Source organism: Phaseolus vulgaris, chromosome 7 (genome assembly GCF_000499845.2).
Source record: "Phaseolus vulgaris cultivar G19833 chromosome 7, P. vulgaris v2.0, whole genome shotgun sequence".
NCBI lineage: Eukaryota > Viridiplantae > Streptophyta > Magnoliopsida > Fabales > Fabaceae > Phaseolus > Phaseolus vulgaris.
Window position 1 is genome coordinate 33,926,911 of NC_023753.2, and position 72,089 is coordinate 33,998,999.

The 72,089-nt window shown below is 29.2% G+C and overlaps 3 protein-coding genes across 7 annotated transcripts; 1 reads left to right on the forward strand and 2 right to left on the reverse strand.

Annotated features, from left to right (window-relative positions):
* Nucleotides 1–22,715: 22,715 nt before the first annotated feature.
* Nucleotides 22,716–27,937, forward strand: LOC137830229 (probable galacturonosyltransferase-like 7). Of its 3 annotated transcripts, none has more exons than XM_068637421.1 (2): nucleotides 22,716–24,636; nucleotides 27,562–27,937. In XM_068637421.1, the coding sequence occupies exon 1, from the start codon at nucleotides 23,531–23,533 to the stop codon at nucleotides 24,614–24,616; it is 1,086 nt and encodes a 361-aa protein (XP_068493522.1). In that variant the 5' UTR covers nucleotides 22,716–23,530; the 3' UTR covers nucleotides 24,617–24,636; nucleotides 27,562–27,937. The 3 variants fall into 3 exon arrangements, with proteins under 3 accessions (XP_068493522.1, XP_068493524.1, XP_068493523.1); XM_068637423.1 differs by lacking the exon at nucleotides 27,562–27,937 and adding an exon at nucleotides 25,200–25,831; XM_068637422.1 differs by lacking the exon at nucleotides 27,562–27,937 and adding an exon at nucleotides 24,926–25,109.
* Nucleotides 27,938–45,860: 17,923 nt separating this feature from the next.
* Nucleotides 45,861–48,276, reverse strand: LOC137829416 (uncharacterized). The gene is made up of 5 exons (XM_068636218.1): nucleotides 48,080–48,276; nucleotides 46,898–47,018; nucleotides 46,735–46,820; nucleotides 46,556–46,647; nucleotides 45,861–46,453 (listed from the first exon to the last, which is right to left on the reverse strand). Exons 1-5 carry the CDS (start codon nucleotides 48,274–48,276, stop codon nucleotides 46,215–46,217), a joined length of 735 nt encoding a protein of 244 aa, XP_068492319.1. The 3' UTR covers nucleotides 45,861–46,214.
* Nucleotides 48,277–50,505: 2,229 nt separating this feature from the next.
* On the reverse strand, nucleotides 50,506–53,379 carry LOC137830231 (uncharacterized). Of its 3 annotated transcripts, none has more exons than XM_068637427.1 (5): nucleotides 52,600–53,379; nucleotides 52,160–52,312; nucleotides 51,557–51,632; nucleotides 51,038–51,193; nucleotides 50,506–50,823 (listed from the first exon to the last, which is right to left on the reverse strand). In XM_068637427.1, exons 1-4 carry the CDS (start codon nucleotides 52,698–52,700, stop codon nucleotides 51,155–51,157), a joined length of 369 nt encoding a protein of 122 aa, XP_068493528.1. In that variant the 5' UTR covers nucleotides 52,701–53,379; the 3' UTR covers nucleotides 50,506–50,823; nucleotides 51,038–51,154. The 3 variants fall into 3 exon arrangements, with proteins under 3 accessions (XP_068493528.1, XP_068493529.1, XP_068493527.1); XM_068637428.1 differs by having other exon boundaries at nucleotides 50,506–50,828; XM_068637426.1 differs by lacking the exon at nucleotides 51,038–51,193 and having other exon boundaries at nucleotides 52,600–53,255.
* Nucleotides 53,380–72,089: the final 18,710 nt, after the last annotated feature.

Sequence of the window (72,089 nt, forward strand, 5' to 3'; positions counted from 1 at the left end):
TTCATTATTCGAATGTCATTAATGTTATAATAATAACTATTTTTTTTATTATGGTGTCTATTTATAGTATTTGATAGACCTAAATACATGTGTCATAATTAATATTCGTATTATCGAGGTGTCTTCGGCTCCATAAGAAAAAAATACTATTATTATTTTTATTTTAAGCAATTCTAACTTTATATAATATTTAGTTATTCAACCAAATATATTATCTCTTTAGCTTAATGGTTTGTTTTTGATGCAAACATTAGTTTATGTATCGCACAACAAACTATTAGTTTGTTAAAGTTGAACATGATTTCTTAAATAAGCAAAAAACGATAACAACTTTCAGACAAACTGGTATGGAAATTTTAATTTGTTGTCTTGTCATTTATTTAGTTTTGTCTTTTTAATCGACATTTTATTATCGAATTCGCGGAATAAATTAGTCATTTCGTAATTGCAATTATTCGGTGGCAGATATGATTTGATTTTGTGATATTAAAGAATTTAATTAACATGACTAATAAAACAATGGTGTTCCTTTTAATAATATTTTGGTATATAGTCATGTATTTGCATACCTTATTATTCATGGCAATAATCTGATTATTTGGCATAATAAAAAATAAGTATCTCAAGTGATTTTAGGAGAAGAGGACCTCCAATCATTTATAAGCTTGTAATCTTTGGTCAATTTTTTTATTTATATGTACGGGAAAAAACTGTTAAGAGTTTTACTTAATTTAGCACCAATTACACCATCAACAAATGTTAATATCTTTCTTAACAGATAATGAAAAAATATATGAGGAAATTAACTAAACGAAAAAAATTAGCATGAGTATTTTAAAATTTAACACCTTGCAAAGTGGAACGGACAATTTTTTCTCCATTTTCGTATTTTTGAATCCAGAAAATACATTCTGAACACTCAAATTTGGAATATTTTTTTTTGGAATTTGAAATGTATGAATTCAAAAATAAAGAAGGAAGGATGTTGATAAGAAAAATGAAAAAAAAGATAAAATTGTCATTTCATGTGTTCTATAAAAAAAATTATCATTTCACATGTTTTAGAAAAGTGTAAGAAGAAAGCATGGAAATGGAGGTACGGGTAGAAATTATCAGTGGAACGAATCAAAGGAAAATCCAAGGCCCAAAGCCCATATTCAAAGAAGTCATGTGGATTCTGGAGTAGATCAACTTTTAGGTATTATATTTTTTTTCTCGTCTCTTTTTTACTTATAATGGCAAGGAAACATGTGATTTTCCTCTTCCATTTCATGTGTTGAATAAACTATAAAATTAGTCTCCAATCACATGAAGAGATAAAACGTATACACCCAGAAGCTTTTAATTTATTATTTCATCCCACTTACCAACAACCCTTACTGTAGTTGAGGAAAACTCTACACATTCCAATCAATTTACTTACTTTAATATATTTACTAGAAATTAAAAAATTATGATAAAAAAATTATTGCATTAAATATGAGATATGCAATTTTTTAAAATTTTAAAAACTTTTATCTAATAAAAAAATGTCGTTAAGAAAAGAAGTCTCATCATGTTTTGCTAGCAGACGTCTGAACCGGATTCAGATCTACCAGGTAAATTAACGTTGACAGTCACACAATTATTGTTATTCTCGATTAAAAAAAATTGTTAATTTTAATTTAAATAAAAGTCATTTTTCACTTCAATTTTTGACATTTTACTAATATATAAATTCAAAGATAATTCAAAGATTAGATAATGCTACTATATTGTCAATTATAACTTGCATAACTTTTTTTTTTTAAGTTCATATTGACTAGACCAACACGTAGCTTTTGTTTATCCTTCAAAAAGTCATAACTTGCCCGTTAGTGTTGCGTTGGTCAATATTATTCCTTCTTACAAATTAGCGTTTGAAACAAATGTGTAGGTTAGTCAATACTAAATTCATACTTATAGAATAAGAAATTGGAAATAGATTAATTTTGTAAATAATCTAAATTGAAAATAAACTTATTATAATGTAAAACTGTTAAAAGATTGCTTCTGCATCTCCATATGCTCTTGCAACATTCTATAAGTTTTATAATTCTAAAAATACGCGAAAAATATATTTTTAAGTGGGTTTTTCCTTTTGAAAATACTAGAAAATAATTACATAAAGATTAAATTTAAAGATAAAAAATAATTAGTTAATTTAATACTATTTTAGAGATAATATTTTTTTTATATATTTAAATTAATTTATATTATTAATCAATATTTTTAAATTGGTACATAATTGAATACAAAGATTTTAACTACTAACTTTAGAATCTAGATAATTGATAGTTAAAATCTTATTAACTAATTAGATAGAAATTTATAAACTATTTAACAATAATAAAAATTAATTTAGATATTAATAATTTTTTAATCTATAAAATAATATTTAATTTAATTAATATAACAACTATTTTTTCCATCTCTAAAATTGGGTTTACCTTTCACATTCTACAATCCAGGAATGTAATAGAAAAAAATACATTTTTGGATTGTGGAATTCAAAAAGTATTTATTTAAATACGATCTTTTGCCTGACATATGGGGTACTAGGAGAAACAATGGAGGTACAAAAAGAAACAATCCTATCAAAATAAATCAAAGCTAGTGACTCTACTATGGGTTTGAGTTTTATTGGATTAAAAGAGAATTATAAATCGGCAAATTCTTCTTGCATTATACTAATTTCAACTTGCTTTCGATTTTTTGGTAAAATGAAAAAAATGTTAATGCAAAATGATGAAAATGATATTAAATAAATACGGGTACATTTAAAAAAATACTTTCAGAATTTTATTTCAAATAAAATTTTCAAAACACATTTTTAAATTCCAGAAATCTTTTTCCAGCATTTTCAAATTTTGTATTCTAGAATTTTTTTTTGGAAATATATATTTTTTATTTTGAATTTATTTTTTACAATTAAATTTTGATTTTCGAATTATATCTTTTGAAATTAAATTTTTAAATTTAAAATAGAATTTTTTAAAAAGATAATAAGATATAGGTTGAAATGAGTATGGTGTTGGGAAAAATTTGCCTACAAATTTTAGTGTGGACCAAAATTGAATTCAGCCTACTAAGAATTTGATTCACGTGGCTTAAATCCATGGTGAGTCTTGAGTCACCAATCCATGATAAAAAGAATTAAAAAAAAGTTATGATATAGTTTCAATACAGTTAAAAAATGAGTGAGAGAAGTATATACGGTGCGTAGGTAAATGACGTGAGTCACAATTGTATACAAAATTGATTACGTAGGTAAAATGTTTTAATATAATTAAAAATAGGTTTTAAATACTTTAAAACAAATAAAGATTATAAGAAAGAAGGAATTGCAGAAGGAATAAGTCGATGATAAAATTTTTAAAATATGAAAAGAAAGTAAATAAGTAAATCAATTTAAAAGTAAGCGGGAAAAAGTAAATGGTAAAAGATTACAAAAGAAAAAAATGGTAAATAAAAGCATAAATTCTAGTGATTAAGAATACTTTATTGGATTTTTTTGTTTATCACTTTTTTAGTTCTACACATTACAATATTTATATGTAAATATATAATTTGACTATTTTTTTAAAATTTACTTACAGAAATTTTATATAGACAATTTCTTATAGTAAATTGTGTTTACTTACAATTTTTTATCTAAATATCATTAAGTACTATTACAAATTTATTCATCATTTTCTTATAATTATGTTTTAATAGAACTATTCAACCATCACCCATCACATCATAAAGAACATGAAAGGAGAATCACACTTAAAAAGTATTTTCTTTCTTTTTCAACTTTGTAAAAATGTATAGAAATAGTGTGTAAATAAAATAAAAAGTAAAAAAATTATAGGAATACTTCCACCTCCTTGTTATCACTTTTACTTTGAATGAGAATTGAATTTTTCTAGAATGTGTCTTCCTCTTCATTTGAAAATTATAAAATGAGTAATCTTCTCCTAAGTTCTCACACAAAAGAATCTTCATTGGGAGAGTAAGTCTCAAGTTTCATACTTAAGACTTTAGAAAAAAGTTTGATAGTTTTTGTTAAATATTTCGCTTATGATTGATACTTCCTCCATCATGTTTATGTTAGATTTTAATTACCTCATTCATTATTTCCATAACTTTTTTTCATATAATTTTCTTAACAATTTTTTTTTTAATGTCCTTTATCTGGAGTCTTTATACTTCTTATTTATTCTATTTTTTTAGAGAAACAAATTATCCTTTCAGATATTACTCTCATTATTTTTTGGATATTTTTCATCTCACTTTTGGAAAAAATTATAACCAGGGAAAAATATAAAACATATAGTTATTTTGTCAAAAGGTTGTATCCATAAAAAAATTTAAACAGAAAATATAAGTATAATATTTATTTTATTCTTTTTAAATGAGGTTTTGAATTCGACCTATCCTACGACCCACGAAAAAAATTATAATTTTATCGACTAAATCAATGAAAGACTTAAATTAAAAAATAAAAGCTTTACATCGGCTAGACCAATGCAAAGTTAGGAGAATAAAAATATTAAAAAAATTATATCACCTAAGCCCATGCAAAATGGAACACAAAAATATATTTAAAATTTAATTTAAGATTTGTGTGGGTTTCACTTACACATAAGTACCAAAAGAAATAATTTTAGGCACTATGATGTATAACCAATTTCTTTTCAAATTCGATATTTCATTCATTCAAACCAATAATAAAAGGTCCAATACATACAACTTAATTAAATGAATTACCTCTTTTAGTTCAAGTTCACCTTAATAATAAACAAAACCAACGCATTCAACAATAATAAATCAAACCAAACCTAACCAAATCAAACCAGCACATTCAACCATGATAAATCAAACAACAATAATAAATCAGTGTAGTCTCAAATGCACATCAAAATTGAAAATTTAATTTAATTTTAAACCAAGCTTACCTTTCACAGCTTATAGTATGAGCAAGACTGAACCGAGCCCGCGAAGACGGAGTTGTGCGACCAACTCAAAAATATGAAGATGGAATACTTATGGAACATTGTAGTAATGGATAAATAAAAAATGAAAGGAAAAACAAATGAAGAATAAGGAAACTCAGAAAATGAGGACCTCACCCACTAGAGAGAAACGCCAACGGAGCGTCGCAGAGAGGAGAGAAATGTCACCGGAATGTTGTGGAGAAGGGAGAACACATGGCGTGGAGTGGAGTCACGGAGTGAAGTGGAAGGAATAGTGCGGAGTGAGCACAAAGTGTTTAGGTTTTTCTGATTTAAGAAAAATGAGCATAGAGAAAGATTTCTTAATAATTTTACGTGACACAATATTCACATCGGTCAAGCTTATGCAAAACCTGAGTTATTTTTTTATTTTTCCTTCCACTTTCATTGAGTGTCTGTCAAACGTGAAATTAACTCACATCACTTATGTTTGTGTTCGCTTATCGTGATTTTGGCCGACACAATTCGTATCTTCTATTGGCCGACAAAACTCTCTCATAACTAATCCATCTTTTTTTTAGTGAAAAAAAAAAACACATACACCCCATATTTTTAGTCTAACCGCAAATAATATTCTTAAAAACAACAATTGAAACCTTATGCAAGTTTATATGAATAAATATTTTCCTACCAGCTTTTATTATATTATTATTTTGGTTGCTTTAGGCTTAAAGTCCACTTTGTAATATGGTATCAGAGCCATTTCGAGCCTATCCTAACGAGTATTATCGGGCCGCTATCGGACCACCCATAATATATAGTCTCACGCACGAGTTGGCAGTCTCGGCGTGAGGGGTTGTGTTGGAGATCCCACATCGACTAGAGATTAGAGTCTTTCATAGTATATAAGTGGGTGCAAACCTCACCCCATTGAGCCGGTTTTATGGGATTGAGTTAGGCTTAAAGTCCACTTCGTAATAGTTAGTGTGTGTCAATATAGACGCTTTAAATTAAAGATTAACGTGTGCTTTGTGTTAATTGTGTATGTCATACTCTTAGTTTATGCAGTATTGTTTCTATGACTCGTGTTGTATTTATATTGTCTAAGGTAAAACTCAATTTCTTGGACCACTAGTTGCTGATTTTGCTGAGTATTTACTTAAAAAAAAAATTAGATTATTAAGAAGTGAATTTTAAACATAACTCAACTTTAAAAAATTAATTTATAAAAAAAAAGTATACTCACTTATATATTATTAAATATTTTTATCTCTAGTTGAGATCTCCAACTCGTAGGTATGTGAAACTATATATTCATGAATAGTCCGGATAATTTGATAAGTTTAATTAAATTCTTGTTAGGATATGATCCCTTTAAATGATTCTGATTAAAAATATGAATTTTAATTCTAACTCAACCTTATGTGAGATTTATTTATATATTATGATGTGAGATTTTGATTAAATACTCATTTTTATGTGAACTATATCGAATTGATGAAGTACTGATCGATTGCAGACTCTTTACAATTGATTAGGTCAGAACTGTTTTGTCAACTATGTTTACAAATTAATATTTGAAATAAAATTATTTTGATAATTTCTCTTCTCTAGTCTCTGTTAATCTTTCTCTTTCAGTTGGTAATTGACATGCAAACTCCTCGTTATCAGTTGCAACCTACTCTGATACCAAACTGTTATTATTTTAGAACCCTTTCTTAGTTTTCATTTGTGGTCTATTACTAACTTCTAGTTTTCATATATGGAGAAAATCGCAGTCAAAGGGGTTGGTTATGTGATGATATACATATAGGTCATCAAAACATGTTTCGTTTCGTAACAAAAGAAGCATGAATGAATGTATACATAACCAAAAGCACGCACTCTCACACTAACCTTTATAATTCTGCAGAAGGATTCTACGTGATTGAGATCACATTTGAAATTCAACCGTTGACCTAATAAAAAAAGGAAACAAGCATGTCAATTATTGCAATAATACATATTTTCTGTAAATCTTTCTTCCAAAATTCGAGCAACCATAGTTTAACTTCCCACGTATATCATATTCAATTATTATATATAATATCTAACTTAAATAAGAACAAATCTTCAACGCACAAGGAATGTAGTTATGACAGATCCCTAATTCATGCTCATATGCTATAGATTAATTTATTCATAGACTAAAATTATTGATAAAATGAAATTAGTAATTGTAACAAGTTAAAATTAAAAAATTATAGAAAAGAGATTTTACAAATTATAAAAAATACAAATGAAATTTATATTGTAATTAACAAGTTAATTTACTATTTTTATCCTAAAAAACGAGTCAGTGACAATCTATTACAAGCTTTTCAGGCATTTATTATTGTAATATCACGTGAGAGTTACATAAATTTTATAAAGAAAATAAAAAATATTCTGCAAACGAATTAAGTGTAGTGGAGGAACGAAAGCAAAAAAAATCTATATGTATATATATGGATATATAATGTTTGGATTGTAGGTTGAACCTGTTAGAAAATGGGAATTTCAATTGCTTATGGTTACAACATATTAGATGCATAATTGGTCTTAGAAATACTAGTAAAACAAAAGTAGATTGTTGGTTTTTATTCTTTTGAAAAGAGAAAAGGTAAAACAAATTATTAGGGAAAATTATTTATAGAAATCTCATAATAAATAATACGTAAAAAATACTGTCGCTTTCTGAATATATGTAACTCAGCTGAGGCAAGACTTATTTTTCGTTTATTAAGATACTATTTGAAGCAAACTAATTAAACATAAAAGTGAATGAAGAAAATATTAAAGGTTAACTAATTTTTATCTCTGGAAAGTAATTAGTTTGTAATTATTTTTTAAAGGGTGTCAATATATACCCGACAAAGAAAAGGTAAATTAGGTTCTTTTAAAACAAAATAAACAAATCATTATTTGAAAACGGAAGCACAATTTGTCCATGAAGAGGTTTAAGATTAAAGGATAAATCAATAAATCGATTAACTAAATTAGGTTTCACAAACAGAGTTACTTGAAATGTAAATTTTATTGGCTTTTCATGATTACATAAAAAAAAAATCTTGAAAATAATTTTTTTTCACATTTTTTTTTAATATCCTAAGGGTTCATTTCTTTTCTTAAACTAGAAAATATGATAAATAAGGTTTCACATTTTTTACTCTTTCGTTTACTATTTTTAGTTTCTTTATGGATAAAATTAAAATAAATACACTTGTGAGTGAGAAAAACTTTGTTTCGCCTCAATAGATAAATATTTCTTAAAATTCAATTTCATAAAAAATAATTGGAAAATCCTCCAACTTGACTTTGAAAATGCTATTAATGATTTTTGCAGTTTAGGTCACTTGTCCAAATATGCAATACAACTTTCATCACTCTAATTCAAAAAATTATTGTACATAAGAATTTAAAACTAGTGCAAAAAAGACTATTTTTAACACGATATTTAAGTCATTTTTACGGTTAAACATTGTCCTTCAAAGTACAATATTAATTTTGTAATAAAAAGATTCTAAGAGGGTAGTTTTACCCATAACCTCTCTTTTAGAGTCTTTTCATTACCCTAACTCATAGTGGATATTTGATAGATGAGTCCTGACATTGAGGAGAAGAGTGATATATTTGGAGTAACGAATTAGGAACACAATGAACAAATGAACAAATTGAAAGTTTTTTTTTTTGAGATAATATGTGTCCATATACATAATGTATGAGGAGCATACAATAGTGAGCTCAAAATATAGGGCACATAGTATCATCTTAGCAATCTAAAATTTACATGGTAAGGGAAGGGAAGCAAAAAATAGAGCTGAAAATTTGAGTAGGTAATACAAAAAAAACCTCTACTGAAAATGCAAATTATCCTGGATTGTAAAAAGTATGAGGCCAAGAAGTTTAGAAACTGCTATAGTGCTTTTTTTACTTTGTCCCATTAGGTCGCCATGGTCAATTCCTTTAGGAAGAAATTCATGCCCTTGAACTTCTTCATCTTTATCTTTCCAATAATGCTCAAGTAATATCCCCCTAATCCTACCACAAGCCCCTCCAACAAAGAAAGCAAGTATTGAACTATTATCAGGGGATGATGATTAGAAATTTGTGAACTTAACCTATCATGTTTTTTTTTTCATTCATGTTTATGGTTGTTGAATGAGGATCTTAGGTATCTTGTATCTTAGATTATTCAATGTTACCTTGTTAGGAAAATCAATATGGCGCTTGAGTGCTGACAAAGGTGGTCTGTGGAAAGAGATTATTTAGTCTAAGTATGGAAGATGGAGAAGCTTGAGAGATCAGAGGAAAAATCACAAAGAGTCTCTCTGATGGAAAGATCTGAAGGGAGTTTGGTGGTTGGAGGAGTGGGGTAGGAACTTTGAGGACCGCTTTGAGTGGGGTGTTGGAAACGAAAAGGAAGTTAAATTCTGGGAAGATCTCTTGGTAGGTAATATAGATTTGAAGAGCAAATTTGAGGTTGTTCTCCTGGTGTATCAGTAAAGACGCGAATTTAGATTCTTTTGGGGAGTGACTTAATGGCAATTGGAAATGGAAGGTCAGCTTCTTCGGGTGGTGCAAGGAACAAATCTAGTATGGGAGACCGTTGATAGTTGGGTTTGGAAGAATGATAAGATTAGTGGGTACTTGGTAAAATCAGCTTATAGTATTTTAAGGGGCCCTTTAGAAGAGGAAAGTTCACCTTTGTTTGAATACTTGTGGAAGATTGCCTTGCTCTTAGTTCAATTCACAACTTGGAGGGTGCTGGTAAATTCAATTGCGTCTAAGGATAATTTAGAAAGACGTGGGGTTGCAATAGCTAGCAATTTATGTTGTTTTTGTGGGGGTGGAAGTGGAGACAACAATGCATCTATTTTTTTGTTGTAGAATTGATTGGCTAGTTTGGAACCAGTATTATGCTTGGTTAGAGTTAGCGTCAGTTGATCACCAAGACTCTATTTCACACTTCATGCTTTTCAAAATTTCCAATGTTGTTGCTCACGCAATGTTGTTCGTTGGAGAAGTGTTTGGACTGCAGTTGTTGGTGAGATTTAGAGTCATAGGAATAAGCTCATTATTAAAGGTGGAGTGATTGATCATTCTGAAATTTTCACCTTGGTCCAACTAAAGGTATAATCTTGGACTACTTCTAAAATTGTCTTTACTTGTTTTTCTTGTTCTGATTGGTGCCTTGATCCTTTGACTTGTATGTATTTGATCAAGAGTTTTTGAATTTCTAGGAATTTTTAGGAGGTTGGGATGAGGTGTTAGTATGTTCTTGAACTTGTTTCTTCGGTCTTTGTTGGCGCGTATTTTTTTTTTAGTTTTCGTCCTAATAGGAAGTTAGTGACAAGTCTATAGAAAAGATATTTTTCATGTTTGTGCACTTTTATATAAGGATTGGATCACTTCTTTAGTTATTCTTATTTATTTATTTTATTTTATATTGCTGATTAAATATATATATATATATATATATATATATATATATTATAAAAGGATTGGAGTACCGTAAGTGTACTCCTATGATTTCATATATTTTTTTTCTTAAAATTATTAATCCCATCAAATTAATTCATTTTACACTCATTACCAATTAATACGTATCAATTTTTTTATCTATCATATTACTTACATATTATTACGATTATTATATCAATTAGGTAGAGTACGAATGTCACTAATTCTTGAATTTGGTTGAAATAGTAATATATATATATATATATATATATATATAACTTACTAGAGAAAAACAAATAAAAGAATATATTTTAATATTATATAAAAAATAACTTTAAATGGAATTCATTTTCATAAAATTAGTTTAAAATGAGAAAAAGTTTTACTTATAAATTAATTTGATCTTTAATCAATGGATCAACCTTATGTATTTAGTTTATTCTTGTTAAACAAACATGATCGAAATCAGCATGAATCGAAGTCATGCTGAAACAAAAAAAGAAGGAAGTATATAGATTATTGTGAATATTTGAATGACATGTTGAACCCAACGGCTATTGTGGATGGAGCGTGGGAAGGGGTCTAATGGAAAAGACAGTTGCTTAGGTAAGGAAAATGGAAGTTTACTGGTGTTGATTGCCAGGTCAATACAGAAGCTAGTTCCAACCAACGAGAGCAACGGCTACTCAACGTGTATGCTATACATAAATAATGTTCCTAATGCTTGATTTGACCCTATCAACTTTATTATATTATCATAGTTTTAATACCCAACTAGCACCATCTCACTTGCGTTTTTTCAAATCATAATTAAGACCAACTTACAAATAATATATTAACTCCATATAAACCAATTTAGTTTGTGACAAATAATTACTTCTATTTTCTTCTTAAGTGATTTTTTATTTAGAAAAAGTATAGGAACATAAAGGTAGGTTATTTAGGGGTCGTTTTCTAACATATGTATTTAACGTTATAAGGAGTTAAAGAATCTCAATCAATTAGTCTTAATCATTCAATTAAAACAAAATCTTCATTAAAAGTGGAGAGATTACAATTCAGTTTATATATACCAGATTATGCTCTACAAAAATGATTACTTAATACACAACACATATAGTACTCTAAACTCATATTTTATACTCATTATATTTTATGTTCTTACTGACTTGAGCGTTGGAGTGTCATAGCAGGAAGAAGTCTCCTCATTTTCAGATGATTGAATCACTAGAACTTAAAAGAAAACCACTAAGAACTAATCTAAATTCCGACCGACATCAAACTGACGAGAACAAATAGTAATTAATTTAATGAAATTACTATAGACTAATTAAGTTCTACATCAATATAACACTAGGTTGATCACAAAATAACACAATATGTATCTTCTTCAAATCATATTAAGTACGAGTTTTAATAACTTAAATTCAATATTAAATTTGAACTTCATCATTAAAAATTTCATAAATTGTTGAAAATTGTTTTTGTAATTCAAATGTATTTAATGTTTTAATAATAAAATTTGATAATAACATAAAAATTATGTTAATAATTAATTAAGTTAAATTACTTTCTGTAATATTATTCATGTGCAATAGTTTGAAATTAACGTTTTTCTATAGTAAAAAGTATTTTCTATACTGACACTATTTTTAAATTTAAATAAAAATAAAAATTTCCTTAAACCACTATATATTTAAGGCTATAAAAAAGATAATCGAAGGAATCATACGAAAATTGAAAAAGAGAGTCTAAAAATAGATATAATATGACATCATTTTGTAAGGTACTAAAGCGATAATAAAAATAAAACTTAAGATATTATTTATAAATTTAAGTCTCATGTCCTCTTCCATGAATAAGAGTTATTTGATATGTAAGGAAAACATATTTAATTTCAAGGGTGAAAAGAGGGGATTATAATAAAAAGATCCAGATTTTATTTTACATTTGATACCAGGAAAAATATCCAGAAAAATAAGTGCAGGAAGTGCTAATTTTTTATCATACATATTAATTAATATAAATTTCATAAAGACTAGTTTTTATAAAATAAGATAAATTGACGTAAGATAACTTTTATAATTAAGATGTGTTTTTTTTATCTAATTATCAAATTAAAATTTATTATAAATAATATTAATATTAAAAATTATTGCATTGACAAATCATTAATATTTCAATATATTACTTAATTTAAAATTTCATATAATTTGTAAAATAAATAAATATTTAAGTCATGTATGTAAGAATGTGTAATTAGAAAAAAATAATAAAAGAAATAATCATTTAACGGTTACATAATTCGTAAAGTGTTTGATATTGAATTTCACTTATTTTTAACGTAAAATAAAAGATTTCAAGTGTTTAATCTTTTTAGAACAAAATAATGAGTGTGATACAACCAGACATTACTTTTTTTAAAATAAATTTCAAATCACCAAATTGCATGGACATAATTGAGAAGATTTAGAGAAGAATATTAAGGAGGATTGAACTTAAAAGAAACTCTCTTTTTTTTCAGAAGTAGTAGAATGTGTTGAAAGATTTTGGAAGAGAAGATGCTAAAGACAAGAGTTCATGTGTTAAACTAAACCTTATTCAAATAATTAATATGTTAATAAATACATGAGTAACCTTAAGAAGCATTATTCTCGAATGAACCCTAAGATACTTAAAAAAAGGAACCAATGTCATTATTTTTAAAAATGATTTACAACGTTTGACAAAATTCTTAAACTAAGACTATGATGCAAAACTTAAATGTTAAATAATGCATTAGTGGTTACATGTTTATAGTTAACATATTATTAGTTAATTGAGTAGTTAGTCTCCAACAACAGTATATACTACTAAATAAAATATATGTTGTTAATAAAAATGACTAAGAGTAATATATAATTAAAGGATGCAATTTGGTGATTTGAAATTTATTTTTAAAAAAGTAATGTCTGGTCGTATCACACTCATTATTTTGTTCTAAAAAGATTAAACACTTGAAATCTTTTATTTTACGTTAAAAATAAGTGAAATTCAATATCAAACACTTTACGAATTATGTAACCGTTAAATGATTATTTCTTTTATTATTTTTTTCTAATTACACATTCTTACATACATGACTTAAATATTTATTTATTTTACAAATTATATGAAATTTTAAATTAAGTAATATATTGAAATATTAATGATTTGTCAATGCAATAATTTTTAATATTAATATTATTTATAATAAATTTTAATTTGATAATTAGATAAAAAAAACACATCTTAATTATAAAAGTTATCTTACGTCAATTTATCTTATTTTATAAAAACTAGTCTTTATGAAATTTATATTAATTAATATGTATGATAAAAAATTAGCACTTCCTGCACTTATTTTTCTGGATATTTTTCCTGGTATCAAATGTAAAATAAAATCTGGATCTTTTTATTATAATCCCCTCTTTTCACCCTTGAAATTAAATATGTTTTCCTTACATATCAAATAACTCTTATTCATGGAAGAGGACATGAGACTTAAATTTATAAATAATATCTTAAGTTTTATTTTTATTATCGCTTTAGTACCTTACAAAATGATGTCATATTATATCTATTTTTAGACTCTCTTTTTCAATTTTCGTATGATTCCTTCGATTATCTTTTTTATAGCCTTAAATATACAGTGGTTTAAGGAAATTTTTATTTTTATTTAAATTTAAAAATAGTGTCAGTATAGAAAATACTTTTTACTATAGAAAAACGTTAATTTCAAACTATTGCACATGAATAATATTACAGAAAGTAATTTAACTTAATTAATTATTAACATAATTTTTATGTTATTATCAAATTTTATTTCACTATCTTTCCCGACATGGGTCCGGGTCAACTTGGCTCAACATGGGCTCTGATCGACTTGGCTCGACCTTGGCCCGAGTCGTCTTGGCTTGACATGGATCGGGTGCCGACTTGACTTGGACTTTGGCCCACTCAGATTGACTTGAGCCCGGTTTGACTCGACTCGACTTTGGATTGGGCTGACTCGGCTCAAATTTGGCCTGGGCCGACTAGACTCGACTTGGGTCCGTATCGACTCAGCTCGACTTTGATCCAGATCAACTCGAGCCGACTTTACTTGACATGGACTCGGATTGACTCGACTCAATTTGGGACTGGGCCAAGTCAAAATCCAACCCAAAATCCATTTTGGATAATAAAAAATGTATCCAAAATCTATATCTAATCCATATCCAATTAAATGGGTTGGACTTAAAATATAAAAATATATATTTGAATTTAAAATAAATTCATTTAAATAGATTAAAAGTAGTATGAATTTAAATAATTATAAATTGGATTTGACAATTTAGATTTTTTTTTCACTAGGAACCTGTAACTAATTTTCTACCTAAGAAACCATTATCCCGAGGCAAGGAAATATTTTTACTGAAAATTAGTTTGAACAATAAACTCAAAAGCAGGTTCTTAAGAAGAATCAAAATCTAATAACATGATGTAAGTTTGAACAAAGAATAATATTTTTAAATTGTATAAGACATTAGAGTTTCATCCATAAGATCCATGGAACAAACAAAAGCACAGGAATGAAAAAAAAAACACTTCTAATATTATAAGAGAGAAAAAAATAATAATTAATTATAAAAAATATGTGTCTCGTTTAAAAAGAGGTATATATAATAGCAAATATAGTAATAAAATAAATAGATTAATTTTAATATTTAAAATTGAAAATCAAATCAGTTAAATAGTTATAAAAGTGGAATTTAATATAGTAACTTTCCTACTCAAAACATAACTAATTTGATCCATGAATACTCTTACCAAGTTAATCTGATTGCATTAACTCATAAATGAAAATGAAAATCTAAAAATTATTTGGATCTCTTAAACTACAGTAAGCAATTCAGTGCAGCTCTTTGTTTTAACTCCACTTAATCATAGTTCTTCCTCTGTATAATGGATCATGTTATGAGTGGTTTGTTTATCAGCTGCTTTATTTTTTTCTATAAAATTCTAATATCGTGTGATTTAACACGAGTAATCGCACATAAATAATGTTAACAACATTGTTGTTAAGTTTACTTTGAGTCAATTAATTTAAGTTGTTTTAAACCGATGTTTTGATTAAATTTTATGTATATTTTTGTTATTTTATGCAATTTTACAAATTACACTGTAGTCACATATCACCCTGGCATATATGTTTGGCGCCAAAACTCTTCGTCTTTTGTGATATATTGTACGCATTAAATTAATAATATAATATATGGTGTTTATTAAAGAGGGGAATACGGTGCCGTACGTTACTAGAGAAGGAAGCAAAAGCTAAGGATAGCAGTGTGTAGCACATGGCTTCACACCAGATTAATCTACAGCAGTGGATGCCAACCTGGAACTTCTTGAACAGGTGAGACAGAATTTATTATAGATTAAATTTTAAATTTCCCACTCTTCTAGTAAAAAACACTTATACAGAGCAATTAAATGTAATTTCAATTTTTAAATTAACTTGAAAATAAAAAAACTAATTCAAAAATAGAATATTAAAATAAATTAACTGACACTTACAGAGTCTCGGTTCCACCAGCAGACCGACCAATCCAAGTTCTAGTGGCTAATCGATGACATAAACTTTTTCACATCTAAACAGACTCAACAAACTTAAACTGCGGTTTAGCAGCGAGGTAATGCAGCTCTAAATGCGGACCAACTTTTTAACCTGACCCAATGAGAAAAGTGCATTACAGGTAATATAAATAGCACACATTTCAAGAAACAGGTACATCATTAATTATTGTACACCTCTAAGTCTTGAACACCCTTTGCTGACTTGAGCTTCAGAATGTCTTCTGCAGATACCCTCATTCGGTGCTTACAAGACGGTTGAGAGCCGAAACTGGGAAGGAAATGTGAGGAACTAGCAATGAATGAGGTTGGAGACTAGCACGACTGACCGACAAAAAAAGAAAAAAGCTTCCCAATAATTCTCTAAGTCTATCTCTCAATGGGTTGATTTTGTAATAAAATATTTCAGAAGCCGTGTGACTAAGTCCACAAATATGTGAAAGATTTATTAATGTTGATATTTAAAAGAGGTTCTCCGCGAAAAATGTGGTGAAGCTTACATATAAAGTAAGAGACATTTGTTAATCTACAAAAGTGTGAAACACTTCTTGATATAACATGCACTAGAATGTTGTTTCACCAAGCAAAAGATATACCAATTTCACAAATGGAGAACCTCTAATACGTTTTGTAGATACTTTTCTATGTTTCAATGTTTTGGCCTCATTTGCTACGGAGACACCATTTTAGTGATTGAAAAATGGTCAAAATTGTCATATTGGATCTAAGTGTAAATATATGTAGTAGTTGTTTATGTTGATAATGTAATAGTAAATTATTTTATATTACAACTATTGAAAAGAAGAAAAAATAATATTTTATCATAATATAGATCATATAAATGAATGGAAAAAATTTAAGAAAAATTATAAACTGATATAATTAAATATTGATCACGAATGTACTAGCATTGCACTCCAAAATGCATCATTATTAGGATGGTAAAGTGAATGACGTATGCAGAAACAAGTGTGTAGAATCCACATCCTTGTGATATTTTTCCTCGCCACCGACTCAGCATTTGCTAGGGTGAGTTTCGTTTTAAATGTGCTGTAAATAACATGCGCCTAAACGACACTACTTGCGACAACCCCGCATAGATTCTGCGGGCCCTCTACTCAACGAACCACCCTTTTTCTCCATTCAAAAATTATTGTAAAACCAATTTATTTTTCAAAAACATTTTTCATTCTTTCTTTTATTTTATTTTTACCTTTTTTTTTATCGTACTTGCATATTTTTTATCTTCATCTTTTTAAACTCGTTAACTTCACTCAATATATTTTTTACAACAATTTCTCATTCATCGTTACCTCAAAGAAGAAAATAAATTATAAGTTGAAGGGCTCACATTTATTTTTACAATTTTTTTTACCATTTTTCTATTTATCTAAATAAAATATTTTTACCTTTTACTTTATTTCTTATAATTTTATTCATCAATATATTTTTTACCGTCATATTTGTTCTTAGAAAAAAACCATTCTAAACTTGGAACATGATGTAATCATACTTTGTCTTTTTCATTTTTCTACGAATAATGATAAGAAAAAAAAATAAAGTCATTATGAAAATAGTTATGTTAAACTTTCTTCAAATATATAAGGATTTGAAATGAAAATGGTATATATAATTGTATTAATTAGTTTGAAATTTAATAATTTTAAAGAAATTTATTAATATATTATTATTTAAAAATATATTTTTTATTTATTATATTGTATCATATATTTTTCTTTAAAAAATCTATTTTATTAAATATATTTTTTATGAACAATGAATAAATTAAATTAAACGGAATATTTGATGGATACTTCAATCCATATACACAAATGAGAGCTATATGCCTCAAACCAAACCAAAATAAACCAATAACATAACAACACAAAAAATCTATAAACATTCTATAGATCATATGCATGAGTTGACTTGTACAATGAAACCTAAGTGATTGTGCAACAACAAAAGATACAACACCACCATGTCCAACAAAAAATCAGAACTTGAACCAACAAAAAAAAAATGATGAATTGTTCCATGATAGCACCTTGCTTTTCTTGTAGGAGTGATAACCTCAAATCCAGACAACAACAACTAGGTTCACCACTATCGCATGTGTATAAACCAACTACGTCAGTGCACTTCATTCTTGAGCTAATCAGAACAACAACTATCCACTTTACTCTCTAACAAAAAACTCAATAGATTTTTTTTCTAGATTGAATTTTGATTGGAGTTGTTGCGTTGTTTCATGCATCTAAATTCGGGTAATCCTCCTTAATTTTTATTGAGAATGCAAGTCATTGACTTACAAGTAAAGAAGGAAACTATCATTAATGAATTATTGTGAGTGAGTTAGATCTAAGAATTGAGTTGAATTGAAATTGGATGTGTAGGAAATCATGAAGTTGATAGGCTTTTTTTTTTTATGATTTGGGAATGTTGAATACCATGTAGCTTTAACTAAAACTTGGTGCATGTTAGAATAATAGTCAATTGTAGTTCTAAAATTGGCGAAAATTGGTGAAATAATGAAATTTAATTTATTGAGTTTAAATGTATTTGGAGTGATGCTTGAATTTTATTGAACAATATTTTGAGTTTTGCGTGTTAAATTGAGTTAAAATGATTTATATATAAAATTTGTGTAATAAATAATTGAAATTTATGTTAAACTTGTTAAAGAAGTATAATTGATTGAATAGGCTTTTGGAAATATTTTGAATTGTTGTATGAAGTTACTTTTTCACTTAAGTGAAACATTTTTATTCAACAATGAGAGTGAGTCCAATATACACCTTTGAAAGATTTTTTTGCTTAAACTAAACAATTTCTTACTAAAGCACATAAATGAAACCAAGAACTTTATCTTAATCTCCATTGTTTTGTTTTCTTCCTCAAATGATAAAATTATTGCTTAAGTGAGATGATTTCGTTCAAGCGAGAACAAACCATAAATAATTTTTATTTTTTGGATGATTTTTTTAAAGAGGATTATGTCTCTCAAAGGAGATTTTCAAATGATAATGGATTGTTAGTCCAATTTTTCAAGAATGAAGTGATAATATAAATTTGCATGAAATTAGATTGATTTGAAATGTTATTGAAATGCTAATGAATCTTTATATAATAAGAAGTTAATTGAAATTCCAAATTTAGGATGATATATGAATACTTGAAATAATAATAATATTAAGTAGATGAATGAATACTTGAAATAATAATAATATTAAGTAGATGAACCTAATATAGTTTTTTTTGAGTGTTTAAATAATTTAGATTAAAATCTTAGACAATGAAAAGTTATGAAAGAGTTTATTGCACACCTAAAACATCCAAAAATTCGGATAATCATAGGTTTGTAGAGCTTACAATAAATAAAATGATAAGACAAACTTCTTTTGGAAAAGAACTTAATATATATTGTTTATAAAATATTCTTTATATAAGTAGAACCATGTGATTGTGTAAGTTCAATGAAATGATTAAAAGTTTGGATTTTGTTGTTGTTATATGTTGATGTTTAAAATTATGAACTAATTAATTGTAATTTTTTTTAATTTCAATATTTTATCCCTCTATTTTTGTAAGTTTAAGAGTTAAATTTTATAAATATTTTTTTTAGTGTTAATACATTATACTTTATGCAGGAATACTTGAATAACTTAATTTAAATTTAATGTTGAATTTTTGTTCTTCAAGTTAATTTAAATCCTAGTATCATTAACAAATTCTCGGGTCTTAAATAATATTTCCAATCAAATTTATAATTAACAAATATACATTGATAGATATCCACCAATAAATATATATATATATTATTAATTTTAAGGAAAAACAGTTTAATTCATATATATATATATATATATACCAAAATATTTACCATTAAAAAATAGTAACCAATTATTTTTATATAGATAAAAAATTACATACATACTCTATTTCCATCTATTTAAACATCTACAATTAAAGGAACAGCGCAAAAAAATTTCAAATGATAATTGATTTTTTAGTTTTTTGAGACATGTCATAAAACAAATAATAATGATCATCATAATAATAATCCATTTGCATTAATGTTATTCACAATACATAACAAATAGTTGTGATTTCCAAATCTTCACGTGGAGGCAAAAAATCTAAATATAAAGCCCCTGATTATAACGATAAAACAAAGAAAAATAAAAACAATATATGATGTTATACAATCAAATAAATTGAATAAGATGTTGAGTTAATACAATATAGGTATTTCCTTTGGTAATTAAGGTTTCGAAAAATAAATTCTCCGTGTTTTTTTGTCATGTTTTTCTAGAAAAAATAAAATGAACAAATCATTTCAATTACGAGAAGAACAAATTAAAAATAAATAAATTATTACACACATTATGGTAATTTCTTAATTTATTATTGTTATTTTTGGAAATATAACTAATTAGGATGGAATGGAAATAACATTGAGATGATGTAAGCAATTATTTGATAAAATGCAAAAAAACATCAAAGAAGGAGTTGAAGATGAATATAAATAATTTTGAAGGACGTGGAAATAAAAGTTGTTGAGAACATGATTAATTGTATTGAAAAAGAACATTTTTTAACATATTTTAATAAGTAGATATTTATTAATGTAGAGCAGGTGTTACACGCAATTATTATATTATAAATAACTATTCAATCTTGTGTATAAATAAGTAATGCTTGTATTTTTTTAGTATGAAAAAATTTAGACATACAAACACACAATAAAAAATTACAAATAAAATATCTGTAGCTGTATACCTGTTTACGATTTTGTTTCAGGTGCATTCAATATAACACTGTTATATTTAGTTATTTTTACAACAATTGTCTGTGCATTTCTTTTTTGTTATTTTCCTTTGAATTATTAGGATTTTGATTTACTGAAACCCATAGTTTTTTTTTTTAAAAAAAAACAAGATTAATGTTATGGAATTTTTTTTTGCTTATCCACTTATTCATTTTTTAAACTCTTTAAATTTTTGAAATTTAATTTTTAAGCATCTAAGCAATTATCTGAAAACGGATAAATAAAATCACTAAAATGTATAAGTTTTATCTTTACATATGGTTTATTAAAATCAACACTTTATACAAAAAAAAAATCACTACTTTATATAATTTTTATTATTTAATTAATATATATTTATTCATTTAAATTGAAAAATTTAAAATTATCAGTCTAAATAACAAAAATTAGGATTTATTTTAAAGTTGAAATAATTTTACAGAATTTATTTTCACTGAAAATACTTAATAATTTGTATTTTTGTGAATTAAACTCTTTTAATGATTTAAAAAAAAACTTATTTAGAGATAGAGATATATCTGATAGTGTGTAAAACCAGATATAAATTATAGCGTCTTTCAATTGTTTTTTTTAACAATCTCGTATGTATACACGTTTTTATTAAGTTTAAATTTACTATAATTAAGTCAATTAGCATTTATTATAATTAAGTCAATTAACATAGAATTTTTTGGCGTTATATATTTTAATAATATAAAATAGGACAAAATAATGACATATTTTAACATTATTCTTTATGACAATCTATAATTTTTTTTATTTAATACACATTTCATATTCCTATTTTATTCTTAATTATATTTTAAAATAAAATAAAATAACTAAATACTAAAAGTAATGACATATTTTTTAACAATACAACATACTAATATACTATAAATCACTTATTATTTTTGACGTAATTATTATTATTAGTTTTATCTTATAAAATATAAAGACAAGGACTACTTGTTTCTTACTAGTAGAGAATGATATGAATCCTAATAGTATGTATTCAAACTATCCTCTGTTTGATGAATTGCAGTGAGTTAAAAAGACTATTTTAGAAGCGTTTTTAGTAGAATATTTTGGAAGTTAATGATATGAAACTTATATTCTAAAAATTAAAATAAATAATACAATTCATCAAATGTCTCCTTTAGTACAAACTAATTTCAATTAATTATTAATTATTGTTTTACTTACACAAAACATAAGAAAACATTGAATGTAATATATTTGTTTGTAAATGTTTTAATTTAAAACTTATTAGGTGACATTTTAATTTAATTTCTTAAAGATATATTTTATTTATTGTTTTCTTAAAAGAAACTTTTTTCTTATATATGCGTTTATATCAGATTTAACAGTTTTCTATTATGGTGATTCTTTAATTGCATTATAATATTTTTAGTTTTATCTTATTTTTTTAAAAACAAATTAATGTAATATTTTATATGGAATTGACATGAGGATCTTATTACATTCACATGTCTGAATCTTGTTATTAGTGTTTCATGTAATTTTTGTAAAACATCAACTGATATATCCCGGCCACCAGAAAAGGAAAAAAAAAACTAGTAAGTTGACCACAGAGAAGTTGTTTACCTCTGGAGAGTTCAGAGTGTTGTAGAATAAGGTGGAAATGAATAATTGCGCATACGTAAAGAAGTTATTTTTGACATATATAGTTATAAAATGATTAGTTGTCATAAAAAGGTAATAACATAAGAAAGATTATATATATATTATTAAATTATTAATGGATTTTCATGAAATTTCTGTGTTTGAAATGCTAGGAGTTATTAAAATTGATATTTTTATTTGGTTATGAATTTTTGGAAGAATATTGCAACATTTGAATATAAATAATAAATAACGTAAAACGTGGCGTGAGAGAATGGTGAGAGCTAGGACAGAACAGAGGGACAGCTGGGGCTTGCACAGAAACAACAGCTCAAGGGATTATTTTCCATTTCCATTTCCATTCCATAATGAGGGATGAAAGGCATTTTCAATTAATTAATAAAAATAGCATTATTATTATTAAAAATAATTATAAAATGTGTCTTCTTAGAGTTATAATTGTGTTCTGGGGCCGTGAAAGAATTCTATGGTGGAAATTGTGATCCTAAAGGCTAAGCTAAGCTAAGCTGGAAAGAAAGAGAAAAAGCCCACCTGTGAGAGTGTGCGTCTCTCTCTCTCTCTCTTTCTCTGTGTGTGTGTGTCTGTGTACTGCTCCGTCTGTGCTGCTGCAACGTGCTTAACCCGTTTGTTTCGAATTCCAATATTGGTATTATTATTATTATTATTATTATTATTGGTATTAATATTGGGGAAGTAGTGAGAAAAGGAACATTGGTTGAAGAGAAGCAGTGGAGGGAGGAAACAGAAGGAAGAGGAAGAAGGGAGGAAGAGGAAACAGTGCGCACCTTAGCATGGATTCCTCTCCGTCGTCTTCTCTCTCCTCGCTCGCTTCGTCCCCACGGCATCATCCACTCTCCAATTGAGAAAGGCACCGATTCCCATTCCCATCCCCACTCTGCCTGACATAAAGCCAACCCTAACTTCCATCTTCTCCGTTCTCACCCATTTCAATTGCAACAACTAAAACAGGAGAACCGAGACACCAACACTAAGAAAGGAGATGTTGTGGCTCATGAGATTCTCGGGGTTTTTCTCCGCCGCAATGCTCGTCATTCTCCTCTCCCCCTCCCTCCAATCCTTCCACCCCGCCGAAGCCATCCGCTCCTCCCATCTCGACGCCATCCTCCGCCTCCCGCTCCAGACGCCGCCACTTTCCTTCCGCCGCGCCGCCCCATTCCGCAATGCTGACAAATGCGCCTCCAATCGGACCTCCATTCCCGAGAACACCAGCGTCTGCGATCCCTCCCTAGTCCACGTTGCCATCACTCTCGACGTCGAATACCTCCGCGGCTCCATCGCCGCCGTTCACTCCATCCTCCAGCACTCTCAGTGCCCGGAGAACATCTTCTTCCACTTCCTCGTCTCCGAGACCAATCTACAATCCCTCGTCAAATCCACCTTCCCGCAATTGAACTTCAAGGTCTATTACTTCGATCCGGAGATCGTGCGCAACCTGATCTCCACCTCGGTGCGCCAAGCCCTCGAACAACCTCTCAACTACGCCAGAAATTACCTGGCGGATCTTCTCGAGAGCTGCGTGGGAAGGGTTATATATCTAGATTCGGATCTAGTCGTGGTGGACGACATTGCGAAACTGTGGAGCACCAGTTTAGGTTCTAGAACCATCGGCGCGCCCGAGTACTGTCACGCGAACTTCACCAAGTACTTCACGGCGGGTTTTTGGTCGGACGTGCGGTTCGCGGGCGCCTTCATGGGGCGGAGGCCGTGCTATTTCAACACGGGTGTGATGGTGATAGATCTGGTGCGGTGGCGGAAATATGGTTACAGCAGAAGGATAGAGAGGTGGATGGAGATCCAGAAGAGCGACCGGATCTACGAACTGGGTTCCCTGCCGCCGTTTCTGCTGGTGTTCGCGGGACACGTGTCGCCCATTGAGCACAGGTGGAATCAGCACGGGTTGGGTGGCGATAACGTGAAGGGGAGTTGCCGGGACCTTCACGCTGGGCCTGTGAGTCTTTTGCATTGGTCCGGTAGTGGCAAGCCCTGGCTCCGATTGGACTCCAGACAGCCCTGTCCGCTTGACGCACTCTGGGCTCCTTATGATTTGTACGGACACTCTCACTGATTAAGCCAGGGTAGTCGCCGGTAAATTCCCTCCACTGTTTTGTCACTTCTCTTCATTTAATTTAATTCTCATTTCGGTCTATTTTTTTTATTATTATTTTGTTCCCTCTTCTCTTCTCCTCTCCTCTCCTCACTGTGAACAAACAGATAAGATATTTTACTTCACCAATTTTTATTAGACTTCGTTTCTCAGGCCATTTGTATTCTACACACTATCTTCTATTTTGTGGTTTGTGCTCTGAAAATAAATAAGATAAAATAAAGAAACGGGTGGTTCTTGAATTTCTTCTTGTACGTTGTTTAATTTCAGCAATGATGTTTAGCTTATGTTGCCTCTCAGCAAATATAGGGTTCAAACTGTCCCGTGCCCAATTGAACTGAGTGGGAACTGGGAATTGAAGTGGAGAGCAGAAATTGTGCTTTTTTGTAATGCATTAATTTAAATCACTGCAACTGTCGTTGCTTAATACTTTTAATTTGATTGATTTGGTTCATGGCTGGTGTGGTCTCTGTTTATCTGTCTGGCTCACGTTTGATTATTATTGGGAATTTGCTCTTATTTCATGAGACTGTGATGTGTTCAGCAGCTAACCGGTACAAACCGAACTACGGATTTAGTACCTAGGCGAGTGAGGTTGGTGGGTAGCGGTAGCCCATGTGCAAATATTGCGTTTGTCCTTTTAAATATTTTCAAATATCATGTGTTTGTACTGGGAAACTGGTGCCGCAATTCTGCTTGCTAGTGCAAAGACAAGAGAAGTTGAATTGTTGTGTTATGGCTTGGTGTAGTTAGTCGTAGTTAATAACATAGTAAGGAGGAGGTGGAGGAATACACGTATATTGTTGTGTGGGTAGCTTAGTTGGCCACGTTTACATTGATAGAAGCCAAATTGAACAGAGAGGCTAGTTTGAGATAAGGGGAGGGGTATCTTTGCCGGCAGCAGTAGCCAAATGAGGCATGAAAACTATCCAATGAGTTTGTGGATTGCGTTGGCAACTAAGCTTAAAGCTGAGCTCCGCGGAATCTCTGAGGGAAACACTGCTTCGGTGGCTGCGGCGGAACACTTCGTACGGTTTTGTTCTTTTCGCCGCACGGATATTTTTCAGTTCTTTCTGTTATCCTCTCTCTTCTAATCAATGATAATGTAATTTTATGTTGGAAAGATAAGCACGTTATATGAAATCATAGGAAAGATGTCAGTAGGTTGAAGAATCATGTTTGATTGTAAGTGTCTACATAATGAGAGGGTAAGGAACCGATTCCAAACGCCCTTGGGATAACTTGGAGTCTTCCGGGCTCCATGTGGTAGTTACGTATTTTTTAATTAATTTTTATTTCTTCAAATATTATTCGAGAACAGAATAGAAGAAGCCACTGTGATCGGTTAGAAAGGAGTCTATCGATTGATTGTTTTGTCAGAAATTATATAATTTGAAGTGGGTAGGGTATAATCCTTTCCAAATTATGCTTATGTGAGCAACGTCTTTGGCTTTTAGCATTGCTAGGCTAGCTGGGGCTATATTAAACTTGGATTGTAAATTAAATTATGGAAAAAAGTTCTATTGTCGGGTTTAAGTTAATATACTTGGATTAGGACGTAGCAACAGATGCTTGAACCTATGATATATTCATTCTATGGGACAATGGTGAAGGATCAATATTTAGACACTAACACGTTTTTGCCAATTATTATAATAAAGAAATGCATGTACCTCTTTTTTAAAAAATGATTTAATAGTATTGTTTGGAGGGTTCTAGAAATATGAAGGATGGACACGGAAGGCTGGGACAGGGATGAGGCCAAGCCAAAAACAGGCATAGCCAAATGACTTCATTCATCGCCTCAATTGATTATTTAGTTATACGGTGTTCTAACTGAATAATTTGAATTTCAAGATTTTATATTTTCATTTTTTTTTTGCCTCTTTGCAATGCAATGGCTTCATATGCATGAAACGGACAAAATTAATATTCTTTAAAAAAACTGGTTGTCACCAACATTTCAATGGGTAAAAGTAGTTAATTCATGCGGTTGGAATTGGAACCTGATTCATTTTTCTTTAAGCTGCTCTTTTTGTGGATTTATTGGTATACCAGTAGAAGTTAAGAAAAGAAGCTCATTGTCACAATGTGCGCAAAACTGCAGAATGCTAAGATTTCTGACGGCTCTTTTTGGGTGCGAGAAGTTGGACGAGGTTGAGCTCTAGCCAATTTTAATCCATTGGTCCCCATCTCCTCGTGGTGTCGTTGTTCTTGGTTTTAGTTTTCCAACTTCGTTCAGAAGTCATATCATAGGATGATATTTAAAATGGCAAGTTAACAACGATACAAAATTAAAAAACTCCATTTGGGCCCTTTAGTAAAGGATATATTTTACGTCGCCCTATCTCAAGTAGGTCCTTGTCTCAACGTCCAATTTGGTGTAAAGAAAGTTCCACCAATCATTACGTGCCCATAATAAAATTAACAGATAATCCTTCTTCAAATAATTAGGTAAGCTGTCCATGGTTTTGATGCGGGCACGCTTACACAACATCCTATTTTCTAATGTCTTCTAATATCACCTACACTGTCTTTGGATACACCATATGTACTGTACTGTAGAGTTTGAAAAGTATGCGGAGAAAGGAGGTGCATTGTTCACAATTGGATGTACGTGCTTCATTGGAAAAGGTGGGGAAGAAAAAAAGAAGAGGAAGGGTGCCCTTCGGTGAGGCGAAGAAAAGAGGGGAATACAACTGCATTAATATTTTACCCCTTGCCTCTCTCTACATAGACTTTAATTTTATCCTTTTACCCTTCTATATTAATATTTTATCTTACACTTTAATTTTACATACTTTCTACAGTTGAATCACAACATCCACAAAATAATTACTTAGAGCTTTTTTTATAAATTTATTAGCATAAATTGACCTAATTGGACTTTTATCTATCTTTTGTAGGTCCATTAAAGAGGATAACTTTAAGAGGAAGGAATGTATTTAACATCAAAGAAGACCTCCACACTATGAAAGAATACTAGAGTTTTGGTCAAAAAACTACAAAAAGACTGGAACTCAGCTGGTTTTAGCAAGACCAAGTCAATATCTTTTAGGGCGAAACTTTAGCTTAAATAATTGTGTAAATTAGTTTAGGATTTTGGGCATCGATTTATTTTTTGGCCTTGTATTTGGTATAATAGAAAAGTGTGTGTGTATAGTAATAAAGTGTGTACATATTGTAAAGTGATTCATCACTTAACATGGGAATCATGAGTGTGTGATATGAAAAACATGAAGGTCTACATGACTCTTCCTCTATAGAGAGGATCCCCACCAATTAAGAGTTGATATTTGTCAACCTCTCACATTTTAGAGGAATTTCTCAAATGAAAGGAAGACACTTGTCAACCTCTCATTTGAGAGGATCATAAGCATGGAACATGTGAGACCACTTGTCACCTTGTCAATGGAGTGTTTTTAGGTTAAAGTACTTATATTTAGACATCCAAGTCTTCTATAAATAGGAGTGCACCTCTCTTGGATTTTTTTAACTTGGAATGAGTAATGAAATGTTGCCCATTTATGGTCATTCTACTTGTTCCTAAGTTCTTCCTAGGTTAGTCTCCTTCCAAACTTGGCCTAGACTTTTTCCTAATAAGTGGGTCTCACCTCTCACTTTCACTAACTCCACTTTGAACCATTGAAATTCCTCTTGAGTTTCTTGAATGCTTCCGCTCCTCAAATATCCTTCATCATCCATTCAAAGAAGAAATAAAAAAGATGACTACTATAAGAAGAACATTTTCCATCACTTTCCATTTCATGTGCATGAGGGAATTTATTGTGAGAAGACATAGGACAATGCTCACAAAATTCACAGTAGGTGGTGGATGGAGGTAGTGTTGAGGCAAACCTAGACATAATCGATCACATGCCATTAAACAAGGGAAGCATAATAAAAAACATATGGTTGGATCTAATGGTAGCCAATGTAGATTGGAGAAAAGTAATATAAAAATGTTAAGACAATGTGTGTATGAGAGAATAAAAAAGATGACTACTATAATAAGAACGTTTTCCATCACTTTCTATTTCATATGTGTGAGAGAATTTATTGTGAGAAGACAATGTTTAGGACAATACTCACAAAATTTCACAGTAGGTGGTGGATGGAGGTAGTGTTGAGGCAAACCTAGACATAATTGATCACATGCCAGTAAACAAGGAAAGCATAATCAAAGACATATGGTTGGATCCAATGGTAGTCAATGTGGATTCGAGAAAAGTAATATAAAATTGTTAAGGCAATGTGTGTATGAAAAAAATGACCTTGTACTTATATTCAATATAAGTTTCAAAATTATTTATTTATGGTCAGATTTAACCATATACATTGCAACTAAAATGTATTAGTTGAAGGTTTGATCCATGAACCACTTCGTAATTTACTCATCCATGTTATTGTTCAATTTTGTTCACTAACTACTTAATAATATTTAATGCATGGAAATACTACTTGGGAGATGCATAGTTCATCCTGGAAGTTCAAATTATTACTTCATATCATGGGTTTAGATGTCACTTGAAAGAGTATTCACAAAGAGGTCCTCAAAATGCACAAGAGTTTTTTAATCATATCATGGACCTTTGAAAAATGCAATTGAATATTTATGATTTTGAAAAAGTATTTCCTATACTGTGAAGTGATACAACACTCCACTATTTTTTTGAGACGTCGTATATCTTAATATTGACATGTTGCATTCTTTACAACTTCCTTCATGGAGTCGATAATGAAAGAACTTTGGTTGATGAAGTTAATATGGATTTGACGAACTGTTGGGATGACATGCATGCTACACAAGTTGTTAAGGATGATTATAAAGAAAGTGTCAACTTAATAAGGGACATGATATACATGTATGCTACACAAGTTCTTGTGGATTAGTTATGAAAGACAACACATAATATAATTTGATATTGTTGTTCATTGTACCATGTTTACTATAGTTAAATGTTAAAGGTTTTCAACCTTTCCACATTTAATATTTGTGCCATGTGACTTTTTTTTATAACATGTACTACACTTAAGTTGTTCTCGGGTACAAAATGAATAGGGTGAAAGAAAAAACACAAGATTTTAACTACAAACTTTGTAAGTTCATCAAATGGACTAAGAGTATGGATCTTATATTGTTAACAACTATGTTAGATGAGTCTCGAAATGGGAATAGACTTGACGAGATTTGGATCACTCAAACCTACACATTGTTGAGACATTATGTTAGTCTTACTATTCTAGCATTACAAAAATTAATGTTAAAAATAGTGAGAAGAGCCCAAAGGATAAGTGGTGGGAGATTCATTACTCTTTTAATGGGTTAAGTGACTTGTTTTACACATTTAAATAAATTACGGGGTAACATTAATTGTTTACAACTGCAAAAATAAAATTTATCAAAATAAATTCTTGTAAGTTTAACTATAACTCCTAGCATATATCATATATATGGAGATATATAATTATAACAAATGATATAATAAAATAGTTTTAACAGTTTGGATCCACACGTGCATTATTGATGAAGAAATGATGAAGGAAAAATGTATGATACTATTTATATATTTGGATCTATGGTTTTGCATAAAAAAATAGAAAAAAAAGAAGAAGAAAGACAACAGGCTTTTGACTCTTTACTCCTTTGCCCCTGTATAGAATATTCACGTGGATATGAGAATTGAAAATATTGATGAGTAAAAAGGCGGTGCATGGAGGAAAAATGTTCAAGAGCTTGTAATTGATTATTTCTTTAGAAATAATCGATTATGCAATGATACACAATCGATTATACTATGTATAATTAATTACTGTCAAAAAGCGATTCTTAACTAAGTGCATGTTAAACTATTGAGAAATAGTAAGTGAATATGAAGATGTTGAGAAAAAGGTTTAATTATTTTATCTTATTTATTGATATAATCTTTAAAATATACTTTCATTTAATTGAAACTTTATTTTTAATATTTTTTATATTATGTTTTAATAAATGTTGGTTTAGGAACAAAATTTATATTTAAATTATGTGATTAGTAAAATCGAAATTAACTAAATTTAATATTAGTATTAAGTTAGTAAATTATATATATATATATATATAAACAAATAAATTTGCATATAATTTTCACATTTTTTATCTCTTTTAATCAAATCATATCATATCATCATTTTATTATTATTGTTATTTTTTGATCAAATCATATCATATCATCATTTTATTGTTATTGTTAATTAATTCAAAAAAATTCACAAATAATAATTTTTTAAACTTTTTATATTCGTATAAAAAAATCTAACTTCATTTCCAATTCATTATTTCTTTACTTATATATAAATTAAAAGAATTAAAGTAATTTATGTAAATAATTTTTGTTTTATTCAACATTTTAATTCATGGTCGTCCATTATTTAAACATATTTTATACCATTATCAGTAATTTTTTACCAAAAGACATATCGATGACTTATTATATAACACAATTATTTTTAATATTTTTGTATTCATAACAGTCAATCTACTTCTAACTTTTTACTAATATTCTATCTAAATACAGTAACTTTGTTTATTTTTTTATAATTGAAATAACCTCATTTTGAAGTCTTTTTCACCTCATTTCCTTTGTTCTGACCAAGTTGAAATGAATCATTTACATGTTGATATCGTTTTATTTACATGTTGATGTCGTTTGTGGGCTTTGGATGTTATAAGATGGTTTGTATTGTGGAGCAAGACCGTCCTAGAAACAGTGGGTGGTGTATGGTTTGAGAGTGTGGAAGGGTCATTATTACAGGAAGGAAAGGAACAAAGTGCAGAAAATGAGCAAGTACGAAAGTATCCAGTATCCAAGAAATGGAGAAGAGGCCTTTGGAACCTTTACAGCTAGAAACCATGGTGTGATTTAAGGGTACAGGGGACCATACAAATTCCGTGGTCCACCAATGTTGTTTCTTCCATTTTCTTGCACGCAGACCCACATTACATGCCTCAAATCTCCCTCTAGACAAATACCTCAATGTCACACAACCCTTCATTCACGTGGAACGTACATGTTTTTGTTGAAAAACGACCAAAATGGAACACTGTTTGAATCTTTGGGGTGCGGACCTTATCTTTTGTTAGATTTTATGACAGACATGAATGCTTTTGTCAATGGTTGATCAACTTAATTTGCTTTGCTGTTGATGGAGGAAGGTCCTTTCTGATATAAATGCATGCAGAACTTTCCTCACCAGCTTGCTGCAGGTTTTAACTCCCTCTATTAATGTTGATTTCCATATCTTTAATGTACTTGTGTTGAAGAGCACATATAATATAGGTTATGGTTTTGGTTACAAACTCCATTCATCAACTTGGATTCTTCCAAACACTATCTAAGTGGTGGATCCCAAAAAACAAAACAAAAAACAAAAGAATTTGTTGTTCCTTGTTGAATTATTACGTGTCATCATACAATTTCTGGTGGCGAGGTCTTGTTTGGTATCAACTGTTGTAACAGTGATAAGATGGAAGCACGTTCAGAAATCTATCAAAATGAAGTTGACTTATATAGATGGGAACATACAACAGAAATCAAATATCCCATTTTTGCTGTGTTTCTAGATAAACAAAGACAACGCTTTATACTTGTGTCATTGTTGATTTTTTTTGTGTAAAAATAAAACAATTATCCTCATCTTGATTTTTAGCTAAAAAACTAATTTCTAATATCATTTTTTACCTATTTCTGTCCACACTGGTTAGCATACAGAGAACAATTTTGGATACAATTCCCTTACATCATTTTAATGGTGCTCTGTACTTGGAAAAATTATAGTTTTACTTAACGTCCTATTTTCATTTGCAGACGGAAATGGAGGATGCCTAAAACTGCGAAGTGTGTTACCCTCCCTATATGCTTTTATTAATAAGCGAAAGAAATATATAAAAATAAAAAAGAAAGAGGCACAATATATTTTTAGGCAAAGGGCTAAAATTTGTGTAGAAAGTTTCATCATTCAATATAATTTTTAATGTTTTAAATATTCATAGCATAATAAAAAAATATCATATATTAATATTACCAATTATGTCGTAAACATTTTTTTAGTATTTATGTTTTGAATTATAATAATAATATATAAATAAACAAAAATAAATAAATTAAATATACCAAATTCATCTCCTCTCACTTTATTTTTATTTCATTTCATTTAAATAAATTTACTTTTTATTTGTTTTTATTTTCTTTCTCTCTTATTTTTTTTCTTTTCAACCTCTTTAATTTTTTTTAATCATGTATGCTTTATTTGAATTTGATGAAGTATAGTTTGTATTAAGAGAAACATATGAAAAATAAGCATAAATTTATGAAAGTTTGTGATTAGTGTGATAGGTGTAATTGATAAAATATTTTTTAAAATAGATAAAAGTGTAATATTATGAATTTATTTTTGTTGTTAAAATTAAATTAAATTAAAATATAAATAAATTGTCTTATATATAAACAAATTAAAATTTATGCAAAAATATTTTACAAATTTTGACACATATATTTCACATAAATAAAAATCCTAAATAAATAAAAATTATAAATAATTTAATGTCCTATTTAAATAATATTCTTAAATTATTTAAAATATTAAATAAATGCAAATCTAAATTATTTAATATCGAATTTAAATAAAAATCTGGAATAAATAAAATATCTAAATTATTAAAAATATTAAATAAATATAAATCTAAATTATTTAATGTTGTATTTTAAAAAAAATCTGAAATAAATAAAATTTCTAAAGTATTCAAAGTCCTAAATAAATAAAAATTATAAATTATTAATGTGCTATTTAAATAAAATTCTGAAATAATAAAAATTTTAAATTATTCAAAATCCTAAATAAATACAAAGCCAAATTATTTAATATCATATTTAAATAAAATATGAAATAAATAAAATTATAAAATTATTCAAAATCCTAAATAAATAAATATCCTAAATTATTTAATTTCCTATTTAAATAAAAAATGAAAATAAATAAATAAATTTAAATTACTCAAAATATTAAATAAATACAAATCTAAATAATTTAATATCATATTTAAATGAAACAAAATAAATAAAATTCCTAAATTATTCAAAAATTCTAAAAAAATACAAATCCTAATTCCTATTTTAATAAAAATATGAAATAAATAAAATTCTAGAATTCTTTGAAATCCTAAATAAATACAAATCTAAAATATTTAATATCATATTTAAATAATTAAATATTAATTTTATTAGTATTATTATTTTTATATTTTTACCTTATTATAATTAATACTATTGTTTATTATTATTACTTTTAACTTTTATTAATAATATTAATAATATTAATAATATTATTAAATATTCTTGTTATATAAGAAAAACTAACATTCTTGTTCATTCAACACATCAAAGTGGTTCAAATGCACAAAATCATTAAGTAAAAACAAAGACATCTTAGCAATTTCACCATGAGTAACGTGACTTTCTTTTCCTTTCTATTCTCAATAACAAGGAACTTCCACACTCTATCTCTACAAATTCTCGTTTGTCTTTCTACTCACATCAAGGAAAACAAATAACATGCTCTCCCATGTTCATTCATGGAAACAATAATACATTCATGAAAATAAACATTCATGGAAATAAACAGAGCGATAAATATTAGTATAAAATTGTAATTTGATAATGTCATCCATCAAATACTTAAAAGTGATTGTTGTTGAAAGTTGATAGATAGTATTTTTAAAATTAACATTAAACAAACTATCACAATTGTTTTATAATCCATAACGGTTTCATCTATATATAACAATAATTTAATTTAATTTATAATTATTATCGTACGAATACGTAATGCACAGTTGTTGTGTAGAAAATTCATTATATATGCTACATTAATTCAAACTATAATTAAAAATCTCAATGTAGACAAATAATCAACATATATAACAAACATGAATATCAAACTAAAAGAAAAATATCAATACATATATATACACATATTTAAAGCTTAAATTTAATTAAGGAAATTTACACTTCTAACTAAATGAAATAAATATTAATTTGTTCTACATAATCTAATATAAAATTAAATCATAAACCTAATCATATTAAAAAAATCTAAAGTTTAATTAAAATTATTCCTACTTTAATCATGTATACATAATTTCTTTTTATAATATATAAATATAATTATAATGGTTAGGTCGAGTGATGGAAAGGTCGATACTTCGTCAACATGATGAAAGCTAAACTAAAATAAATAAATTATAAAATAAAAAATAATGTATCAAAGTATAATAAATAGGTCGAAAATATTTATAGTATATTTTAATAATTTCAATGTACGAAGAGTAAAAGTTTAGTTAAGTCAAAAGTCCAACAAATGAGCACTATAAATAGATGATTTGCTTTAGAAGTAAGTAGAATGATTTTATCAACAAATTGATTCTGACTTTATCATGAGAACATCTGCCGATACACATCCACTCAACATCCAACAATAAGGAGTCAACCTAGAACCCACATAACCGAATTTTACATTACATTGGCTAACAGTGGCGGTTTCATGACAACTCATGTTGGACTACAACGCTGGCAAAGATAGATGAGACAAGAAGTCGCAACCCAAAGTGTGATGGTGGTGCAATATTCTCACAACGTTGAATGTGGTGGTGCCGGTGCAAGCACATGGCACGGTGGAGGAGCAGCGAACTCACGACACGGTGGTGGAGGATTACTGTGGTGGCTTGTCGACACAGAGAAGCTTAGGACAGGACAAAAACGGAGGTCTACAAGAAATGAAAACGCAAAAATACATGTTTTAAAAAACGACAACAAGAAGGTGCACAAGGGTTTTAAAACAATCAATACAAAAAGTGAATAAAAAAAATAACCGCATCGATTCCCATATTGAACCGGTGTAATATGGTCGTTTGTTAATTACACAATTGATTTAATATTGACTCACATTTATTATAAAACTGTGACCGCATTTTATTTATAAGAGTTACAGGAAATTAAATAAATAAATAAACATGGTTACACGTGAAAATAAAAAGTTATAACTTTCATTGAATGAGTCAAAAACATTTCGTATAACACTTCCTTAATATCAGGGAATCACCAGACACGATCCAGAGATCACTAAGCATGTCTTTAGCAATCACTTATTTGATCCATGCAGCCAAGACCCAAGTCAACTTACTAAAAGAATTTCTGAAAGGAAGAAAATGTACGTTTTTCATAATATCAGAGAAATTTAACTAAACACAAACATTGACTTGAACGTCAGAATGCAATTGCAGGTACCCCGCCGACCAGACGAACATGCGTGAAAATGAAGAAAGATTTGAAGAATCATATAACTGCAGGCACGACAACCATCGTGTATTGATGTGGATCAAGAGGCACTGACATTCATACAGTTACAAAAGCTAAATTTATTTTTTATTTAAAATAAGCATTTTTTTTCATCAGTGGCATTATTTCATAATACATACCATAATAAAAAAAAATAGCATACACCATTGTATTTGAAAACTAAAGAATTTTAAAAGTGAAACAAAATTTTACCACCTACACGTAGCACAGACGCGAACACTGCAAGACTTCATAGTTTAGCAGTCTGAGATCAAGCATTACGAAAAATACATGCTTTATAAACAAAAGAAGAGGTTAATAATTATTGTGGTCCCAGCTCATGTGCAATCACTTCTTGTGATAACGGTGTTGACTTAGACCTTCAGAAAGTGAGTGTAGCACAACTTGGAATTGGTTTTCGTTTATGATTGTTCTTAAAAATTCTGAAAACGATGTTAACTGTGCAAGTTGTAGTGATGATATTTCCTTTCAACCTAACACACCCTAACTTATTAGAAGCCCCCTTGTCCACTTCTTTTAAAAAACAATTTTTTTAATGGGGAATTTATTCGTTGAACTTTGCAAGTGATTCTCAGAGAACTTCAAAAAAGAACTACAACTGGTGATGCCAAAGCCCAAAGCAAAATCTTTGTCAAATTTCCTTATCCACTCATTCTAGTAATAATATTACTTCTATATATTTAGTGGGTTTCTATTTTACGAAGTCAATAAAAACATAAGATATATACGAGTTCAATGAGTACATATTATTATTCCCCTGAAGTGTCAGCAAATAGCTGTAAAGTAATATGATCTTTTTATATGCCTTTGAAATTTTGGTTCCACATAAGAAAATAGATAATATTTAATCCAACAAATCTCTATTCTTAAAAACAATATTGATATTTTGATACTTATATATTACAACCACCTAAAAAACTTCAATTTTTTCTAATTTTATCCTAATATCGTTGCTTAAAGATTCTATATTAATTAATGATGTTACTACTCATGATATATAACTGACGTATTAAGGTATGAATATCCTATATTATCCTCTTCTTGATTTTTTATTTGTTTATTTATTGATATGTCCATATTATCACATCTAGGAGAAATTTATACATAACTCGGAAACGTGATCTTGATAATATAAAGTTACTTTTAAATCAATGAATTTATTGATGTACATCATTACAAAATACATTCCCAAGTGTATTTTTACATTCTAAACAACTATTTAAAATTAGGTACTTATATTTCTGAGAGGTCATTACAATATCTATTATTTTATATTTTAAAATTAAAAATATATTTTATTTTGGGAATGTTTGTTTATAGTTTAGAATGGTTATTTCGAAATAAGTTTTGGAATGAGAATTTCAGAATTAAAATCATACTCGAGAATAGACATTTTGGAAATCACGTTCCAAGAATGCATGAAGGATAATTTTTAGATTTTCTTAAAAATAAAAAAGGAGTGTAGAAAGACACTTGAAGAACCATCCCAGTTTTTATTCTCCATTGCATTCTGTAACCATTGCATTCATTGCCGAGAAAAAAAACACCATGATTTTAAACTGCACTTTCATATAAATTGAAATTTCAATTTTATTATTTGAAATGTGTATTTTAAAATGTATAATTCTTAATACAAATCTAAATTATACATTAAGAATACAAAACATCTATTTTGGATTGTATATATCAAAATATATATTTTTTTAAGTCGTTTGATACAAAATTAATTTTTAATAATAATAATAATAATAATAGTTAAACAAATAATTACATAACATTTTGTCATAAATCATAAGAATACACCGCGTGTATTAATGATAAAAAATTCTTTAGCAATCAATTTTTTTAATTTTAGAATTCAAAAATGTGAAAGTTTGATGTGAATGATCCCTTCATCTATGACACCATGAGCTAACTGCAATGTACTATGGATTTTCTCCTTGCTACGAACTTTTTAACACATGTTCCCAGTTGATCATGTGCCATATGATGCCAACGATCTCCCTAAATATACCCTTCATTCGTTGAGATGACATTAGATCCTTAAAATATTAAAATAAATAACCACGATAAAATAATAATATATACACAAAACAAGATAAATTACTCACCAAACAAGGATGCTTTTTTGTAGTGACACTGATCATGTCTCCCCATCATTTGGCCTATGTGAGCAATGACGTGGCAAACTAACAATCTATCTTCATGCACCCTAAGAAGTACGTACAAGTATGACACTAATCAAAACTAGTAAATGTATTTGACTACAGATGTTGATGATGTGAAGTCAATGTCAATAACAATGTAGTCGATAAAGTGCAATCGTCAATCATCAATAACAATGATTGCACCTACTTCAAATGGTGAGGGAGACCAATGAACGATCTGTTATATCTAAATTATCGTAGTACACACTTCTACAAATGGTGATTTGAAGACGTCTCAAGCCAAATATATCTCAAGAACATGGATATCATCTCAAACGACCTACTACGACAATGGTCATAGGGAGTCTATATCACCCTAGCATAGGTAAAACTATCTATCTAGACGCGCACAACACCAATTATACATATATGACGTCTAGTCACATAATGTGTTGTTTGAGGGATAACCTTCTTATATGTGAAATTCATATACCTCCTTCCCATATATGGAAAGTGTTTATATATTCACGCTTATTGTGTGATGAACAAAACATTATTCATATATTTAAATGTAAATAAATCTAAGTTGTTCAAATTATATATATTATTTATCTGTAAAAGTGTGACATAACCTTCCAACTGCTTTATTTGAGAAAAACAAGCATCCCTCACCCAAGAATAAAGGTCCAACTACAAACCAAGATTCAATAATTACTTTCTACATCCCCCATTTTTGTACTTGCACCTCACAATTGGATGAAATGACCAAATTATCCTGTTCGCTCCTTCCTCACTTCACCCCACCACCTCCCTGACAGCTATCATTGCTATTACAGTAGCTCAGACATACTACACTTAAGAGAAGACAAACAAAAATAAAATTCATTCCAGAACAAGCTCTCGAACATATGGAATGTGTTTTGAAAAATAGAAAATCTTTTCCAGAATGTATTTCATGAATTTCGGAAAGTTTTTTCTAGAATTTTTTTTAAAAGATATTCCGAAAGTCACTTTAAAGTAGGGTAAAATAGTATTTTCAAAAGCTTTAAGGGTTCAAGTTAAAGTTAATGGGGTGCAGGAAGCAGTTTCCCCAAAACCCACCAAATGCCAGGACAAAAAAATAAGCCTTTTCTACTAAACATATTCAATTAAAATGACCATTATTGAAAATTCTTAACATTGTTTTATTATACGCACATGATGTATCACTTAGAATATTATTTTGAGATTTAGTTTTTCTTTTAAAATTTTCACATATTAATATCTTTAGTTTTTAAATAAATAATTACATATTTTGTATCGTATACACAATTATAAATTACAGTAAAAAATAAACAATAGTCACATTAATATCTTTAGTTTTTAAAAATAAACAGTTAATTATAAATTACCGTATAAATTAAAAAATACTTCCATATTAATATCTTTACTTTTTTAAAATTTAAATTTCATAAATACGATTAATGAATGCATAGTAATCATTTAATGAACACGTGAATTCAAATATTCATTAATAACACCATTAAAACTCACTATCCCTTTAAATTTCCCATTAAAACTGGGTAGTTACTTTTACATTAGAAGTTGTTTGTCCGTTTTAATTTTTTTAACTTTAAAAAAACTTTCTTTTTAAAATAAAACTGTATGACAAATCTTTTAAACGAAATTGTTTATTTTTTTTATGCTTATGAACAACAGAACAATAACATGTTTGTCTAACTAAAATCTCATTTCTTTTCTTAATAAAGGAATATGTTTATTCAGTAAGTCATTTTATTAGTATTTCATTTGAATCGAAAAATATTCTTCTTTTACACTAGAAAATTGGTGTACTACATTAAATAAGGTAAAAATGGAAAAAGAAAAAAAAAACAGCCTATGGAATGAATGCAACACATGCATAAACATAGGATTGAAGAAGGTATAGAGGTCATTCATTTCATTATAAATTATTAAAAACATATATAACTATGAAGTGGCAATGAAAAAAACTGGGCTAAAAGGGACCAAAACATTATGCCTTTTTCTATAAGTTTTTTATCTTTAGTTTTGCTAATGGTTGCTTATACTTTTAAGAACTTATTTTAAAAATTGTTTGGGCAAAGTCTCTTTTGAAGGAAACAAAAAAGGTTAAAAATATGGTGGGGAAAACATGCGTTTAATTAAAGTTTAAATCAGAATTAAAAATCGCTTTTCACTTTTCCTCTGCCTCGAGCAGCTCAATCACTTTTTGGATATTCGGAGTGCTGGTTTCATCACCACCTCCACAAGGTCAATATTTCTTCAGGTGTCTGCACCCCTATATTTTTCTTCTTGTAACCTATATTTTGAAATATCCTTGACAGCTTTAAGTTTTGGGTGGTTTTAGAATATGTGTTGTATAAGTAAAATGTGTTTTCAAAATAGTAAATTTAGAAGATAAAAAAACTATATTATTTTTGGAACATATTTTTTTAACTTTTGGAATAGTATGTTCCGAATTTATAAAATATGGTATGGAAAGGATATTTTAAAATGGTTACAAACTATCTTTGGAATAATAGGTTACCAACTGTCATTTCCGGAATATAATATGCATTTACTCTTCCATTTCATTCAACATTTGTCTTTTCAACAAATATTATGGATTACTAATTTTGGAAGAAAAATAAACAAACTTTATCTTTCTTTTTTGTGAACAATTCTTCCAAAATCACCCACTAACCATCACAATGTTGTCGGAAATCACACATGTTTGTCTATGTCCACTAAGAACGCTCTAAAATCACAAAAATCGCACAGAATACTCACCATCACTTGCTCTGAACAGTGACAACAAAAAATGACAGAGAAGAAGGAGATGTTATGCTTGGATTCTTAAAACCTCCCAGGATTAATTTTTGTCAATTCACATTTCTAATGGGGTGCAGGAAGCAAAATGTAGGGGTGCAGGAATAAACACCATTTTTCTTCTTAGTCTAGGAGGGACTTGTGGGTGTTTGGGTAGTCGCACGAGTGGTTTAAGATAGGAAAACAATAATAGAATAAAAATATATATCAAGTATGTACATGGAAGAATTTTTCCAAACTTGCAAGAATTGAAGAGGAAAAGATTAGAAAATGATAACAAAAATCATAAAAGAGACACCAATGTTTTCTATATGGAAAGTAAAAATTCACAAGTACAAGTGAGTCAATCAAGCTTTATTAAAATAAAATATATATACAAAAGGATCAGGTCAAATACACAAACAAGTATTTAGAACCAGCCAACACATCAAAACTTTCTAAAATTGAAAAATAAAGAAAGAAAAACCTAAAATGGAGTAACAATGCTAAACTTTAACTTGTTATCAAATTTCAGCTTGATTCAATGGTGAACAAAGTGAAAATCATAATTTTACTAAAGTTGTTCGGTGAATATCCAACCAATTTTCTCCTCTCTTTCTCTCTCTCAATGTTTGTGAAAATTAACACTTTCTCTTGACCTATCAAACCCTTCTCCACTTGGATTAAGTGAGACAAAATGGGATTAAAAAGTTTTTTGCTTTTTAGATGCATAGTTGGGAGCTCAACCCAACACATCTCCCCTTCACGAATACGTGGATGTGATCGTCAATCCGACGATCTCACAACAAGCTTTAAGCTTCTGCCTTGACAATGTCTTAGTCATTATATCAACATATCATTGTAATCAGTTTTATCTAACTCCAACAACTTAGCATTTAAAACAACAGGTAAAACCATATTTTGTCTACCACCTTGGTATTCAATGCAACTATAGCACTAATATTAATAATATGCACAACTACAAGCAAAAGTGTAAGATATGAAGTACTCATTCCTTGGTGTAACGTGAAATGTAGCACCACTATCATTATCCACATGCTCTCATTTGATACAAGATTGACAAACTCATAATCACGACGAGGAACAAGATCACCACATGTCATAGTAGTAACATGATCATCATCATGATTCTTCTCTTTCTGCTTGCCATTGTTCTATTTTTTCCATTAAAAACAATTTCTTTTGAATGTGCCTAGGTTTATTATAATAATAGCACTCCACATTCTTGTATCTTGACCTAAACTTGGTCTTGTTCTTCTCTCTACCATCCTTCGATTCGTTTTTTTACATATTCCCTTTTTTTTGGGACAAACATCTCAATCTAAGATGAAGAACCATAAGTCTTCCTTCTCATCTCTTCATTAAGAAGACCAGACTTTTTCATTTTGAAAGAAACAATGTTATTAGGGGTTGAGTTTGTAATTGAAATAATAAATATCTCACAAGACACAAGTAGAGTATGCAGTAGTCATTGTCCTATAACTTCATCATTAAAATTGATATCTGATAACTCTTAAATTTTTCATGTTTTTATAAGCTTATATTATTCCATAATATCTTTCTTATTTATAATTTTAGCATAGATTTGTATTTTCTATAGTAGATAAGAGTCGTAGTATATTAAAAATTGTATTTTAAAGATATAACATTGTATTTTTTTAATAGACCATTGTTGATTTATTCGTTTATATTTTTTTAGATATCCATTTGAGTTGATCCTTTTTGCAGTAGATTTCTGACTTTTGGAGCTTCAATGTAGACTGTTTGATGCATTAAACGGTTTACGGGCAAAAAGACAATATAATATAGGATTTCTTTGTAATTTAGTGTTCAACTTAGGTCCATTTATTTTTAGTTGTTTCAAAATCTTATAAACAAGGAATAGCTTAAGATAACTACATACATGACTTCAAATTTACATTACAATTTAGTTAGTTCTCTATTTTTCAGTTTACAGTTTATAGTTCTTGGCTATTCAAATTCTTGATTTTCTCTCTTCCTTGTCTCGTGTTTATTCTTCTATCCATTACATTTTATCTTCTTTTATGTTTTCTGTCATGTAAATTTAAAATTGGAAGATTATTGAATTCTTGAAATGGAAGTTATCAAGCATGAAACCGTGTTAGACTATTGTCTATTCAAGTTGTTTTCTTCTCTTAATTTTTTTAGATCTTAATTTTTTTAGAATTCAGTTCTTGATTAAGAAATGCTTTCTTTGGATACATAAACCGTTTGGTTTTTTGTTTTCATTAAGCAAGGAATTCATATTTTTGTTTTTCGCATTCAAAGTTTAAGATAAATTGACCATGGTTTCTGTTTGATGTTTCACATTTCTTGAACGAATATTTCTTTTTCATTATTACAATTTTTTTTTTAAATTTTTGTGTTTACATTTCAGTTCATGTATTTAATTCTTTTCAACTTCAGTGTATTTTAATTATAATTTCAATTCTAATTATGTTCTATTTTTTGCTCCAAGTTGTTACCTTTTCAATTCATTAGACAATATATTTTTTAATATATTATTTGTTTACATTTTTCTTGTTTCAAGCTTTAAAGAATACTATTGTTTCCTTTCAATTTCTGTTGTTTACATTTTCGGTTGCTTATAGTTTTTTCACTTTTACATTTTTTTCATTTACAAATTGATTAGACACCGAGTTTTTCATTGATAAATCTACCAAACAATCTGGTAGACGATGGTTTATTAGACCGTATGATAGTTACCCTTAATCTTTATAATTTGTGAATTCATATGTGTTTTACTTGTTGCCTTAAATTCAGTTTGTATTGTTAATTCGCTTTTACATTCATGCATTGAATAGTCTAGTATAGTTATATTTGAACTGTCAAATATATACTCTATTTTTGTTTCATCACTATAATTTTAGTTTCTATCCATTATAATACGAATTTTTGAATGATGTTTCTAGTTTTCATTTAATTATTTTGCATAATTCCATTTAATTTTTCGTTTCTATAGTTTGATTGTTGTTAGATAGTCTAATAGAAGATTGTCATTAGATGATGTACTTCGTTACTTTATTTTGTCTTAGTTTTCTGTAATGTTTCTATTGTTTTGTTATTTATTTTCAATTACAAACCTCATTAAACCCCCCAATTTGAATTCGTGAAAGGAAAAAAATTACAAAATAATAGATTCAATTGACACGTGTTCTCAAGATTCGACCTAGGTTTTCCTCTGTATTACATTTGAAGGGGAAACTTAGTTTTGTTTGAGAAACTTGATGGGAATGAAGAGTTTATCAATACTCATTTATAACCATTGATCTTAGTTTTCTGTAATGTTTCTATTGTTGTTTTGTTATTTATTTTCAATTACAAACCTCATTAAACCCCCCAATTTGAATTTGTGAAAGGAAAAAAATTACAAAATAATAGATTCAATTGACACGTGTTCTCATGATTCGACCTAGGTTTTCCTCTGTATTACATTTGAAGGGGAAACTTAGTTTTGTTTGAGAAACTTGATGCGAATGAAGAGTTTATCAATACCCATTTATAACAATTGATCTAAGAGCTCTTGAAACTCATTTAAGTGATATAAAATGGAAGAAATCTCCTTATACCTTAAATTCATCAAGTAATTCAACAAATACAACTTATTATTACTAGACTTAGAAGCATACAAGGACCCAATCTTCTCCCACAAAGTTTTAGCATGTGTCTCATTAGCAATGTTATTACAAAAGTTGTCTTTTACATATTGCCGAATAAAATGAAACACTTGTTGGTGCTCAAAGTCCCATTATCCATCAGACATAGAATCCGATTTTCGAGTAGTAAAGATAGGAATATGAAATTTCTTCGCAAACATCAAGTCTTTCATCTTGCCCTTCCACAAATGATAATTTGGACAATTTAAAACAATCATCTTTGTATTTGTCTCTATCATTCAAGCAAGTAAATATAGCCCAAAACTAAGGAACTCTAATGCCACTCTAATAAGGAAAACAATAACATAATAAGCAAAAGTACCAAAGTATGCAATAAAAATCATTTCACCAAAATTGCAAGAATATGTGAGGAGTAACAATAATAGAAAATGACAACAATAATTACAAAAGACCCACCAATATTTTTAACATGGGGAAACATTGTGCATGTGAGAAGTAAAAACCCACGGACATAAGTCAGTTAATCAAGTTTCACCAAGATCAAATACAGATACAAGAGAGTTAGATCAAATAGACAAACAAGTGCTTACAACTAGCCAATACATCAAAGCAATAACACTTTCAAAATTTGAAGAACAAAGAAAAAGAAACCTAAAGTAGAGCAATAACGTGAAATTGATTTCTCCAACCACATACTTCTCAACGGTCAAAATTAAGAATAGTAGGTCGTAAACATATCGGCAAATTTCAACCTAAACATGTTAACTATTTTTCTTGCTTCTTGGGTTAAATGAGACAAAATGAACTTGTGTTTTGGACTTTTTAAATAGATACTTTGGGAGCAAAACCCAACACTTTGTAAGTTACAACCATGAGATTATGTAGTTACTAGTTTAGGAGGGACTGTACTACAGATTATTAAATATCGTATTACTCGCGTCCATTTTCTGCGTAAATTCGTATTTTCCTTATCGCTTTAAAAAGACAATAAGCCATATATGAGCATGAAGTCCACTAAGAAAAACTGTGTCCAGATACTGAGTATGAATGTATTATAGAAAATAAAGAAAACGAGTTTTTTTCAAGTTATCGATAACTTTTGTCTGACTTTAATATCAATAGACCAGAGCAAATGGACAAGATGCATATTTATCCTCATTCCCGGAATCAAAATTTTGAATTGCCCCAAATAAGGGAAAAAAAACAAAAAGCGGGGCCTTATACTCTTAATTTCCTATACTGCCTTTCTTTCATCTCTTGCTCTTAAGGCATACATATTCCTATTGCCTACCACTTCTCATGGGACTTTAATATAGTCCAATCATTAACAACATGTCTGAAAATCACTACTAAACTCAAGAAGTTGTCACCTGTACTATATACAACAACTCCTATGGACAAACAGAAAATAACACAATTGAGACTGAATCTACTTAGTAAGAATGTTTCAGCATATCAATTCAGTTTCATCTCGATGCTATACTCTCTATGCAGGAACTTCTCTGACTCTGAATGTATAAGGAAGAGTATTTTGAATCTTTCTTATTTATCTCTACATGGTACGGTGGCTAACAAAGTAGAGGTAATCTGGGTGGTTTGCCTGCAAATTCTGTAACCAGTCAGTAGCAACTTCCAATAGAGAGTCCACTTTCTGCCATTCAGAGTCTCTACTAGGAGCTAGCATTGAGCCTATCAACTTATAAGCAGCAAGGCTAAAAGTGGGAAGAGATATATTTAAGGATCCATCATCATCACGAACCTTCCTGCTACTAAACTTCGGTTGCTTTTTCCCTGTGACATATAAAGCGATACCAAATCAGGTACAATTGTTGGGAACTTCACTACTTGCGTACTTGAAATTGTCAGAAACTAAGAATGAAAGAGAGAAACAACTTCTGGAGTCAGTTGACAGGGAATGGTAGGTCAGGAAAGATGCATCCACCCTCTTGATTGATGATATGACTGGTATTTTATATATTGGATACCTGGACCAAGTTCAATTTGTCATGAGGACAAAGAACAATTAAGTGAAAACTTAAATTACAACAACAGACGAACTTTTTAACCCCTACCAAGCCACAGAAAACCAACTAGAAGGTGATATATCACAGCTTCTACACTTCTTGAGTAAAGGAAACTTAGAAGCAAGAATGGAAACCTGGGAGGAAAAAGAAATTGTTAGTGTCCAAATCAAGGGGAGATTTTAATAGGTAGATCTGAAAGGACGAGACTTGCCTTATCATGTAAAGGAGGTCGAATATGTGGCTGAGCTCCCTCGAAGAATTCATAGACAAGCTCCTCAGCTGAGCAGTTTGTCTCCTGAGAAGACACAACGCTATTGTCCTCTTCAAGTCTCCTACACAGTTTCATGTCACCAATTAAGATGTTAATAACCAGGCAGCATCTTAAACGTCGTAATGGTGGGCATGATGATGTTGTCAAAGAAATAATGGAAAACAATATCATGAAACTGGAAGCATAATTAGGTTGAGAGAGCGTTAAATAGAGGAAGGAATATCCATCCACTACAAAAAATTTACCAAATTACGAAGATCTGACACATAAAATTTACTAAAGAGTTTCACAAAATCTATAATCCATCAAATAAATAGGGAATGAGACATCAACAATAGAAAATATGGTGATCTTGTGTATAGAATGGTTGTCCTGTAGACTTTCATGTGACACTTTCAAGTCGATGTGCAAACACTTGGGAAAACTTCACAATTGAGCAATACCAAACCAATGTAAACAACGAGAAATGCAAATAGAAAGATCCATTAAAAGTTTAGCCAATCAACTTTTAACACCTAAAACTAAATTCCTTTTGAATTCACAAATATAGTGAAGAATCAAGCTTCACCCTTTATCAAGGCCTCACACAAATTTATACCATAATTCTAAACAGATAACCATTTAACTGACCAAGTTGCTTCAATGAAGGTAGACGCAGTGAACTGATAGGTTACAACTTGGTTGGCAATAAATGGTTATCACTAATATGACTTTTTGGTATAAATTAGTGTGAGGCATTGATACAGGTCAAGCAGCACTTCAAGCATAAAAGGCCATGAAAACTATAACTGTTGTGCTGAATTACTTCTGCCAATACGATATGCATCACAGAAAATGACAAAATTCCATCCTACCAAGCATGAATCTTTGGTTCTCACCATTTTGTTATACCGGACAGATAAAAACAGCATGATATCAATATGAGAACACAAGTTGTTCCATGACCAGAGTCAGAAAATACAGCAAAGCAGAAGTAGGAAATCACTAAAAATCAATTTTGACAAAGCTGAAAGAAAAGTTTGATGTGACGCAAAACCAATAACAAAAAAAGAAAAAAAAAGTTATGACAAATGGAGAAAAATTATAAGCATTGGTGAACCAAAATGGAGAAAAACAAACTACCTCTCAGCATATAGCTGAATTGCAGAGAGGGAGGGCGTATAATATATTTTTGCGTCCTCCCCTCCGGCATGGCTTACTGGCACCTCTACACCATAGGCGATCCATTCTGTGTAGGATTCCCACAGATCCTCGAGCACAATATATAGGCGACCAGTCCTATTGTTGGAACTGGAGTAACGAGTTCCGCGTCCTTTCATTTTAGGCTGCACAATCCAAAGCCAAGCCCCACAAGTTACCACAAACAAGCAAAGGAAGTGATAAAATAAACAATTAAAATACCAATCATTACCAAGCATGCAATTATGTGCAATTTTACTTTTCAAAATAAAAAGAAGAACAGTTACAAAACATTGCAAAAGCATTATGAAACTTGAAAGTTAGTAGCCTAAGAAACAAGGAACACAAATGAAAGCATGTCAATTAAACAATTAGATTGAAGACCTTGTAGGACGAGTGAGCAGGGACGAAGGGTGTGAATGCGTCCAAAAGGCGATCCAGATTACTGAGACTGGCAGTGGTGGACAATGCCGGTTCGTAAGAACCGGTTTGCAAATCCGGTTCGACCGAGTCAGAGTTGAACTGTTTCTGCTACTCTCACTGCAGTTTTTGAAAAACTGGAGGACTGTAGAAAGGCTCGAAACTGGTGGTTCTGTTGGAGTAAGAACCACTGGAGTTCGACATTTCGGAGAAATGAGAGGGGCGCTAAAGGATCAGAGATTTTTTGCGGAAAAATAATTGTGAAGGAACGGGGAGAGGTTTCTGGATGAAGAATTGATGTATGAGAGGGTGAAGAACTGCGAGGTTTAGATTTGGGGAGAAGAAGCACTGAAGCAAAGTGAAAGAACGAGGACTGTGTTTAAGTAGTAGTGATTGGTATGGCGAGGGTCGTAACATGAATGAGACACTACAAAAAAAATTATTTTTAACAGGGGTTATATTTGGCGTTACCGGCGGTTTTAACCCCCGTTAAGTGCATTACCCGCAGTTTGCCTTTCCCCTGGAAGATCCAGCGTCGCTATTCCCGGCAGTTCTGAAAACCCCTGTTATTCCCGGCGGTTCTGAAAACCCCTGTTATTCCCGGCGGTTTTCAAAACCCCCGCAATTCCCAGCGGTTTTTGAAAACCCCCACTATCTCCGACAGTTTTGAAAACTCCACCATTCTCGGCAGTTTAAAACCCCCGCTATTTTCAACAATTTGAAAACATTCACTATTTTCGACAGTTGAAAATTCCCATTACTTTTAGGAGTTGTATATATAAAAAAGTAGGTGATAAATAATAAAAATTTAAATATAATAAAATAAATTACAAATAAATTTTTATCTAAAAGTATAATTTACATTTTTAAATATACGCTTTCCATATATTACATAAGCAAAGTCTATATATGTTTATTCAAAATGTTTTTGGCTTTAGCGATAACAAATATTCAAAGAGATTCAAATATTTTTAAATTAAAATATATAAACATGTGTGCTAATAAATTTATTAGAGAGAATTTGATTAATCTGGTGCCTAATCCTCTTTTATCTTCTTTCTAATACTAAATATTATAATTTATATACTACGAATATAAAAACTAATTTTTAAGCAATTTTTTAATTGATTATTATTTTAGGACATTTAAGAACATCACTCTTTTTTTTCAAATGAATGAAAACTATTAAATATATAAATGAATCATAACTAAATATCAACATCACTATAAATAATGTGAATTGCAATAAAAATTCAAATGCGTCATGCTGTTACCAGTGTAATAGTAAATACGTAGCATTTTTCATTTGAGTATAATTAAAAAATTTAATCAAATATTTATTTGTCTTAATCGGTTAAATGTGTATAGTTCCTACTAACTAAAATAATTGATTGTACATTTATTATATTTAAATTTCAGTATCTATGACATAATCGATTTAACACATACTAATAAAAACCATACATTTTTTTATATTAGTTACCAATTTAAAAGTTAGTGATATGATAAAAATAAATCAGATATAATTAGAACCAAAGTAAGAAAGTATACTTTTCAGAATTGAATATAATTAGAATCAATACAGTACATTGTAAAAGAATGAATAATTATACATGAAAAATTGAGATATCATAACAAATGAATCCATATAATCTGAACAAATGCTAGGTGAAAAAAAAATGTTGATCAAAACAGAGAAAAATGAAGGTCTCAGCTTGAACCTGAAGGTGATTATTAGTCTGGGAAATGCACCACCTACAATAAAGAGCTAGATGCAATTCAAATGGTGATTGCATCAAAAGAAACTAGAATGAATCAATGGACATACCATATACAAGTAAATGAAAGATTGAAGGGAGAATTATTGCACGGAAGTGTATTTCCAATTTAAGGAGATTACCAAAAGAATAGTAAAATAGTTTATATGTTGACTTAATTAACCATTCTTCTAGTTAATTCATCTTAAATAGATAATTAATTCACTAAAATATATTAACATGCAGCTCTCCCAAAAATAAGTATTAGAAGCTAAACAAAAAAGAAAGATGACTACTAAACACATTAATTTGACATTGTCCTCCCTTAGGCACTATTATTACACAAATACAGAGAGAATAGAAGAATAAAGACAAAGTGGGTAGGTGGTTGTCATGGTAGTACAATACTTTAAAAGTTAATATAATTCTTTATTGCTCTCAAGTGCTTTTGCTGCTGCCTTGATGCTTTGGCCTCTGGAAAGTAGAAATAGAATGATGGACATCCTCTTTCTGCACTATATGAACAAGTAATTACTAAGCTAATAAATTGTAAAGAACGGTAACATCCAAGAACAAAGACAACATCAATAAACCTTTTCCTACAAAATCATCTTATTTCTTCTTATAAAGACTTCTAATACGACAATGTTATATATTTTTCTATGACCAGTGGAGATTCATCACAGAAATGCCTTTAAGTTCAGTTAAATGAAAACATATTTACCAGTGAGCATCCAAAAAGTTTAAGCAACCTCAGTGAGAAGCAGCTATCTACAATCAAACCCAACTCATTGTCTGTCAACTTTCTGCACCAGGACAGATCTAGAGTATGCAAATTTTTTTAATGACTAGCAAGTGATAAGGCTGTATGGTGCCTAACCTGAATTAAACCAAATGTGTCATACAGTCAGAAAATAAAACATTATAAATAAGATTTTGTTCGTCAATACAACCAAAATGCTAATTGAAAACCAAATAGAATAAACATTAACAACGACCTTAATTCATTAAGTAATATTAAAGAGTCAGTTGATTACACGTTGTCTTCCTCCAATTGGGAGAGATTGTTTCATATTATGCCAAAAACCAGAAATATAATAGGCACGATCATTAATTTTTAGGTTAAACTGATAATAATAATAATAATAATAATAATAATGTAATTAATCAGGGGCTTGGTTATTAAAGTGTGTAAGATATGAGCCAATCGAGGGAAAGTCAACAAGGAAATTTAAAAACGCACCTTCTTAACATTATTAAGTGCAAGTTCTTTTAAGGACTCTCCAACAATCTCCAAAAATCCAGCAATTGCTTCATCACTAGTGGAGAAAAAATTGTGTTAAATTTATTCATCGACAAGAATTAATAAGAGATCTCTTTATCAGCATCCCAGTAACACCAATTGTATCATATGCAAAAATGGTGATAATAACAGATGCATAGAAGAATTTTCTCAAATCTCTTGGTGACAAGGAGCGTGTCGATCAGACCCATAATAGAAAATACTCCTGACATTTCAAATGCTACAAAATCATTATCAATTCATGTGATCAAAATTGTTTAAAAACACTTCTGAAATCTAACTCAAGTCGAGAAAGTCATCAGAGCAATATCCAAAACAAATTTGAAATTATTAATTAACCACTCCTACATAGAATTCATATTACCACAGGAACAAACATTATGATCTTATTTAAAAACTGTAACCTCCTACAAAAGAATCTATCTTTCAAAGATAAGACAGATTACAGCAAACTTATAATGAGACGGGAAATATCAGAAACTAGCAAAAGTAATGTGCAAATGTATAAAGAGAAAGAGAAAATATCAGAAAACAAAAAAGCACCTGAATGGATTACGGCAGAGCTTCAATGTATGGAAATATTTGTAAGATATCCCATGGATAAATCCGTCAAGTTGTCCAAAATACATAAGATCGAGTGTACACAACCCAGGACAGTGCTCAGCAATGACTTTTATTGATGCATTGGTTAATTTTCTGCACATTAAGAAACATAAATAACAAGAGAGTGAAAAATAATATTTGGTAACGAAAGATAACAAGGAGATCAGAATTTGAGATTTCCTAGCAAACATAATTCCAAGTTAGAAAGAACTAACAAATTTATAAATAATGGTTGTCATTCTCAAAGAGGGACTAACAGTTAACCAAAAGTCAGAAATAATGATTAATCAATGCGCAATGAGTGGTGAATGGTTAATCAAACATCAACTGATTCAAGCACAAACTCAGCATCTTTAGTAAAGAGTTCACGCAGCACTTACCTACAGTCCTTTAAAACAAGGACCTCCATGTTGTGACCACGTGCAGTGATGTAAAAACAAACAAGCTTCTTTTTCGCCGCTCCCTCTTTGATCGCCTTCATCGAGATCGAAAACGGAGATGTGGAATCCTCGATTCCTAGAGGCGCAGCAGAAGACGACGACCTTTCGTTTGTGGTCTCCTCCGAGGTGAATCAAGCATAGTGAGTAGCGCTTTCCTTCGTTATCTGTCGAAAACGTTCCACTTTCCGAGTCCTCCGATAATCATTCAGCGATAGATAAGGTGCACTAAAATCTCCAGGTTCTACGTCAAAGTTAAAGTCGTTATCGCCTGAATTCTGCGGAAAGAACGATTCAGCTTCACCGAGAGCCCTGGACAGAAAATCGGAGTCAAACACCGGGTGCTTCCTCTGCCCTTCCACAGCGTGAGGGTCTCCATTGGTAGCGGCATGTGGCGGAGGCTGGGAGAGAGGAAGAGGAGGAGGAGGAGTAGGGTTTTGAATTTGAACGGCCGCATGGAGATCGGCGCGGTGAGGGATGACATTGCCAATACGACCGTGTTTGAGGGGAATTGCTGTGTGAGAAGAATCTTCGGTGGTGTCTAATCCTCTCTTGAGGGATGATTCTTTGGAGTCGGAGGTGAATCCTTGGAGGTGATCGAAAAATGGGAATTGGGGATTAGATTAAATGAAGGAGAAAACTAAAAAAAAGGAGAAACTAACAAAGGAGAAAGGTAAAAAAAATTAAAAAATTCTACTACTCACTCATTCAAAAAAATCCTTGAAAATTACTAGAGGTTTAGAAAAGCTCTACAAAGTGTATGTCATATCAGGGGTTTGGAAAACCTCTACTAAGTCTATGTCTTACTAGAGGTTATAATAACCTCTAGTAATAAACCCCTACTAAAATTATAGATTTTTGTAGTGAGAAAGATGACGGAAAGGACTAGAACTGCACAGTGTTCTATTATTATTATTAGTATATTTATTGTTTTTATTATTATTATTACTATTATTATTATATAATAATAATTTTAAAAGTTAAAAAAATTAGAATAAGATAGAGAATTATAAAAAAGTTGGGCATATATAATGTGATATTTTTTAAAGGTTTTTAACATAATAATGTATTTACAAAGTAATTATTAAAATAGACACATATAAAAAATTATTTATATGAATAAATTGTGTTAACATAGTATGATTTCATTGTGAAAAAGTCTTACAAATGACACTATTTTAAATTTGAGAGTAAAGATTTGTCAGAGTAAAACACAACTTTAATATAAGCGGAGAAGCTAAGTTTAACTCACGATTTTGATTAATTTTAATTAATACTTTTGTTATTTTAAATGAAGTTGTGTTAAAATCGTATGTCCTTGACTCGACTTTTACATGAGATTATTTTATAATTTATGTTAATATTAATACATACAATTCTATATAAAAAAATTAATAATATGTTATTATTATTTGTTTATCTAAAAATATTATTTATGAAATGTAAAATTATTATTGTGTAATTATTAAAAAAAACAAGATCAATACGTAATTTTATAAAAAAATTATAAGAAAAATAAATATGTTAAAATATATAAATTATAGGATTGATCAAGAATAGCATGAAAATTAGCTTCACACATATAATATAATATATATATATATATATATATATAACATTTGTTTGATTATTTTGTGGGATAGTGTAAGAAAATGAAGCTATAAATCACAAGACCTAATATTAAAGGTGAAAACGATTTTTATATCAGCAAAGTTGACAATGATAACGACAAAGACAATAAATGATTCACCTTCACTTCCTTCCGAATATCACCCTCCATGAATGTCTAGAAAACAAACAAGAAGACGACCTTATGACACATTATCTAATAGATAAATTAGTTGACGTGATGTAATAGAATTTCTATTATAATTTAATTACAATTTACATTATTAACTTTCCCTTTTATTCATTTCGTGGTCAAATTTATAGTGCCACTTTTTTTAAAAAAATTTCTCACATTTAATTACTAATTTCTAAAAAATTACCTACTATTCTTATTTATTTCTTAATTGCACAATATTAATTTTAAATTTAACAAATAACATTTTCATATAAAAATATATATTGTGTATAAACAATTTTTTTAATAATAGACTGTTATAAGAAACTCTACATTAAAATTAAGAAATATAATCCATGTAGAAGTTTGTTTAAAGGTACACGACTTCAATCTAATATAAAAATAACTTAAGTTTAACTTAAATCAAAATCGGTAAAACACAACTTCTCCTGTAACATTGACCCTATGATGCAACTTATCCCTATAATATTATTTTAAAATCTATCTATTTCGGTAAAAACAATACTTTATTTTTACTTTACGTTTAATTCCATTTTAATAAACAATATATTCTCATCAACCCTCCAGAATCCTGATTGCCTCTCTTGTCAGTAGAGTATATCTATCAAAACTGTCTACAATCATTCTAGCTTTTCAAATTATGAAAGTTGTAAGCTGTAAAATACATCCCCGTTAACTTTAGAAATTATAATCCTACACAAAAATTTTCCAATAATATTTTCAAAACTTACATCCGTAACAAAATATTAATATTTATAATAAAAAATATTAAAAAAATAAAACAATACTTTTAATAAAAATATAAATAAAATACAAAATATTTAAATAATTTTTAAAATTAAAAAAAATAAAATATTAATATTTAATGGAGTGTAAGATAGAGTAATGGGTTCAAAAAATCATTTTCCTATCATTTAAATCTCATGTTTCCACTAGTAGCTAACTGCTGTGCATCAGATTCGAGGTGTGTTTCTCAAACTTCTATTCCCTCAGGGGAAATACAATGCTACCTATTAGTGACAATAAGTAGGTTCCAAGACTACATAATATTAAACTTTATTCTTATTATAATTAAATATTAAAAAATTTATATACATAATATATAATATAATTACGTATTTTGTATTATTATATTGTAATATGTTTGTTATAATTCAGTTTAATTGTTATTTTTTAATATTATTAAATGATTATTAATTAATTAATGATGTACTTGAAATGAAAGAGACATTGGACAAACCAAAGGTCATAACATTGTGGTGTTTTTTATTATTTACAACCGTACTCATTTATGCTTAAATCTTCTATAAAATATTCTTCTTTGCTACTTTTTTTCTGGTGTTCTACTACTTTCTTTCTGGTGGTTTCTTTATTATTCTTTTTCTCTCCTACTGAGTTTTTGGTGTTTTCTCCATTACTCATTTAATGAGAAATCATTAGACTTCAAACAAGAGGAGTCTTTTGGTTTATGAACAGCCATGGTGAAGTATGTATATTTATCTTTTTTTTCCAAAATTTCTTCTTTTCAACATTTTCTTCATTTGTTGACATTTTTTTCTTTATTTAAAAAACAATAGCTTAGTTATGTAGATCGGGCTTTTGCCATCGAGTTTAAAAAAGAACTGGGAAAGGAGTAGACCCTGGCTGATTCAGAAGGAAACGTTCATATAGTGGAATATAACAAAAATTTATTGTCGCCGAAAATATTGAGTGGATGGTTTAATTTGTTTGATTTTTATGGTTTCATAGATGATAACTACATTTTATTCCATTATGTGGGTCACAACGCCTTCCATATAACTGTTTATATGGATGACGTCCCTCAGAGTGGAGTAAACGTTATTTGGAAGAAATTGAAGGGAAGGAACCCTTAAGCATTGGTCCCTTCGATCATTTTTCCATAAAGTTGTCTCGATTAAGTATCAAACTCAATTATCTGGTTAGTATAAAATTGATTTATTTAAAAATGTTCTGTATTATATTCTACTTCATTTCTATTTTCTTATTATTTCGATATTGTTGTAGGATCTTCCTACTAAATTTTCACAATATATTCGACAAGGGAGATTCAATAAGGTTACTCTGGTCTACTAATAGATGTGGAATGCAAGGTCTTGAAAGGGAATTGTTTCGAAAAAGTTTTTTATTAAAAAAATATTTGTTAGATTTATGACAATTCTAACATAATTTTAAGAAAAAAAATATTAATTTTTTAAAATCTCAAACTTATTATATAAATTTTTAATACAATTATAAAAATAAGGATAAATCCTTTTGAATCAGCTATGAAAAACATCTTATGTTTCAAAAAATCTAAAATATATTTGTGCAAATAAATTTTTATTGTAAATTCATATAATATATAGATCTGTATCCCCGTATCATACATTTTAGAAATTATGTGTATTTTTGTGTTCTTATCATATCACTATCCGTGTCACGTGTCACGGTCATGCTATATAGACCATAAACATTAGTTGTAGGCATGATCCTACTCAACGTAGTTGTTGTTGAGGACTTGTCTACAGCTAGAGCACCATGGCCAACAGCTTTTGCAGTTCCACATCCTATAGACACCATCAACCATTTGAGGTCTTTAGAGTCACTACAAAATTCTTCACCTTATATTACTGTAACGCTTCTGTGATAGCAGCCATTGGCAAATTGCATGAATTTACTCTTCTTTCTTCTCTCACAACATTCTATGCATGCAGCATAGCTTGGGTGTGCTGCTAGTATTAAACTTAGATTCCCTTTGCGTGAGTAAACTTTCAATGTATCTAGGTGGATTTTTGCGTGAGTAAAGAGGTTAATTTAGGTCGAATCCTGGAACACATGCTAAACAGGTCCATTATTTGATACTTTCTCTTTGACGGATTAAAATAATTGAATGGTGGAAACAATGAACAATGACATATATGAATGGAAGTAAAAATGTAAATGAATAAACCAACACAGAATTGAAAAACAAAGATAGAATTGAAAACTTAAAAATGCAGTTGTAGAATTGAAACTAGCAAGACAGAATGCTAAAAAAATATCAAATTAGAAACATATGAATAGCAATTAACGAGATTGACGGTTTTAACAGAAAACAGAAACAGAATGAACTTTTTTTGTGAGAAGCTGAAATTGAATGTATGAACAAGAAATTTCAATTAATTCGAAAAGAAACATTAAAGAGTTGAATTGAAAGTAGGCATCAAAAGAAATATGAAACCGAACTGAACTAAAACAGGAATTAAACCAGAAACAATTATCAATTGTAAAAACTGTATTAACTAGAACAACCAGAAACTGAAAAATCTAACTAAACCAAAAATTGAAATTGCTATTTAGATTTGAAGCAAATGAACATTAAAACTGAATGTAAAAGTAAGGAAACTGTAATTCGTAGCAGATATGAAAGCATGAACGAGATCAAACTAAGAATGAAAATGGAACTGAAAATAGAAAACAATTAAAACAGAAAACAGTAAACTAACTAGGAATACTACTCTTGTTCGATGAATTTGATCACTCTGAAATCTCTATGCAGTTGTATGTTGATATCGAAACTTGGAAGAACTAGAAACAATAAAAAAAATGCAGAAGTGCAATGGAGAAGATGAACCGAACAATTCTTGGAGAAAAGGCAGAGAATTCCACTACCTGTAAAAACCAAAAATTAAAAGAAAACTGAAAAATGTAAAAGTGTATTCTACTTCTAATTCTCAAATCTAAGTGTGTCCCTGTTTTACTTCAATCAATGCTTATTTATAATGTCTGAAACATTCAAAATCATGGGCCTAAACTGATGAACTAATGTGGGTCCGCTTCACTGCAGCATGTGAAATTGCAATTCCACCCCTATATACAAATTCTAAGAAATAAACTAAACTGTTGCAGCTGTTGTACATCTTATTCACTGTTTTGTATTCCAATCTTCATGTCTTCATTACAGCTTCAAAATTCAGTCATCTACTCATCCAATTGTTTATCTGAAAATGCTACCTACAAGGTTCAAACTATGAGTACTAGTCAATAAAGTACAAAAATTCAGCTCAAAAACAAAGAATTAAGTCAATTCATACTAAAACACTTATCTAACATTAAAAATAAAAATCTATACTAAAAGTAAAGAATAACAACAAAAGAAGCACTTAGGAAATGCAATTTGTCTATAAAAGTAGGAACAGATAAAGAGTTATCACCCCCATCTACTTTATACCTTATTTACACTACTGCTACCATACAATAGTTCACTACCATATTCACCCCCTACATCATACTTCCTCATTTCCTATATTTATCCTCACATAACTCCCGACCTTATGTCCCCCACGATCATTGATACCAACTGTGTTTGGATACTAGTCCACTGCTATTTTACACCCTCGCATCTTTACTTTCCATTGTTATATATCTGATAATAATTTTTGTTATATTCTAGCTTAGTATTTTATTCCCTTATATAGTAGATTTCAATCACTACATCATCTGCTATGCCTTTAATACTCAACTCACCCCCTGCCATGTCTTTTGCCATTACTTATACTCACATTAGAATCTCTGCTTGTTTTTCTTTTCACAGAACATTGGTTAACCATAATGACACTATTTTTTGTGAGACCTGAAACAATAGTGCAACTATAGCTTATATATCCTACATTATACCCCTACTTCCATGTGGAGCTACATACCTTCAATGCATAGCCAGGTTTCATGGAAGTTTACCCTAAATCATTCTCAACACCCAAGGCGTTTTATGGAAGTTTACCCTAAGCCCTGACGCCAACTCAAATCATCAAAATATGCTTTTTATCACCCGTATATTGTGAATCTTTGATTCACACACAAATACTGTGTGATCAGCAAACTGTAATAAATTACTCAATTTCCTTATTCTGTACTTTCACTTCATTAAGTATATGCTTTCTAATCCTATCCTACCATCCAGATAAACCTTATACCATTATTAGGAATAAGAAATGAGTTATTAGATCACTTTGTCTCAACCTTTTTTTATTTAAATTCCTAAAATGATCTTTCGTCTATCAAAATTGGAATTGTGTATAACTCAAAACATGCATTATGTAAAAGTTAAACTCCCAGTTCATAAAATCATAAGCTTTTTCGAAATTCACCTTAACTATTATCCGTACTTTTCTTTTTCAGTCTAATTTCTTCCACCACTTCATTAGCAATTGTCCAACAATCCTCTTCCCTTAGTAAATGTTGACTAAGAAGAGTGTAAGTAAGATATTAGGGAGCATATTCTTCAACTTATTGGACAAGGATATTATCTTATACGTGCACCTAGTCAAAGATATAGGCATATAGTCATCAAGTCCAATAGGGTTATCGATTTTAGGAACTGAGTTATTAAAGACACATTGCAACCCTTACGTATGTTCCCATAGCTTTAGAAATAGTGAACTGCTTATATCACCCCTATTTTATAATCTCTTAGCATTTCCTAATAAAGTTAAAGTTAAAACCATTGAGACAGGACTCTTTGAGCTCCCACACTGTCACACTGCTTTCTTAATTTCTAACTCTTCAATACAACTCGTTAGCATCCTATTATCTTCAATTGTTAAAGATGGAAACTTGCTATTACCGAGATTAATGTCAATGTCAATGTTACACTTAGACTCTTTTCATAACACTCTTTAACCACATCTTTAATAAATTTTGGTTCCTCACACCAGTTTCCTTGGATTTCCATACCTTTAATCTCATTCTTGATTCTTTACCATTTAATCATTGAGTGGAAATACTAAGAATAATCTTCCTAGTCTAATTTAACTCTAGATTTTTGCTTCATTGTTGATTTCTGCTTAAGGTTTACCATCCTAAGTTCAGTAAAGAGCTCAAATCACTCCAACTTCCTTTCATCATCTAGATTTTCTCATCATCCATCTTATCCAGCTCCCCAATTTTCCTGATTATTGGTCCCTGCTTAGTTATACTGATATACTAAAAAACATTTATATTCCATTCTTTTAGGTCCTATTTGAGCCTTCTCAACTTTTCCCTTAGTGCTACCATGTCATTCCCAGTCACTCTATAAATATTCCACTTCCTTTTCACTAGTTCACTAAGGCCATTAGCATTGTGTCAGGCCTCCAACAATTTGAACGGTTTTGGACCCCAATGTATATGTGATGTTCTTAACACATAGTGATGTTTACACCCCAACCATTGTTACATCCATTTGTGGGACACTAAAATTCTATTGAACTTGCTTTTGTGGGTTTATTTGATTTATACCAAGTGTACTTTCACCTAACAGCCAGTATGTTAAACAGTTCTGTTTTCTCAATGAACCTTCCAATCACCCTTTTCGTGCTATCTCCTAGTTTACACCTCTCCTATGGAGTTTTCTAACAACATTAATGTCCCCAGGTATGCATCATGTTTTACAAGCTTCTACATGTCTAATTCTAACTATATCATCCCAGGTATATTTCCATTAATATCACATTATGAATACACATTCATTACTATGATGGGGACATTTTCCATATTACAAAACGTCTTACTGGATTTACTTCATTTTGCATAATTTTCTTACTCGGCCTCTGCATATTTCCTAATTTTACTGGCATTCAGTCTGTCTGCAGACTCTACACACATTTTGTGTAGCAAAACACTGTTTTATTAATGTTATCAATTTGTTAACTTGCATCTATTTTACTATGTATCAGCAGTAGCTCAAGAACCTACTTGTTCTAATGGTTGGTTTATGCTGATAAACCAATTATGTATGAGTATGGTACCTAAATAGAGGGGAAAATTAAATTTCCTTGCACCACCTTTTCGGTTACCACACCCATCATATAATCCTTCTTTCCCCTTTCCACCTGTGGTTTTCTCTCGCTCCTTCAACTACATCCACATCTTACACTTCTCGCCACTTCTGCCTCCTGCGCAACTTGTTTATTTGTTCTTCCGTAATCTCTCAGGCTATATTCGTGGGCCTAATTTACCATACCCATACATAATATATTAACAAAATGTCATTATCTCTAGAAGATGTGATATTTAGAAAATGGGATCTCCAACACACTTGATAGATTTCATCAAACTCTCGTTAAAATAGATTTTAGATAATTCTGATACCATATTAAGAAATAGAGTTTAAACTTAATTCAATCTTATAAAATCGACCTATAATATAAGATTTACGCTCAGTTATATATTATAAAGTGTTTTTATCTCTAGAATATATGGAATCTTAAACATAATAGACTCATCAATTGCAGATTATTTTTTTTTTTTCTAAGCTGGTCAACTTCCCATTTCTGTGTGCGTATGTGCACACATGCATCTATGTAGAGGAACAAATTGTAATAGTCATGGTATTTGTGCAGATGGTTAAATTGTAATTATTGAACTACCTAAAAGTTTGAATTGGATGGTTAATTATAAATATATCTTTATCAGTATTTTCCAAATTTTGGATACAATTTTACAGTAATGTAATATTTGAAAGAATTTTATATATACGTACAATACTTCAATTTTTTTTCTCATAAAATGTGTTAGTTATACATCACTTAACGTATAAGATATAACCACTGATTTTGAATGCATTATTGATTTTGCTGCAGTGTTTGGCTTTCTATATAAGGTTTCCAGTTAAACATTCTCACCACAATTGCTGCATTAATTATATCTCAGGCTTGTAGGATCCCAACATCTTGAATACATCAAAGCTCATATATGCTAAATTTAAACTTGTAAGAAATATAGAAATTTTTATCAATAATTTTGAGAGTACAAATAATATATTTTTATTTATATATAATCATTGTCATCAATATAATAAAAATAGTTCATAATTTAATATAATTATAATTATAAAAACATCTTACATATATAAAGGGTGATCTTTCATAACTAGTTACAAAAAAAACATATATATAGCATGAAATTTAATTTTACTTCTCAAAAAAAGTTTCAAACAAAGAGTAGATGTTGTTAGAGTATTTAAAATAAAAATACTCAAATTAATTAGAGAGTGTTAGAATATGAAAAAGAATACAAAATATAATTTTCAAGCATTCTTCCCTTAGACTCTTTTTAGACAAAAAATCTTTTTGCACGAAATATAGTAGAAGCTTATATAAAGAATATTATAGTATAAAACTAACATTTTACTACAAAATGAGTTGAGATAGAGTTATCTTTATTTTTTTCAATATGAATGGAACAAATCAAATCAAAAGTAAGTTAAGATAAAGTTATCTTTATTTTTTCTTTATGAATATAGAACAAATCAAATTAGAAACGAGTAGAAATAATGGATTTGTGTTTTATTTTATTTTTTTTAATTTTTAAGCATGGAATGAAAAAAAAAATGAGAAGAAATAATGAACTGTATTCAATATATAATGAAATAGAATATAAAAAAATAATTAATTTTATTCTCCTAATTTTATTTATTTATTTATTTAATATTTATTAAAATTAAATAACTTAGGTTAAAAAGTTTGGTGACCACGTGTCTGTCTTCCTTCATATAATCATCTGGCATTGTACAGGAAGCATATTTATTTAGCTGTCAGGAACTTACTTTTGTACTTAATCTCTTGATTCTGTCCCATTGATGTTCTCCCTCATGCCTTATAATTCACTATTAACTACCCACTAAAAAAATAGGAAGCTTATTGGATGAATTTTAACATATTTTTTCGATAATTTTATTTTGTAGTACTCCATTAAGATTTCCAAATTATGTGAATAAGTTTTATGTATACAAATAAAATTATAAAAGAAATATACGCCCAAACTATGCAAAATTTACTATCAGATTTTATAACTTAGAATTTTTTTAAGAAAAGTAGTAAGATCTTGGGATATTTAATCAGTATTTTTTATAGTTTCTAAAAGGTTGTTTAGTATTTAAAATTATACAAATTTGATGAACTATTGTTAAGATGATTTTGATAGATTTCACGTGGTTTTAAGTAAGATATATATTATATTTATTAATCAATTTCACTTTTTTTAGACTTTTTTTTTTCTATTCTCAAACTTTTCTTTCTTTCCTTACAATTTTTTCTTTGCATAAATAATTATGTGTAATTATAACTTTCTTATGAAGAATGTTATAATAATTCATGTGTAATTTACATAATATTCTTAATATAAATTTATATCACGTAGGAATTGAAACTAAAAACAATTTATATACACATTTCTCTCTTAGTCTATCAAGACTTTTAAGAACAAAATTATAACGGAACTCGGAGTTTCAAAGCAGACAATACTTCGAATGCGAAGCTCTAGAGCGGATAATACATCGAATGTAGTGATTAACTATAGTGATATCATCTCAACAGATTTGAGGCAAAAATAATCATAAATACCATCAATCTATACTTATCAAATTCAAAAACAAAACAAGATGTAAGGGAGAAGAATAATATAGGAGAATATGAAGTTAGAACTATAATAAACTATAAAATAAATGTATTTCTTTTAGTTTTCTTTGTCTAAACCTTGTCAGTTTTTATTAACTTCCCTAAACTTCTATACTTTTGATATTTTTACTAAAAAAATCATGAATTTTTTTAAACCTTATAAATATACAAAATTCTTCCAAATCTTTTAAGTTCTTAAAATAAAAATCTATTAAAAATAAAACAACAAAGTTTGAATTATAAAAGCATTGTTAACAAATCTGGTAAATCACATTCCTACGTAGTCTTCTGAAAATTCCAAGATTTTTTTTTATGTCAAAATAATCTTTTAAGATGTGCATGTAAGAATCCTGTAGTTCTTTTTAAAGTGTCACAATCTTTTTCTTCCTTGAAGGGCCCGGAAAGAGTTTGATTTTGCAGCCCAATTAATGTACTAGGTCGGTCCTTGGGACCTTGCTCCCATGATCCGGTGTAGACACTTTTGCCGTTGGATGTACCTAGCCCAATTTTCCAGTGGCGTGGGCCTCTGTTGGGCCGGATGGCCCATCCCCTAAACAGACGAAATGTGAAAGGCAAATGTGAAGCGTTGAGATTCTGTAACCCACCAAATGATATACATAATACATGACTAAAGGCAGAGTAAAGAAGGAACAAAAGATCTTCGGTGGTTGATATAAACAGACCCAATGATTAGGTCAAGACAATATAACGCTGTATAAATTTTATCAGCACATCATTCTAATTCCTTAGTTTTTACCATTTAAAAGATTTTCTATAGTTAGTTAAACTGTCACAAAGAAGTTGATGGTGAAGGATTTTCTGGGTTCAGTGGATTGTTAATTTTTCCCTAGGTTGGAACATGACTACTGTGTAGTGTTACTAGAAAATTGGACCACGAATTTGGTCGCACAGGGGCACCTATTGCTACTCCTCAGCACCATTGTTGTTCAAGTGCTTGGTAATGGGATGTTGTGTGTGCCATAGGGGAGCTATTGAATGTGACCCCTTACCATAATGCCGGATAAAGGTGTAGAGACGAGGGGCAATCCCAACCTTGAGGACTAGTTGTAGGACATCCTTAAACTTAGGTTCAACGCAACTACCCTAAAAAGATAAATATGCAGTGTTAGTCACTTGTTATTATTATTGTTGTGTAGATTTTGGAACCGAGGCTGAAGGAAGACCAAAATAAAATATCACGCGTAACGAAAGGATAATAATGGGAATGAAAGTGTCAATCATTGCATTTCCTTTCGGATGTTTACAAGTTATATAAAAGAAAATAAAGAAACAAAACGTAGTGACTCAAAATGGGTTGCTTCCCCCATCTTAAATCCTAGTATTAAACCATGAAGAAAGGTCACAGTTGTTGCTAAGCATGCTATCTTTCAGACTGTGATGGGTTCCGTTTCCCCTTAGATCAACTACATGTTATGTTTAAAGTATAATGTTTACTTCCAAATGAAGCTTTATAGGGTTAATATGGCAGTTTAGTCATGCAATCTAAGGTAATGATGATCCATAATTGGACAACTCATTGGTGAATATAAAGTGGGGTACTAACTAAATAAGATTAAAGAGTAAGGATTAGGCTTGAGTGTTTGGCATCCAAAGTTGAGACATCCCAGGACAAGACACATAGGATTGGATTCGTTTGTCATGTTGTATCACATCCAGAGGAAACAAGAGAAATTTACTGTGGCTTTATTTTCAGCTTTGGTGAAGGTGCGTACGTATATGTGAAGATGATTAATATTATTCACAAATTTTGGTCAGATATGGGAAAGACATAGAGGGAATAAAGTTGGAGATGGCATTAGTTGACATTGGGGACTCATGTTTTGTGAGTGGCGTTATTGTTGTTGTGAGATAAGAAACAAGGTGTCAGCAGAAGTACAGTGTTATAGGATAACTAAGAAAAACATGTGTGGGAGTAGGAGTGAGATATGAGGATCAGAGCAGTGCACTAATCTTTTAGTTTCACCCACACTTTCACCTTCATCATAGTTTGGTCTAAGCCCATTAAAACAACAGGGAGTGACATGCTTTCATGATTCTTTTTGGAATGCTGCTACCCCACCTCTTCACAAAGTGTGGTGCTTGTGGGGGAGAAAGAGTGACAAAGAGTAACCTTTTTCTTTCCCCTTTTTCTTGCAGGACCATTCCACAACTTATTCCGTTAATTAACAAAACGATTAAGTAACCTTTTTCTCTCTTTCTAAACAAACACTTTAAACCTACCTACTGCCATTTTGGTAATGTAACAACAACCTATGTTTTTTACTTAAGAGTAAAGCTCGGCCTTCTTCACCCTTCTCTTTGGTTTATATATATAAAATATTTACATGCCATATTTTCAAGTTTTGTGCAGTTTACTTTCGGGTTTTAAGAAATTTTGCACGCAATTTATAGCTGGTGAGAAGTACAATGGAAATATAATAAGCATTTGTGCCAAGACATAAACAAATAGTCTCTCAGCTTAAAGTTATCCTCCAGAAAGTCATTGCTATGAATAGGGTAGGTAACAATCTTCACATATCTTGGGGTCATCTTATGGATCATGGCCAAAAGGTACACTACATTCATAAAGACTAAAGAAGAATACCAACCAGATTGTAATAATAATGCTCGCATTTTTGTCCTCTTTTGAGTTTCAACAATATCAAACATGGTCATAGACTCGTAGAGTAATTAGTTTTGTTTGTGCCATCTGAACAGATTATTACTTCTTCAGTGTATGCAATTTTAATATATGAGAAAAGGAACATGGAGATGTATTAAGAAGAGGATATTTGGTTGTTTTGGGAAGGTGGAGTGGTATACACTAGAGGTGTTGGGAGGGATTTTGTAATTTGATTTTTGGTCATGGGGATGAAGCATAGCTTTCCAGAAGATGGAATGCATGTGCTTGCATGGTTTGATGTGGCTTGCCATCTTGAGAGTTGACAGCATGAATCTGCACATTTTGTGCACCAGAAAGTGATGTAAACCTCACAAAGGGGAGTTCATGAATATAATCATAACAGTTTAGGCAGCACCCGGGCTCACTTTACATGTGAAACTCATAATAAAGAAAAAGCAATAACGCATAACTTTATAATAACCCTAGCTTTCAACCTTTTCTTCCCATATAAACTTCTAACAATATTCCAACTCCAATGCGTATTACTATATTCCGTATTTCGATTTCTAAGTTTTAACCATCATTACAAAGATGAAAAAAGTACGATGTTGACCTAATTAAACAACTTCCAACTTTGAGGGGCGTAAAAGAAAAAGGGAATATAACAATGAATATTTTTTTATATGATCATAAAATAAACGAAATATTTATATTTAAGTTTATTTTATGACTTTTACAATAACTATTTTAAAGATCATACTAAAACTAGTTTTTAACGTAAGATTGTTTTTATTCTCCTGTTGAATGTTAATCAATTAATAATGTAATTTTAGATTATTACTATCAAAGGCATATAACAATTTGTTATTGAATATCAGTCTAAAGAAAATTCAAGTCGATAATTCATTTTTCTCTTTTCTTTTATTGAAGAGTATTTAATAAAAATAAAAATCATCTTCCTTATTCTTTTCTTTCAAAACTTAATTTCACAATATACCTTAAAATTGCTAATTATGGTCGCACAGTTTTAACAAACTCTTTAATATTTTTGAAATATATTGTATTATGAGTTTAAATATATAATAATATGAAAGTTGTGATAAAATTCTAGTTAAATTATCTTATTTTTTTTATTGTTTCAATCACATAAAAGAGAAAAAAAAAACAAGAGAGAGGGAAACTACCACATTCAATAATAAAATGTGCTCAAGAACTGTATTATAGTCATCTTTACTTATAATAATTAACTCCTTACTTTATCAAGTTAAGAATTCAATTAAGGATGAACTTACCTAAAAAATATATATTCTGTATTTCCATGAATGTTATCATCATCACCTTTTTTTTACACAGAAAGGATACTTATTTTCATCTCCCCTTTGATATCTTTTAATTGATTCATAATTATCCACTAAAACCACGCATTAATAATCGAAATCATTAATCAGTAGCAATTGAGGGGTGTGACAAATATAATATGTGTTTGCATTGACGTTTAAAAATCTGGGATATAATAAATCATATTTAACTTGATCTCCAATAAAACCAAAAATATCGCATTTGTTGTGCACGCGCTTGAGGGGAGAGTGGTTTTGGTGAAGGAGAGGTGAGTACTGAGTAGCACGTTGGCAGCTGCCGGCGGTTATGATGATGGAAGAGAAAGGCGCCACGTCCAAACCATTTTCCCACTCCGTTTCCACGCTGTGGGTCCCGCTTTAGATGCTCTACGTGGTCTCTTCCTATGCTTCCGAACCTCACTGCTCTGGTACCAAACCACATTTTTGAATATTTTGAACGTTACGGTGCTCTCCTCTACGTGAATTCAAAATTATACCCACCCATCTCTTTCTTTTATTTGCACAATATTTTATTTTTATTTCCATCTACTTCTAAAACAACACATCAACAAATCTATTTTCTAGACTATTTTAAAAAACTTAAATTATAATTCTTTCACCGAATAAATTTTATATTGTTATTTATTATATATTAACATGTATGGCGAAGGTTTTTTTTATTTCGTTTTAAAAGCTATATCTTTTGAGTTAAATAACACTGTAAACTACTAATGTACATTTAACTCCGTAAAGGTTTTCTAAACGGTCATTTAATCTTATATTATGTTTATAGTAACTTTTTATTGGTTGATAGTATAAAATATTTACTGTAAAAATCTTTAAAATGTCAATGTGTAAGAAATTAAACTCGTGAAATTATGATTTTTGAAAAATTACCTTCTAAAATCAAGTGAAAACGTAAATAATTTCTTGCATTTACTTAAATCCAACAAAATATAACACGAAGAAGCTAAAGTTTAGAGTAGGTTGGAGGATTTTAAATAATTTATATGGTATTATATGAAATTTATATATCGGTAAAGGATTACAACAGTAATGGTCCGTTCGTTTCATTGTAAAGAAAAGTAAAATATTGAGCACAAAGTTAGAAAAACAAAAAAAAAATATATGTGCTTTTTATTCCTTCAATTTTTCTTTATTATTTTAAAGAGATTTGTGTAGAAAGTATCTTTTTTATAAGAATTAGTTTTATATATACTGATTATGTATAAAAATTATGTTTTAATATAAATATATGTATAATTCTTAATATATATATTTATATTATAATAAAATGAATAATTTAAATTATAAATAAATAATTTAAATTTTAGTTATTAATATGTATTTTATTTTTAATTTAAAATTTATTTTAATTCTAATTTATATTAAATTATTTATAATTATTTTAAATTTATCATATCTATCAAATTATTCAAACACTTTTACAAACTTTCATTTCACTTTCTACTCTCTTTCTCTTAATCCAAACCATCTCACTTTCCACTCCTTTTCCTTCTTTTCCACTTCATACATCATTTCCTCCAAACAAAATAGTACTTCCTTTTCCTTCTTTTCCACTTCATACATCATTTCCTCCAAACAAAATAGTACTTCAAAGTAATATATGTACAAAACACATTCATTCATCCAAAATGTAATAAGATGTACAAAACATATATACATATTTTCCAGGTTCAATTTCTGCACATTCACATTCATTTGCTCATGTAACACATACAATCACATAAAGTTTCCACATAAATAATAAACAAAAAGATTAAGCTATCAGAATAAAGATGATAATATGAGAATCAAATTATAATTGAATATGCATATACTATAAAGAAATTCATAATCCAAAGTCTCATTTCTTCCTTTTTTTTATCAACTCTCATTTATTTCATTAACTATAGATAAATACATGGATCTAAGTATCAAAAAGATATTTAACAAGAAATCGAAAGAGTCATAATATCATATTAAATACTAATGTAACTTATTTTAAGCACCTTGGGTATATAAAAATCAGTTTTATAATTTGCGATAAATTTAAGACATTCAATACCCAGACACATGTGTGTTTCAAATGTGAAATTTGTTAGTTTTTTATCATTCAAGGTCTTAAGGTATGTAATTTAAACATTCAGTGAAGTTAGGATGTATATCTTAACTATATGTACATGTACTTAATGCATATATTACACAAATTGAGTCACATATTGTACTACATATATATGACTTAAACAATCAAACCTAACGTACCATCAATTCAATAAAATATATCATTTTAAATCACTATATGCATGTTCATTTCTAATGTGATATTGAAAATGAAATCTTCATGTAAAGGAAAGTTTGGAAGAAAAGTGACTAGAAAACATGAAGAAGAATATTGTAAAAATAAAGTAGAAAATAAATCATGTAATTAATATTGTGAACATTGACGTAGGTTAGCTAGTGTGAATCCAAATTATTTGAATAAAGGGGTAACTAATCCTGGTAGAGAAGGAATCAAGTTTCATATCCTTCCTTGTCTTGGTTAGCTCATGGTCAAAGGCCTATATAAAAGAATTCAAGTGAGTCTTATAACACAACTTGATTATACACTAAAAGAAAAATTATTTTTAACGACCACCAAAATCAGTTGTTTAAATGCAAAAATTAGTAGCTAAACTGATTTACGACTGAAATAGTGACCAAACAAAGGTGGTAGCAAAAACCCTAGTCGCAAACCACTTTTTTCATTGGTCACAAAATTACAACTAAAAAAATCGATTGTTATTTTAGTCGTAGAGAATTTGGTTATCCAAATTTTAAGAAAACCAATTAAACAACCAAAAATATAGTTTTTAAATTAAAATGAAATCATTTTTAGTGACAAATTCAATAATATTGTTGTTATTATTAACGATGTGTAAGAGAGAATTGATCACAAGTTCTTTGTAAGTAGAGATAAAACTTACACCCACTACACCAAATAATATTTATGATCATATTACGTCTATTATTAGTGTTATTATTATTGTTATGATTATTAATATATAATTATTATTGAGATGTGTATTATTATTATTATTATATTAATAATAATATTAGTATTATTTTTATTATTATTACAATTAATTTTATTGCTATATTAATAATAATCAAAACAATAATCTTAATAATAAAAATATCATAACAATTAAAATTAAAATAATAAAATAATTATAATCATAATAGTAAAATAATTATAATCATAATAATAAAATAATTATAATAATAATAATAATAAAATTATATTTTGATAGTTAAATCAGTATAAATTAGTGACGAAAAATAAATTTGATCATTGATTTATAATCATATATTTGTATTTAGCAACCAATTGGATTTTGGTCGCTAAATTAATGTATATTAGCGATAGAAACCAAATTTGATCGTTGATTTGTAGGGATTTAGATTGTGTTTGGATTAAGGAAGGGATTTGTGGGGATTTGAGGAAGTTGATGTGTGAAGATTTGAGAGGATGTGTGAGGATATGTGAGGTTGTTTGGAATGAGAGATGTTAGAGTGGATTTGTGAGGATGATTTATTGAAATTTGTGAGTGATGTGATGGTTGGGAAAAAATTATATATTTTTTTAAAGGTGTAAAATGTGAATTTACAAATTTACCCTTGTGTTTTAAAATATTTAAATAATGAAATATGAGGTATTTTTTTAAGATTTCATATTCAATTAAAAAATAAAATGATAATATTCATAATTATAATAATTTTTAGATGGAAAATAATGAATATATGTAAAAATTGAAAATTGTTACATAGAAATAAATTATTGAAATATTCATAATTTTTAAAAATAAAATATAAAATAATTTTGCATTAAATTTAAATAATAGTAATAATTTTATAATAATTCATGAAAATAATAATAATTATTGTATAACTTTTTTATTATATATAATGTTTTTTATTATAATTTTATTTTATTATTATGTAATGTTTAATAATTTTATTTATATTCTTTTAATATTTTTTTAAATTATTTTATTTTTATTATATAATATAATATAATGAATATATTGTGTATGTATAATAAGATTAATAATAATTAAAATTATTATTATTATTAATTAAAATTTATTATTAATAGTTAAAATTTATTATTATTAATTAAGAATGGATTCTGCTTCTACATAGAGTGCATGAAAATTGATTCCACCACAACTGGAGAATCGATTCTCCCTTCAGTGATATTTATTTCACTCACC

What these genes read in the sequence shown, in the direction of transcription:
- LOC137830229 (XM_068637421.1), top strand. Translation starts at nt 23,531, where the DNA reads ATGTTGTGGCTCATGAGATTCTCGGGGTTTTTCTCCGCCGCAATGCTC.
- LOC137830231 (XM_068637426.1), bottom strand. Translation starts at nt 52,700, where the DNA reads ATGAAGGCGATCAAAGAGGGAGCGGCGAAAAAGAAGCTTGTTTGTTTT. An exon ending in CTTGTTTTAAAGGACTGTAG is followed by an intron (nt 52,313 to 52,599) that starts GTAAGTGCTGCG and finishes CTTAATGTGCAG; the next exon opens with AAAATTAACCAATGCATCAA. An exon ending in CTCTGCCGTAATCCATTCAG is followed by an intron (nt 51,633 to 52,159) that starts GTGCTTTTTTGT and finishes TTTCTCCACTAG; the next exon opens with TGATGAAGCAATTGCTGGAT.
- LOC137829416 (XM_068636218.1), bottom strand. Translation starts at nt 48,276, where the DNA reads ATGAAAGGACGCGGAACTCGTTACTCCAGTTCCAACAATAGGACTGGT. An exon ending in GACCTCCTTTACATGATAAG is followed by an intron (nt 46,821 to 46,897) that starts GCAAGTCTCGTC and finishes TTTTCCTCCCAG; the next exon opens with GTTTCCATTCTTGCTTCTAA. An exon ending in CCTGTCAACTGACTCCAGAA is followed by an intron (nt 46,454 to 46,555) that starts GTTGTTTCTCTC and finishes TATATGTCACAG; the next exon opens with GGAAAAAGCAACCGAAGTTT.